This window comes from Vicia villosa, linkage group LG6, assembly GCF_029867415.1.
Source record: "Vicia villosa cultivar HV-30 ecotype Madison, WI linkage group LG6, Vvil1.0, whole genome shotgun sequence".
Taxonomy (NCBI): Eukaryota; Viridiplantae; Streptophyta; class Magnoliopsida; order Fabales; family Fabaceae; genus Vicia; species Vicia villosa.
Window position 1 is genome coordinate 37,281,753 of NC_081185.1, and position 71,741 is coordinate 37,353,493.

The 71,741-nt window shown below is 36.9% G+C and overlaps 1 long non-coding RNA gene and 3 other non-coding genes across 4 annotated transcripts; all 4 read left to right on the top strand.

The window, feature by feature from the left end:
- The first annotated feature begins 21,228 nt into the window (after positions 1 to 21,228).
- LOC131611453 (uncharacterized) lies at positions 21,229 to 26,846 on the top strand. The gene is made up of 3 exons (XR_009286909.1): positions 21,229 to 22,043; positions 26,056 to 26,465; positions 26,618 to 26,846. It is a non-coding gene; the product is annotated as an uncharacterized LOC131611453 (long non-coding RNA).
- LOC131615414 (small nucleolar RNA snoR1) lies at positions 21,385 to 21,475 on the top strand. The gene has a single exon (XR_009287827.1). It is a non-coding gene; the product is annotated as a small nucleolar RNA snoR1 (small nucleolar RNA).
- LOC131615407 (small nucleolar RNA R12) lies at positions 21,546 to 21,628 on the top strand. Its single transcript, XR_009287821.1, has one exon. It is a non-coding gene; the product is annotated as a small nucleolar RNA R12 (small nucleolar RNA).
- Positions 21,714 to 21,796, top strand: LOC131615280 (small nucleolar RNA SNORD24). Its single transcript, XR_009287704.1, has one exon. It is a non-coding gene; the product is annotated as a small nucleolar RNA SNORD24 (small nucleolar RNA).
- Positions 26,847 to 71,741: the final 44,895 nt, after the last annotated feature.

A 71,741-nucleotide genomic window follows, 5' to 3' on the forward strand; every position in this document is an offset into this window, starting at 1 on the left:
CTAATTCGAAGAGGAATATCTTTAAAAGACTTAAACGTTTTTGCGAAATACGTAAAGTACTGAGGCTGAACGTGTCTTCGTGGCATTCTCGATTCTGGTTGCGTTGCCACGTGTCGAAAGAAGATTTAGGCGGGATTATTTGAATTTCGAAGTAGTTTGTGTAACCGCACAAAGACAAATGGCATCCCAGGGTTTTCTTGTGGGCAACGTGGCGTTAGATTAGTATAGGACCGTTAGGGTCGAAATTAGTATAAATAAGGGTCTTAATGTTAGGATTCCGTGTGTTCATTTTGTACAAATCACTCACAAATCACTCAAGTATCAAGTGTTTAGAGAACGAGTTCACTGAGAAATGTACGTATGACACCAACATCAATTTAAATACATTTGTGTTTTCCTTTATTCAAGTATCTTTTCATTATTACTGCTTCCATTTACTTCCTGTTATTTATCTTCTTGCATTTCTTTCGTTGCGTCTAAACTTTCATTTTGAGGCACTTTACATTCCTGCATTTTACATTACTACATGCTATATTTCTGCACTTTACTTTTTATGCAATTTACATGCTTTTATTTATGTTTCTTTGAAAGTTATATTAACTCGTATGACCAGTATTGTTTCAAGTGAACATTCATAAGATCGAATCACAAAACAAGTTTTCTCGAAGTCAGAACAGGCAAACATGAATCGAATCCTTTCAAAAGACATTTGTTTGACTATGTCCTAGGATCAATCTAGTCGATCCTGCGAGTAACCAAAGTATATTTTATAGTTTGGAGGACTAGCGGTTGTTTACCGGAAATCACCGTAAACAAATTGGCACGCCCAGTGGGATAGTGTCAATGCGACCAGTGGAGGGGGAAATCAAGATCCCCCACAAGGGTCAGGAACAGTAGCGACAAATTCTACGCACGTTTCGACTTCTACTCAAGAGGCGCAAGCTATACCAGTTTCGACAGGATCTGAACCCATAGGTAGTTCCCAGGCGATACCCGAAAATACTACAGGGACAACAGGGACTGTACCAGTTTCGAGTTCGACCACCGCGCCTCCATTCATCAGCGCAAGCGAGATACCACCTTTCTCGACAAACGCTGCAAGTCAGTTATTTTCCCCAGGACCATCATCGACTTTCGAAGGTTGGAGACCCAATAATCCATATGGAATGCCATATTCATATATGACAGGATTACGAGGATCAGGGCCTACATACACTACAACTAACCCGACAGCATTTTCGCCGAATGTCAGTTCGATAGGTCGAAGCGCACAGAATACTGGCTTCTCTGCCCAAGTACCCCCTTTTACCACAAGTAGTCAAGCAGCATTTCGACAGGAAATGGATGCATGTAACCATGATATGTTAGGAACTCTTGCTAAAGAATTGGGCTCCATCTTGAATCCGTTAGCAACAAACATTGCCAGGACTAACCAGGATAATGTGGAAACTTTCCAAAAAATATCATCTCAAATAAATCGAATGGCAGATTTTTTAGGAGTTCCACAAAATAGACGAAGGAACAACCAATCAACTTATCAGGAAGGGGAACCCATTCTAGAACAAGTTCGAGCCACAGCACCGCCACCTAGACCAACACCAGTCGAACAAAACCAAGTGATAGACTTAGAAACTCGAAGTCAAATGACTAACGTTGGCCAACAAGCAGTTGCCCAGCAACAGCCTAATCTAGTTGTAGTAAGAAGAAACGAACATCCTGACGAAGTGGTCCATAGGGTTAGGAGAGACAATTTGGCAACAGAGAACAATCTCACTGCCATGATAGAGAGAATAATGGCTAACAATGGCCTTAATATCGGGCTTCGACGCCCAAATTATACATCCCCAATAGCAGAATATATCATGCAAACAGAATTGCCAAGGGGTACCAAAGTACCAAAATTTACTAAATTTTCAGGGGACACCAATGAGTCTACCGTGGAGCACATAGCCAGATATCTGACGGAAGCAGGGGATCTAGCAGGAAACGAAGACTTAAGGATTAAATACTTCCCTAGTTCGCTAACAAAAAATGCTTTTGTTTGGTTCACTACGTTGCCCCCAAATTCCATAGATGCATGGGCACACTTGGAGAGATTATTCCATGAACAATTTTACATGGGTCAAACCAAGATAAGTCTGAAAGAATTGGCTAGCATCAAGAGGAAGTTCACGGAATCTATAGATGATTACTTAAACAGGTTCTGTTTGTTGAAATCAAGATGCTTCAAGACTGTCCCAGAGCATGAATTAGTTGAAATGGCTGCAGGTGGCCTAGATTATTCAATTCGAAAGAAACTGGATACTCAATACATAAGGGATATGGCCCAATTGGCAGACAGGGTTCGACAGGTCGAACGACTAAAAGCAGAAAAGGCCAGAGCAAGTAAAAGTTACAAGAAGGAGAGAGTAGCATACGTCGAAGAAGACGACGTTGATGGCGAACCTTTTAAAGATTCATATAGAATGGAAGAGGTCGAAATAGATCTTGCTGAATTAAAAGAGGCACCACCTTATTCTTGCAAATTGCTCACCCCTTCTAATGGAAAAAATCCAGTAGAGAATGATAAAAGCGATAGATTTCCTAAGAAAACCTATACATTTGACGTCACTAAATGTGACGAAATATTTGATTTATTAGTAAAAGATGGCCAGATGATAGTATCTCCCAATTCGAAAATTCCTCCGTTAGAACAACGGAAGAAGCGAGGTTTTTGCAAATATCACGGTTTTTTAGGCCATAAAACTTCACAATGTTTTCTTTTCAGGGATCTAATTCAAAATGCTATCAAGGATGGACGTCTGAAATTCGCTGACAAAACCAAGAACCATATGAAGGTTTACACAGATCCTTTGAGTGTGGCTGACACTAACTTGTGTGAACCACTTGACGTCAACATGGTGGAAGTATCTGAAATTGATGCTGCTGAATCGGAGATAAATTTAGGTGGAAAGCAGGCTACTGAAAGCCTAAATGCCAATTCGATCTTCAATACTGATGTTGAAGAATCCTTTGATGCTGAGATGACTGAAGATCTGAAAGGAAAAACAAGTGAGGCCACTGAAAACCTCACAGTGAAGCTTCAGCAGATACGAATTTCCGAGGCACCTCCGGCAGTTGTTAACATGGTCAATGTTAGACGACCTTTATCTGAAATAGAAGAACTAGAAAAATGGCCGATAAGGGAGAAAGGAAATATTGAAATTCCACAAAGAGGGAACAGTCTGAAGGATTATCTCTGGGATTGTCATGTGAAAAATGGTGGAAAAATGCTGATGTGCCCAAGATGTCCAGTTATGCTAAATCGAAGGGTTCAAGCCAATTTCGAGAGGGCCCTGCGAGAAAGAATGGAGCAGCCTTGGAGAGGAGGAAACTTATTGCTGAAGGTGTACCCAAGAACTGAAGAAAGCTTGGTGGGTTTCTTGTTCAGATGTCACAACGATAACTCTGAGATTGCATTGTGCCCTAGGCGTGGAGCAGTTTATGATGAATTACTAGCAAGATCATTCGAAAGGGTGTATCTCTACATGGGTCGGGAAACTCAGGGACTTCGTCCCAACTTGTATGGGTTCGATATCAGGACCCCATCAAGGAGGCCTGACAGCCCATACCCTAGAGCTCGAAGGGTCACATTCAAAGTTCCTGCCGACATACCCAGGGATAGATGGATGCAGGCTGGTGCCAGAGCCAACAAATGGCGAAGTTAGGACCAAGGAGGAAGAACTGCAATGGCATATAGGAAGCAATTCCAGACTTCCAATCGAGAGATGTACAGGTTGGAGAACTACAAAGGCAAAAATCCTATGTCTAGATCCCAATGGAGAAGGCACCAGAGGATGAAGAAAGCCCAAAGGGAATACAAACCAAGGGAGACTGGGGAATCAAGTAGCAATCATATCCCAATGCAGGGGCAAGGACAAATAAACCTCCAGTGGAGCGTAAGCTGTTCGATTTTGAAAATGAGAAAGAAGAAGAAAAAATGCATTCCAGCCCTTGGAAGGAAGACGATAGGATGACAAATGATTTCGACTCAGACGGAGTATCGTCGATAAACCTAAATTGTAATGTTGTGTCAGTACTCCCTCACGAGTTTAACCAAGAAACAGAAGTTGAAGATTGTGAGGAAGCTGATGAGGAAGAGATGGCAAGACACAGACCTGTGTGTTATTATGTGCTGAACAATGGGGTAGTCGAAGAGCAGAATGCTTTGTTCGAAAGGCCTGATGAAGGTATGAGGAATCATTTGAAACCACTCTACATAAGGGCCAAGATTGAGAATGTTGGCATTAACAAAGTCTTAGTAGATGAGGGACAGCAGTGAACCTAATGCCCCAATACATGTTGAAGAGAATTGGTATGTTCGATACTGATATAAGACCACATAACATGGTTCTGTCCAACTATGAAGGCAAGATAGGGAAAACTTTAGGAGTAATTCAAGTGAATTTAACTGTGGGTTCCGTCACCAGGCCAACGATGTTCATGGTGATACCAGCAAAGGCTAATTACAATCTTTTGCTTGGAAGAGAGTGGATCCATGGAGTGGCGGCTGTGCCTTCGACGATGCATCAAAGACTAACCATTTGGAGAGAAGATGGCATAGTAGAGAACATCGAAGGAGATCAAAGTTACTACATGGCTGAAGTCAATCAGGTCAATAAAACTAGTTTCGACAGGAATTTGGCGAACATAGGACCTTGCCATGCTGCTGAAGATATATGCACCCCAAACAGAAATGCTTTATACTATTTGTCTTTACATCCTAATGGATTCCAATGGAATAGAGAGATAATGGACGGTCCAGAAGATACCCCACCGGTGGAGCATTTACCAACAACACGGTCAACAGGCTGGGATGACGACGTTGGTCATGTCTGAAGCATCTTTTTTCGAAAAGATTTCGGCTTACATAGCCGAGAACAAAAGAAACACGGCTCTCGAAGCCGAGTTATCACACATGACAGTCAGTACGGTTCAAAGAGAAGCAGAAACGAGGGATTTAGGAATGCATCCTACCCCCCAGTTCCTCGAAGATCCAGTTCAAGCCAAAGAAATCTCAGGAGAGGAGATGAGTCAAAGGCTGGATGCAATCTACGACGAAGAACCTTTGGGATTCGAGAAAGACCCAATGGGGGCGAATATCAAAATGTTAGCCCAAGACCCACTTGAAGAAGTAAATCTCGGAGATGGAGATCAGAAGAGGGTAACATACATCTGTGCGAAACTGGCGCCAACGTTGAAGTCAAAAGTCATCACGTTGTTGAAGGAGAACAAAGATTGCTTTGCATGGGATTACGACGAGGTGCCTGGTTTAGGGCGAGATTTGGTCGAATTAAAGCTGCCCATAAAGGAAGGGAAAAGCCCATCACGCAAACTCCTAGGAGGTTCGCACCAGAAATTCATTCGAAGATCAAAGCAGAGGTCGAAAGACTTCTACGATGTAAGTTCATCAGAACCACGAGGTATGTCGAATGGATTGTTAATATTGTGCCGGTTATTAAAAAGAACGGTTCATTAAGAGTATGCATATATTTTCATGATCTTAATGCAGCAACACCTAAGGATGAATATCCCATGCCTGTGGCAGAAATGTTAGTAGATTCAGCCACAGGTTTCGAATATCTAAGTATGTTGGATGGATATTCTGGGTATAACCAAATCTTCATTGCAGAAGAAGATGTGTCTAAAACAGCTTTTCTCCCTTACTTCGACTAAAGCAAGGAAAGTTCGAATGGCGTGCTGAACATCAAGAAGCCTTCGAGAAGATAAAGCAATACTTGATGCATCCACCAATTTTATCTCCCCCAAATGGGAAGAAACACATGCGCCTGCATATTTCAGCGTCAGATAATACAATAGGTAGCATGTTAGCTCAAGAAGACGATAATGGCATCGAAAGAGCGATTTATTACTTAAGTAGAGTACTCAATGATGCAGAGACTAGGTATAGTGCAATAGAAAAACTCTGCCTTTGTCTATATTTCTCTTGTATCAAACTAAAGTATTATATAAAGCCAGTTGATGTTTATGTTTCGTCTCATTGTGATGTGATTAAACACATGCTATCAAAGCCTATATTGCATAGTCGAATTGGCAAATGGGCGTTAGCCCTTACTGAGTACTCTTTGATATTTCAACCCCTTAAAGCAATGAAAGGTCAGATCATATCAGATTTCATTGTTGACCATGCAGTGGTTGAAAACCCTCAACAATACGCAGAATTGAAGCCTTGGAAGCTATACTTCGATGGTTCAACCCATAAAGAAGGAACTGGCGTTGGAATACTAATAATTTCTCCTGATGGAATTCCAACAAAGCTCAAGTACAAAATTGAAGGTCCCTTATGCTCCAACAATGAAGCTGAATACGAAGCACTGATTGCTGGACTTGAAGCTTTGTTAGAATTGGGGGCAACTAGAGTCGAAATTAAAGGAGACTCTGAACTAGTGATTAAGCAGTTGACGAAAGAATACAAGTGTATCAAAGAAAATTTGATCATGTATTTTGTCATAGCAAATAGGATGCTCAAAAAATTCGAGTACGTGGATTTAAATCACGTTTCAAGGTTGAAAAATCAAGAAGCAAATGATTTGGCACAGTTAGCTTCAGGATACAGGGTATCAAAAGAAAAACTAGAAGAGCTGATCGAAGTAAGAGGCAAGGCAATGGCTACCAGGCTCTCCCCAAGTGACTTGGAGAACTCACAATTAGGTTTTGCCAACAAACAAGAGTTTGAAGTTTTGAATATAGACTCTTTAGCAGACACAGATTGGAGAAGTCCAATTGTGAACTATTTAAAAGATCCTTCGACAGACACGGATAGAAAGGTAAAATATCGAGCTTTATCATACTTTTTAATGGGAAATGAATTGTTTAAGAAAACTCCCGAAGGAGTTTTATTAAAGTGTTTGGGCGAAGCAGAAGCATATTTAGCTCTCTCAAATGTACATAGCGGAGCATGTGGTGCACACCAAGCGGGGTACAAAATGAAATGGCTTTTGTTTCGATACAGAATGTATTGGCCTTCTATGTTGAAAGATTGCATAGAATTTGCAAAGGGATGTCAGGAATGTCAAGAACATGCAGGTATTCAACATGCTCCTGCAAACGAGTTAAGTTCAATAATAAAACCATGGCCTTTTAGAGGTTGGGCATTAGATTTAATTGGAGAAATTCACCCCAAGTCTTCTAGAGGTCAAAGATATATTTTGGTAGGAATAGACTACTTCACAAAATGGGTCGAAGCGATACCACTTGCGAATGTGGATCAGGAGACTGTGATTGAGTTTATTCAAAAACACATCATATACAGGTTCGGAATCCCAGAAAGTATAACCACAGACCAAGGATCAGTGTTCACTGGGCGAAAGATGCAAGATTTCGCCAAAGATATGGGGTTCAAGTTGTTTACCTCTACACCTTACTATGCTCAGGCAAATGGACAAGTCAAAGCAGTAAATAAGATAATAATTGGTCTTATAAAGAAACATGTAGGGAAAAAACCCAAGAATTGGCATAAAACTTTGGACCAAGCGCTTTGGGCTTGTCGAACATCGCCAAAAGAAGCTACAAACACAACACCTTTCCAATTGACGTTTGGACACGACGCAGTGCTTCCAGTCGAAATATACCTACAATCAGTCAGGATCCAAAGGCAAGCAGAAATTCCTCCAAACACTTACTGGGAATTGATGATGAATGAATTAGTAGATTTGGACGAAGACAGACTTCGAGCATTGGAGATGATAAAAAGACAAAAAGAAAGAGTGTCCAAAGCATACAATAAAAAGGTGAAAGGTAAAACGTTTATCAGTAATGACTTAGTTTGGAAAGCTATTTTACCTATAGATCGAAAGAATCAGGCGTTAGGTAAATGGTCCCCACATTGGGAAGGCCCTTTTCGAATCTTGAAAGTGTTCTCAAATAACGCTTATGAGATAGAAGAATTGGCCGAAGATCGTAGAATTTTAAGGGTAAATGGAAAGTATCTGAAAAGATACAAACCAAGCATGCACGAAGTTAAAATTGCAAAAACGTAGATATTCAAAGGATGCTACGTAGGCCAAAATGGTTGAACAAGCACCAAAATGGCCTTATGTTCAAAAGTGTTATGTGGTAAGTAAAGTAAACACAGACAAAGCAGTATCAAAATGCATTTCATTAAGATTGGGGGAATACATTACATTTCTAGAAAAGATTATGTTTCCAATAACAAAAGGGACTACAGAAAATAAATATACTAGAGGTGAAAAAAAAAGCATCCAAAATAAAACCAAGGCCTATAACGCCTTCATCTAAGCCTCAAACAAAGCACCCTCTAGTTAATCCTTTGCTCTAAACCTTCCAAGGATAGTAGGGGCAAGCTTTCTGCTTCGAACATGTCTAGAGACCCCGAATTGCGCATTCTTCTCACTATGCCCTTTTTGAGGAACATATAGGACAAGAATCTGAAGGATAGAAAAACACTTAGAAAGGGGGGGTTTGAATAAGTGTAACTTTAAAAACTTGACCGATAAAAATAAATTGCACAGTTATTTTTATCCTGGTTCGTTGTTAACTAAACTACTCCAGTCCACCCCCGCAGAGATGATTTACCTCAACTGAGGATTTAATCCACTAATCGCACGGATTACAATGGTTCTCCACTTAGTCAGCAACTAAGTCTTCCAGAGTCTTCTGATCACACACTGATCACTCCAGGAACAACTGCTTAGATACCCTCTAAGACTTTCTAGAGTATTCTGATCCACACGATCACTCTAGTTACAACCTGCTTAGATAACCTCTAAGACTTCCTAGAGTATTCTGATCCACACGATCACTCTAGTTCCTTACAACTTAATGTAATCAATTCTAAGAGTATTACAATTGCTTCTTAAAAGCTATAATCACAAACTGTGATATTTCTCTTAACGTTTAAGCTTAATCTCACTAATATATTACAACAGCAATGTAGTGAGCTTTGATGAAGATGAAGATTCTGAGCTTCGAATAGAAAAGTGTTTCAGCAAGTTAATATTCACAGAGTCGTTAAGAATTGGTAACCTTGCTTCTCATCAGAACTTCATATATATAGGCACTGGAGAAGATGACCGTTGAGTGCATTTAATGCTTTGCGTGTTCCGTACAACATCGCATTTAATGTTATACGCTTTTGTCAACTACCTCGAGCCTTGTTCACGCTGTGTCTACTGACGTTGCCTTTAATAGCTTCTAACGTTCCTTTTGTCAGTCAGCGTAGCCTGCCACTTGTACTTCCTTCTGATCTGATGTTTGTGAATACAACGTTTGAATATCATCAGAGTCAAACAGCTTGGTGCAAAGCATCTTCTGATCTTCTGACCTTGAAGTGCTTCTGTGCGTGATACCATCAGAACTTCAGTGCTTCTGATCTCATGTTCTTCTGATGCTTCCATAGACCCATGTTCTGATTCTGCTTCGACCATCTTCTGATGTCTTGCCAGACCATGTTCTGATGTTGCATGCTGAACCCTTGAGAGACAAAGCTTCTGAGCGCTGAATTATGCATACTCTTTATATATTTCCTGAAAAGGAAATTGCATTAGATTAGAGTACCATATTATCTTAAGCAAAATTCATATTATTGTTATCATCAAAACTAAGATAATTGATCAGAACAAATCTTGTTCTAACAATCTCCCCCTTTTTGATGATGACAAAAACATATATAAATGATATGAATTTGCGATCAGAAAGAGCAGACGGCAAAAGACAAATTACACAGCTATAGCATAAGCATGTGAATATGTCTCCCCCTGAGATTAACAATCTCCCCCTGAGATAAATAATCTCCCCCTGAAATAAATACTCAAAGAACTTTAATAAAAGACTTCCCTGATTATTTCGGTAGAGACGATCACATAAGCTTCTGTCTTCAAAGAATTCATAGCTTCTGACTTCTGCTTCCATTGGACAGCTTCAGAACTTTGAATTTCTTTAGATCCCTAGAACACTCATAGCTTCTGATTCCTGCTTCCATTTAGGACAGCTTCAGAACTTGAATTTCTTTGATCATCAGAACATTCACAACTTCTGATTCCTGCTTCCATCTAGGACAGCTTCAGAACTTGAATTTCTTTGATCTTCAGAACATTCACAGCTTCTGATTTCTGCTTCCATTTAGGACAGCTTCAGAACTTGAGTTTTCTGGATCTTTAGAACATTCGCAGCTTCTGATTTCTGCTTCCCTCAGATAGCTCAGAGCTTTGAATATCTACCAACATCACTTCATGCTAGATTTGTATCAGAACATTGTTGAATGTACCAGAGCATCATCAGAGCATCTCTACATCCTGAAATGTTACAGAACAAAACTAAATGACAAAAGTCAGCATGAACGAGTCAGAACATAAAATGTATATTAGAACACATGATATGTATCAGAGCCATATAGGCTAAAATAATGTATCAGAGCAAATAGAATTTTGTCAGAACAAATAGACAAATTTTGGATCAAATTCTATTATCAGTGCTTCTGATTATTCTACTTTCTTGCTTCTGATTCTGAAGCTTGACAGCACTCAGCTTGCTTCAGTTTCCATGAGCTTATTCTTTTTACAGAATAACACTTCTTATGGTTTTGCTTCTTGTGTTTGCTTTGAAGATTTTCTTCACTTCTTTATACCTGCAAAACACTTAAACCATATAGAACTTGCAGTTCTTGTTAGTGAATGTGTGGGAGCTTTACCCAGCAACTGATAGATTAATCAAATCATTTATCATTTATCTTCTCCCCCTTTTTGTCATAACATCAAAAAGAATATTTCAAAAGATTCAGATGTATAAAACGACAAATAAAATCACTGGAATGTAAAAACAAAGAAACTTTTCATTGATAATCAAAAGATATTACAAAAGGTTCTTATGTTTAACAAGATGAGAAACATTCCTAGCAAATACATAAAAAGTCATCCCAAGAGGAAATGACTACAAAAATTAAAAACAAAACCCTAGCAAGACACATTCTGTGTCAACCCATCAAGAATCCCTGTGGTCTTCTTGTCTTTCCAGACTAGAACCTCCACTGTAGGAGAGATCCAAGAGACCAAAGAGGAAGAGAGGGACAGTTTACAGACAGAGAACTGCTGTTGCAAACGGGGCTTTCTCTTAACATAGAAGTTAAGAATATCATTCTTAACCTCTTCCCATAACTCAAGAAAGTCTTCTGTCTTTGGGTGAAAGTTGATAACAACATCAAAGAAGAGGTCTGACTTGAGAGGTATTAGGAGAGCCATCCCGAGATATGCATAGATCTGCCGCCTTTGAGTCATAGATCTTCAACAAGCTTAGAGCATGATTAAGAGATCCAGACAAAGGATTCAAGATGAACGCTAGGTTTGAACTAGGATTTTTTAAAGAAAGAAAAACTTTGTTTGAGCAAGAGAAAAAACAGGAGAGAGAGAGAAAACTTGATGAGGAATGCAAAGGAACGGAGGATTTAAATAGACTAAAAAAAATGAAAAAGTACAATAAAGAAAATGGTGAAAAACAATTAATGTTACATGACAAGACGGGAGAGAGATTTTGACAAAAGATAAGATACGCACAGTTACCTATGGTCGGCGTCCCTTCAACTGCACGCGCGCTTATCCATGAACAGTAAAGACAGGTTTACCATCCGAGATAAAACGTTACAGCTGTTTTGCTTTAAAAGAGGTTCTGAATCAACTTAGACAATGAAACGTTAGTAATAACCGGATCATAATTTCTAAAAGATTTCAATCAGAACTTCTGATTAAAAAATAATCCACTTTCATTTCAGAAGATACTCATACATAAGAACTTCTCATCTTCTCATTCTGGGCATAAATCCATACTGATGTTCTTCAGAATGAACTTAAACCTATCTTCAGCCAGGGGTTTTGTAAAGATATCAGCCCATTGATGGTCTGTATCCACAAAGTTTAAAGATATAACACCCTTCTGAACATAGTCCCTTATGAAATGATGTTTAATCTCAATATGTTTAGCTTTTGAATGAAGAATAGGATTCTTAGATAAACATATAGCAGAAGTATTATCACAGAATATAGGAATGTTACTCTCATATATCTGATAATCTTCTAGCTGACTCTTCATCCAGAGCATCTGTGTACTGCAACCAGCAGCAGCGACATATTCTGCTTCTGTTGTTGATAGAGCAATAGTTGCTTGCTTCTTGCTATACCAGGAGATCAAATGACTTCCAAGAAATTGGCAACTTCCTGAAGTACTCTTTCTTTCAATTCTGTCTCCAGCATAGTCAGCATCGCAGAATCCTACTAAGCTGTATTCTTTAGATTTTCTGTAAACTAAGCCAACATTAGTAGTACCTTTCAGATACCTTAGAATTCTCTTAACAGCAGTTAAATGAGATTCTCTAGGATCTGATTGGAATCTAGCACACAAACAAACACTGAACAGAATGTCAGGTCTAGAAGCAGTCAAATATAGAAGAGATCCAATCATACCTCTGTATAACTTCTGATCTACCTTCTTACTTACCTCATCCTTACCTAGGATGCATGTTGGATGCATAGGAGTTTTGGCTTCTTTGCAGTCTAGAAGATTAAACTTCTTCAGAAGTTCCTTCACATACTTGGTTTGGTGAACATACGTTCCTTCTGATGTTTGATTTATTTGTATCCCAAGGAAATACTTGAGTTCTCCCATCATGCTCATTTCAAACTCAGCCTGCATAGACTCAGCAAACTCCTTTCCAAGTGTAGCATTAGATGTTCCAAAAATAATATCATCTACATATATTTGACAAATTAAAATATCCCTTTTAAAGGTTTTACAAAAGAGAGTAGTGTCCACTTTTCCTCTAGTGAAACCATTATCCAGAAGGAAAGAACTTAAGCGTTCATACCAAGCTCTGGGAGCTTGTTTCAATCCGTACAACGATTTCTTTAGTTTAAAAACATGATTAGGAGACATGGAGTCTTCAAAACCAGGAGGTTGATGGACATAAACTTCTTCATCTATATAACCATTTAAGAAGGCACTCTTAACATCCATCTGATAGAGAGTGATGTTATGTTGAGTGGCAAATGAAATTAATAGACGAATAGATTCTAACCTGGCCACTGGTGCAAAGGTTTCTGTATAGTCAATCCCTTCTTGCTGACTATAACCCTGAGCCACCAGTCTGGCTTTGTTCCTTACCACTTCACCTTTCTCACTGAGCTTGTTTCTGAAGACCCATTTTGTACCGATTATATTGAATCCATCTGGTCTAGGAACAAGATCCCAAACATCATTCCTTGTAAACTGATTCAGTTCTTCTTGCATAGCAATTATCCAGTCTGGATCTTCTAGAGCATGATCAACAGAAGTTGGCTCGATCAAAGATACAAGACCTAATTGACAGTCTGCATTGTTCTTAAGGAATGCTCTTGTTCTGATTGGATCATCCTTCTTTCCAAGAATGACATCTTCTGAATGACCAGAGATGAGTCTGGATGATCTTCTGACAGATGGTTCTTCAGAAATGCTTAGATTCTCCAGAGAAGCTGATACTTGATCTTCAGATTCTTTGCTTCTGAGAAGCTCTGCTTCTGATGCGTTGCTTCTTGGCTCAACAACTTCTGATACATCAATATCACAATCTGCAAAATTATCAAACTGCTTTGGTTTTTCAGAACCAAGCTTATCATCAAACCTGATATTGATTGATTCTTCTACAATCAATGTTTCAGTATTGTATACTCTGTAGCCTTTTGAGCGTTCAGAATATCCAAGAAGGAAACATTTTTGTGCTTTGGAATCAAACTTACCAAGATGATCTTTAGTGTTCAGAATAAAGCATACACATCCAAAAGGATGGAAATATGAAATGTTGGGCTTTATATTCTTCCACAATTCATAAGGAGTCTTATTTAGAATAGGTCTGATAGAGATTCTATTCTGAATATAGCATGCAGTGTTTATTGCTTCTGCCCAGAAATGCTTAGCCATATTGGTTTCATTGATCATGGTTCTGGCCATTTCTTGCAGAGTCCTATTCTTTCGTTCTACAACTCCATTTTGCTGTGGAGTTCTAGGACAAGAGAAATCATGGGCAATACCATTTTCTTTGAAGAACTCTTCAAAGAATCTGTTCTCAAATTCACCACCATGATCACTTCTAACCTTTATGATTTTACACTCTTTTTCAGATTGAATCTGAATGCAGAAATCAAAGAACACTGAATGAGACTCATCCTTGTGTTTCAAGAATTTTACCCACGTCCAGCGGCTATAATCATCTACGATGACTAATCCATATTTCTTCCCTCTGACAGATGCTGTTTTGACTGGGCCAAACAGATCAATGTGCAAGAGTTCTAACGGCCTTGAGGTAGAAACAACATTCTTGGACTTGAATGCAGGTTTGGAGAACTTGCCCTTCTGACATGCTTCACAAAGAGCATCTGATTTGAATTTCAGATTAGGGAGTCCTCTGACAAGATCCAGTTTGTTAATCTGAGAAATCTTTCTCAAACTAGCATGACCTAATCTTCTGTGCCAGACCCACTGCTCTTCAGAAACAGACATAAGACAAGTCACCTTCTGACTCATAAGATCTTGCAGATCTGTCTTATAAATGTTGTTCTTCCTCTTGCCGGTAAATAGGATTGAGCCATCCTTCTGATTTACAGCCTTGCAAGACTTTTGATTAAAGATTATATCATAACCATTGTCACTCAATTGACTGATAGATAAGAGGTTATGTGTTAATCCTTCTACAAGAAGTACATTAGAAATGGAAGGAGAGTTACCAGACTTTATAGTTCCAGAGCCAATTATCTTGCCCTTCTGATCTCCTCCAAACTTGACTTCTCCTCCAGACTTAAGCACCAGGTCTTGGAACATAGACCTTCTTCCTGTCATGTGTCGTGAGCATCCAGAGTCCAGGTACCATGACATGTTGTGCTTTGTCCTTTTTGCAGCCAAGGATATCTGCAATAGGAATAATCTTATCCTTAGGTACCCACATTTTCTTGGGTCCTTTCTTGTTAGATTTTCTCAAGTTCTGATTGAACTTGGGTTTAACATTGTAAGCAATAGGAGGAACAGCATGATAATTCTTAATGTGAGTTTCATGATATTTCCTAGGTTGTGTCACATGCTTCTTAGTGTGTGTAATGTGAAAACTTTGAGCATGTGAAGTGTGCCTAATATCATGTAAGTGGCCATACTTGAACTGATCATACAATGGCTTGTATGTGATTTTCATCTTATCAACAGGTTCAAGTTTGTATGGGGTTTCACCCTCAAAACCAATGCCAACTCTACTGTTTCCAGACACAGCATATATCATAGAAGCTAGCTGACTTCTGCCAATACTTCTAGATAAGAACTTCCTGAAACTTAAGTCATATTCTTTCAGAATATGGTTTAGACTAGGAGTGGATTTTTCTGAATTGGAAGGAGATCCACCATTATTGGATAATTTTAAAACTTTTTCTTTTAATTCAGAATTTTCCAACTCAAGCTTCTTCGTTTCAAATTCAAATAGCTTTTTCAGCTTTTTGTATTTGAGACTAGTCTGAGACTTGAATTCCAGAAGTTCTGTTAGACTGGAAACTAACTCATCTCTAGTAAGTTCAGAAAATACCTCTTCAGAATCTGATTCTGATGTAGATTCTGATCCGTCATCTTCTATCGCCATCAGCGCACAGTTAGCCTGCTCATCTTCAGAGTCTGAATCATCTTCTGACTCATCCCAGGTTGCCATAAGACCTTTCTTCTTATGAAACTTCTTCTTGGGATTTTCCTTCTGAAGTTTTGGACATTCATTCTTGAAGTGTCCAGGCTCATTGCATTCATAATACATGACCTTCTTCTTGTCAAATCTTCTGTCATCAGAAGATTCTCCACGTTCAAATTTCTTTGAACTTCTGACGCCTCTGAACTTCCTTTGCTTGTTCTTCCAGAGTTGATTTAGCCTTCTGGAGATCAAGGACAGTTCATCTTCTTCTTCAGATTCTGATTCTTCAGGATCTTCTTCTCTAGCCTGAAAAGCGTTAGTGCATTTCTTGATATTGGATTTTAATGCAATAGACTTACCTTTCTTTTGAGGCTCATTTGCGTCCAGCTCTATTTCATGGCTTCTCAAGGCACTGATAAGCTCTTCCAGAGAAACTTCATTCAGATTCTTTGCAATCTTGAATGCAGTCACCATTGGACCCCATCTTCTGGGTAAGCTTCTGATGATCTTCTTTACGTGATCAGCCTTGGTGTATCCCTTGTCAAGAACTCTCAATCCAGCAGTAAGAGTTTGAAATCTTGAAAACATCTTTTCAATGTCTTCATCATCCTCCATCTTGAAGGCTTCATATTTCTGGATTAGAGCAAGAGCTTTAGTCTCCTTGACTTGAGCATTTCCTTCATGAGTCATTTTCAAGGACTCATATATGTCATAGGCCGTTTCCCTGTTAGATATCTTCTCATACTCAGCATGAGAGATAGCATTCAGCAAAACAGTTCTGCATTTATGATGATTCCTGAAAAGCTTCTTCTGATCATCACTCATTTCTTGCCTTGTCAGCTTTACGCCACTGGCATTTACCGGATGTTTGTAACCATCCATCAGAAGATCCCATAGATCACCATCTAGACCAAGAAAGTAACTTTCCAGTTTATCTTTCCAGTATTCAAAGTTTTCACCATCAAATACCGGCGGTCTAGTATAACCATTGTTACCGTTGTGTTGCTCAGCAGAGCCAGATGTAGATGTAGACTTTGCAGTTTCATCAGCCATCTTTTACTGAAGCGTTTTTCTCTTCCTGAATCTTTTCTAAACACGGTTAAGTGCTTGCACCTTAGAACCAGGCTCTGATACCAATTGAAGGATAGAAAAACACTTAGAAAGGGGGGGTTTGAATAAGTGTAACTTTAAAAACTTGACCGATAAAAATAAATTGCACAGTTATTTTTATCCTGGTTCGTTGTTAACTAAACTACTCCAGTCCACCCCCGCAGAGATGATTTACCTCAACTGAGGATTTAATCCACTAATCGCACGGATTACAATGGTTCTCCACTTAGTCAGCAACTAAGTCTTCCAGAGTCTTCTGATCACACACTGATCACTCCAGGAACAACTGCTTAGATACCCTCTAAGACTTTCTAGAGTATTCTGATCCACACGATCACTCTAGTTACAACCTGCTTAGATAACCTCTAAGACTTCCTAGAGTATTCTGATCCACACGATCACTCTAGCTCCTTACAACTTAATGTAATCAATTCTAAGAGTATTACAATTGCTTCTTAAAAGCTATAATCACAAACTGTGATATTTCTCTTAACGTTTAAGCTTAATCTCACTAATATATTACAACAGCAATGTAGTGAGCTTTGATGAAGATGAAGATTCTGAGCTTCGAATAGAAAAGTGTTTCAGCAAGTTAATATTCACAGAGTCGTTAAGAATTGGTAACCTTGCTTCTCATCAGAACTTCATATATATAGGCACTGGAGAAGATGACCGTTGAGTGCATTTAATGCTTTGCGTGTTCCGTACAGCATCGCATTTAATGTTATACGCTTTTGTCAACTACCTCGAGCCTTGTTCACGCTGTGTCTACTGACGTTGCCTTTAATAGCTTCTAACGTTCCTTTTGTCAGTCAGCGTAGCCTGCCACTTGTACTTCCTTCTGATCTGATGTTTGTGAATACAATGTTTGAATATCATCAGAGTCAAACAGCTTGGTGCAAAGCATCTTCTGATCTTCTGACCTTGAAGTGCTTCTGTGCGTGATACCATCAGAACTTCAGTGCTTCTGATCTCATGTTCTTCTGATGCTTCCATAGACCCATGTTCTGATTCTGCTTCGACCATCTTCTGATGTCTTGCCAGACCATGTTCTGATGTTGCATGCTGAACCCTTGAGAGACAAAGCTTCTGAGCGCTGAATTATGCATACTCTTTATATATTTCCTGAAAAGGAAATTGCATTAGATTAGAGTACCATATTATCTTAAGCAAAATTCATATTATTGTTATCATCAAAACTAAGATAATTGATCAGAACAAATCTTGTTCTAACAGAATCTTCCATAAGGAAGACACGTGACCACACCTTGGCGAGAAGCAGCCATGGAAACAGCTTCGACTAGACCTTTGAAGATTAGCAACGGAAAGTTTATCTTCTTTCCCCGGAGGGCACAGAGTATAAACTCCAGATCCTCCATCATGATGCTGTCTAGGTTATGGCTTTGTGGGCGGAAGTTGCCCACCAAAAGCTGGTGCCAAATCTTGATGACTTTATTACTAAAAGGGTCCTTTTCCATGAGGGTCCTCAACATACGATAGGTGGTCATGTTGATGGTGTTGTCATCAAAAGCTTCTCCAAAATTCTTGCATCTCAGCAAGTCAGAGATGGTGGAAGGAGTGATGGTAATGTGAGCCCTTCGAACCTCAGATACGATAGTGGTCCTCCCTTCCGGATCTATGCGCAGAGACGCAAACATCCAGAAATCTGCTAACATATTGGGATAAACAGATCCCTTCAGGATTTCAGAATAGAACTGAAGATGTTGGTTAGCAAAGAGTGCATTGAAGCTGATATGGTTTTCATCAAACTCCTCCTCAGAAAGTTTGAACTCTTTCTTGATACAAGCTCTTATGGTATTGTAGGTTAAGGGTTGCGCCATTTGAGAAAGAAAAAGATTTTGTTAAACTCTGTGTTTGAGAGTGTAACTCGGTGAACTGACTTTATCGAAATGTCGCGGTAAGCAAGAGTCGCCACCGACTTTTATTTTATCCAATTGGAAAGGCTAAAAGAACAGGAAAGACCTTTGAAAGATTTTGAGTTCGGGGGGTAAGTTATACAAAGGGAAGGTGTAAAGCACCCTTTGCATCCATGGTTATCCATGGACTCTTAATTGCTTAGCTCACTTTGTTTGTTTGAATTGTTTGAAAAGAGGGGTGTGAATAGAAAAGATTTTGTCAAGGACTTTAGCTTGTAAATAAGCGTAGCCTTGTTTTGAAAGTATTTGAAAAGAGTTGGAAAATATTTTGATTTGAACTTTAGAGCAAGCAATTAGTAGCAACTACCCTAAGTTTGAAAAATCGTTCTTTTAGCTTTTTGGGCGAAAGGATCTATCCATACCATGAGAGGGCAGGAAGTCTTTCAATTGGATGTGAAGGGTCATCGAGAATAATCGTTCGCCATAAGACTGTCCCTTGCCATAAAGAGGGCAGGTAGTCTAAGGGAAGGATATAATAGTCATTTAACTTTTAGGCAACAAGCGAGGATACCTTAGCAATTGGGACAATTATTCTTTATAAGGCAACCTCGAGGGAGTTTCAATAACTTTAAAGGCAACATTGCTTTAGGTATCCTCGGAATCAAGGGACTTTGACTATTTAGTATACTTAGAGGCAACAGAATTATTAAGGCAACAGGCAACAAGAGGAATTACCCTAAAGGTGTGTGGGTGCAACAATCACGTGATTAATATTCAGATAATTTTATCTTATAATTAGTGATCTAATCCATTTTCAAGGCTTGCACTCCCTAAGATTACTAACCACAACAATTAATATTATGTAAGTTAAAGGCAGAAAAGATAAATTCCTACGCTATTACAATAAACACCTGTGGGCAGAAAATAAAGGCAGGAAAATAAATCCTAATTACTATTACAAGAAAACTTATTGCGACCTATACATAATTTCTAGGATTGAAATGACAGAAAATTAAATCATTGAAATAAAAGCAAAAATTTAAATAAAAGGGCAGAAATTAAAAGGCGAAATTAAAAGGCAAAATTGAAAGATAAAAATATTAAACAGAAGGCATTCGACAATCACAGAATATGAGATGAGAAGAGAATCGCGATGAAGAAATTCAATGTTTAAAAACAATGTTTAAAAACAATTTGTGGGGTTTGTGGTGATAAACCTTAAATCTTACAGGTTAGCTTAATGGCTAAAAAAAAACCTAAGGGCAATGCCTAAACCTACAGTTGGGTTTTCTATGATTTTTAATTTAAAGGCTAAACCTAAAATTAATTTAATTTATTAAACCTAAATTATATTTTTTAAAAAAAAACCTAAGATTAATTAAACCTAATTAAAATTATTAACTAAATACCCTAATTAAAAATATTAACTAATTATTTATCAACTAATTAATTGCTAAATAAAAAAACTAGTTTTGCTAATTAAAATGAATTTTGTTATGTTTATTTTGAAAATGATTAGTTAAAAGTTTTTTAGTTAAACAAAAAAAGAAAATAAGGAAAACAATAGAAATCAAAATAAAATAAAATAAAAAAACTGAAAAACCTCAGCGTTTGGATTCAATATGGTTGGCTCCCGGAAGCCTATGGTGCACCTGCAGGTTGGTGGACGTTGGATCTGGCATTTGAAGATCTGACGGCTCTTGTACGGAGGCTGTATGGTGGGCACCTGTGCATGAGATACGCTGGATCTCCGGTCAAGTCAAGAGGGGAGATTCTGAATAGTTAGAGGCTTGATTAATGGCTGTAGTCGACTCATGGGAACCTCAGGAACGTGACTGAACACTTGGCTTCGTTTGAAATTCGCTATGGAGGAAGCTCTCAGGTTGCACCTATTTCTTGAATTTTTTCCTTCTTGAAACCCTAATCCTCTTGGCTGGAAAACCGTCCCCTTGTTTCTGATTATTTTCCTCTATATATAAGGGTCTTTTTAGGGCTAACATTTGATCAAATGAACGAGTTGATTGATTGAGAAAATATTGAAAAAAGTTGTGTTTAAAATTGATTCAAATCATTCCACTATCGGGTAGTTTTTTTTATCGTGTCAATTATTCGACAAAAATTAATGCAAGAAAAATTGAAAAATTTACTTTATTATATACCAAAATTTCATATTTTCAGAATTCTTTTGATAAATATCAGAAATTTCACAAATTCCTATAAAAAATTTAAGTCTTTACTGAAAATTTCAGAAATTACAATATTTAAATACCGAAAATTCCAAAATGTTAGTGCTTTCACCTTTGTTTTGGTAAATTAATATATTTTTGTTTTTTTGCAAATTATTGATAAATAATCTAAATTTTTGGTACATCACAATATATTTTAAAATATATCGATATTTAAAGAAGGATATTATGGTATAAAACTTTACATGTGAGGTGTCAGGTTTAACTGAGGTTTTAGGTTAATGTCGGTTAACTAAAAGGTTAGTCTCACGAATCCATACCTAAAAGCCCAATATAACACCAAAAAAAAGCCTATAAAAATCACACGTCTCTCAGAAATTCAACAAACCCTAATTCGCATTCAGTTCCCTTCTCATCTCAATTTCCATATCTTAGCGGCACTCACTATGATTCTCGATAAACTTGTTTTTTGTTTCAAAATTCTTCATTCTTTATGTTAGATTTGTATTTGAACACGGACCGGGATGAATAGTGCTATATTCTGACACCTCTTGTATGAGATGAATCGAAAGATCCATCTTTGAGCACATAAAGCAACTCTCTGAGTCCTTAATTTTCCAATTTTTTTATTCTTTAAATTTTTAGTTAAGATTGTGATTTTTTTTATGTTTAGGTTGGTGTTGAAGGATGAAAATTTGACGGATTACGATTGATGTGATTTATTTCATATATGATTTCATAATCAGCTACTTCTGACTACATTAAAGACTATTTTGATTTCAATTTTTTACTATTTCAGATTTATTCAATTATATACAATTTGTTGTTTAATTTGTTGTTTTTTTGCGCCTATGATGTAAGTAAATATTTGCTACTCTTGATGGGATCATCCCAATTGATGAATATTAACCTCCAAGATCTCTGAGGCTTTCCTATATTTATCGTCTTTATTTGTTTTGCTAATTTATGGTCTCAGTTTTTGTTTGATTTTTAGATTATAATCAAAATGGCAATGACAAGTGAAGTTTCCTCAATAGAATTTACGGCTGCAATTTGTCTTAGTTTCGATCTCATTATGGTGGTGTGAATGTCAACAGACCTCCTCTTGATGATTTAGTTTCTAGGCGTATTCATAGACAAAATGGACAAATTGTTTAAATAGCTCATCTCTTAAGGGTCTGTTTTGGATAGCTTACAACTAACGGAGCGGAACAGAGCGGAATGGAACGGAACATAAACTTTAATATATCATTCCACTGTTTTTGGAAATAGGACGCAGCGGAAAGTATTTAAATATTTTTATTCCAATTTTACCCTTTGAGACAATATAGATAGATCCAAGTAAAACAATATATAATCATAGAAAAATATCAACTTAGCAGAAAATAAAATAAACTATAATAAATTTAAATATTCATAAATAGAACATGATTATTATAAATTGAAATTGAAATTTCAAAGACCAAGTAGATAAGTTTTGATAAACACCATACTTAATAATCATAATAATTCAAAAAGTTCAAATTTTGCTAAAATTAAAAGATAAATATAGGTCTATGGTAGATAATAATAGCAAGTCTTCTAAAAATAAAATAGACAAATATTAGTCCATGATAGATAATGACTCTCTTCTTGAAGTATTCCTCAAACCTGAAAAAAAAAACATAAAATGAATTACGCAAATATTTCATTTTTTAAAGATAAAAAAATACATGAAAGTGATAATAATTAAGTTACCATTAGCAAAAAGGATAGTCCGGAACAATGAGATGTAACATTTCCTTGCGCTTATCGATTGGAATTCCATTAAAAGCCTTCAATGCATCAGCATTCTTAACAAGGTACATGTATACAAGAGGCAAAGAACTTGATTCAACTCCAATCTCGACCAATTCAGCCCAAATATCTCCACCATTAGCATTCTTACTTTGCTTGACCAACTCCATTGAATTCATTTCAAACACATCAACCATGTTTTTGAAAGTTTTGGAAATTTCAATCATGCTTGTATCATCTTCAATAACCTTCTTTACTCGCTTCTTAGTCTGAGACGATGACACATCTTGAGAATTAGTAATCGAAGGTCTTTTAGGAGAATTGTTGGAATGATGTTCATCATCATCAAATCCCTCTAAAATAACTTCATTTGTTTCAACTAGGTGGTCTATTTCTTCAATGGTTGTGCCATGACTTTTTTCAACATTTGCAGCCTTTTTTGCTCTCATTTCAACAGCCGTATCTTCATGCTCTCCAGTTGCTCGATCTTTTCCAAAAAGTTTGGCCAATTTATCATAAAATAATATTGGCTTATTTTTCCATTCAGCAGCTTCAGGTTTTGCCTGCACCAAAATAAACGAAACAATGCATCAATTAAAAAGTTTTTAATGAGTGAACTCAAATAAAAATAACCTACTTAAAAAGGGTATGAAATAATTATAATAAATAATACCTCAATTAGCTTATCCCAAACTTCATCTTCAGCAATCCACATATTTGTCGTTGAATCCCATCCAAACCCACTAAGCCGTTTTGAAAAAGGTCATAACAAGAATTGAACTTTGTTTTGATGTGTTTCATGTGATCTTTTATCTTTTCTTTGGAAATTGGTTTGTCCGGAAAGTGAATCTTCAATTCCTTAAGAATGCTATCCATAGCGCTTGTTGTCATACTATTACCATTTTTATTTCCCAATGTTTGTTGATGCAAATATGCATCAAGCAAAACTTCATCCATAGCAATTGTCCAATTGCATGTTTCTTGACTTTTGAGTTTCCTAGGCCTCTTTAAGCTTGCTTCCATGTCTATTATTAAAAAACACAATGAAGAATATAACAACTTATGCATAAATTCAAATGTAAATATTCATAACACTAAAATCCATTCTCCAAATTACAACTACAAAAATGAATCCACAAATTAGAAATAAAAAGTTCAATCCAAATAAAATTCTTAAAAACATCATTCATAAGAGTAACAATTCGTTAAGAATAATCTTAATAATCTAGCCACATAGAACCCGCAACATTATCTCTAATTGGCTCTCCGCTAATCATATCATCATTTTCTTCTCTATGATATTGATGACCCTCTTGAAAATCTCTTTCGTTTGCAAGCTCTTCTTGCACCTCATCTATTAGAGTTTGATTGTGGTCTTCACCCATTAAATAGTTGTGTAAAATGCAACAAGCAATGATGATTTTATTTTGAGTTTTAATACCAAATGTAGGCTCCGTTGCAGTTTGTAAAATTGGAAATCTTTTCTTCAACACTCCAAATGCACATTCAATTGACATCCGTAATGACGAATGTCGATTGTTGAATAACTCACGGGGGTTTCGAGGTGGATTTCTAGAGTATTCTTGTAAGTGATATCGTTCTCCCCTATACGGTGTGATGAGACATGCTTTTAAAGGAAATCCTGCATCACCCAGATAATACTTTCCTAAAAAAATAATGAGTCTATTAGTTTAGATAATCTAAATACTTATACAAATATTTTTTTATTATTTTTATTACCTTGTGGCACTTTAAGAGGGTGTGCACGTGTCAACGCACTCTTAACTATTCTTGAGTCAGATGCGGTTCCTTTCCATCCAACCAAAACATAGGTAAATTTCAAGTCAAATGAACATGCAGCGAACACATTTTGTGTGGGATACTCTTTTCTACCACGGTATCTAGGTGCGAGTTCAATTGGAACTTTAACACGCACATGTGTGCAGTCAATTGCTCCAATACAGTCCTGACATTCAATTTATATATTAAAAGTGTATAATAAAACTAATTAATATTTGTAGTAGACACAAATTTTGTTTACCTTAAAATACGGGTAGAATCTGTGGTTGTTAAGTATCCGCGAAGGCACTTGTGTTCCATCAGGTTGTTTTAAAAATTTTCCCTCTACCTCTATCAAAGCATCAAGAACTCTATGAAAATGACGACTAACAGTTTCACCGAAGCGTCTAAAAAAGAAAGACATCACACGGTTTCTGACATTATGTCCTACTATATGAAGAAATTTTGCTACTTGTTCCTCGATAGTCGCTCTTCGTGTATGTGTAAGTCCACCTTGATCTTGTAATAAGGTGCACAAGTTTAAGAAAGCTTTGGGACCCATACGAATGATATCATAACATCGCTCACTTCCTATAATATGTTTCATCAACTCATTTCTAACTTTCTCTCTTTGCTCTGTAAGTCTATAAGGTCTTTGGGATCTTCTACGCTTGTTTTTTAGCGAACATATTAGAACAATAATGATAGATACTTGAAGAATCATCATTTGAACCAATTTCATATACTTGATTCTTATGTCTTCGTTACTCATCTATAACAAATTAAATAGTAAAATTTACTATAATTATAAATCCATATATAAATAAATCAAATTAAATTTTTTATAACAAATGAAACAAATCATATCAAATTAAAAAAAATCAATTAAAAATTTCTATAACAAATCAAATACACAATTTTAAACCAAAATTAATTGAGAATCTTTATAGCAAATCAAAAAAATTATATTTCTACTAATCCTTATTTCTCTCTGTACGGCAAATTGAAAAAAGCAATTATATGGCAAATTGAAAAAGCAACGATACAGTAGAAAAATACAAACTTTGTTCTTAATAATAATGGAATTTATCACATAGAACTCTATTCTTAAAAAGAAGCAAGTAAATCCTAATTTCTTCAATTTTCTAAATTTTAACATTCAAACACTATACCTAATTTTTCAAAACTGAAAGAGATATGAACATGAAAATAAATCAATGTATTTCATATAATAGAACACACATATAATTACAGGAAAAAAATGATAAGAAAAATGATGTACCTTGTTAGGGTTGAAGCAAGAAGAAGGTTGGGGAAGGAGAAGAGTTTTCAGTAAATGAGAACAAAATTCTAACGTGAATTGAGATGAGTAATAGGAATAGATAATAAAAGTGAATTTTTAGAGGACAAAATTGTAATTAACTTTTAAATTTGATTCCATTCCATTCAATACACCCCAATTTGGGGGGGAATGAAAAATAGGCAAAAGTAGTGGTATTGGATGGAATGAGTTCCATCAGATTCCATTCCATTCCATTCAAATTTTATAAATCCAAACAAGGGAGCATAACTCCATTCCACTCCATTCCATCCTATTCCATCCCTTTCCATCAATCCAAACAAACCCTTAGAGAGACAGACAAGGGTTTTGGATAAAATATTATCAGTGTTTAGTGCTGAAATTTAACGCTATGAAATTTAATTTAAGAATTTTAATTAATTGTTTTTTCAGAAAATTTAATAAAAAATTATTAATTTATTCATTAAAAAATTTAAATAGTTTTTTTTTTTTGGAAATCTTGGTATCCGGCGTTGCGACCGACTAATCCAAGAGGGACCATAGATATTACAAATAAGGTTTTATCTCTACTCATGTGTAAAATTGGAGGGGGATTAAAAATTAAAAATTAAAAACTTAGTTTCTTTTTATTAGTGAAACTAGAAGAGGATCCGTTTGGATAAAATAAAACTTAAATTTTTTATTGATGGAAATGATTTAAATTATTTATTGATGGAAATGATCATAGTTAAGTATTATATATGGTCTGTTTGGTTTGGCTTTTCAGCCACCAAACGTGCGTCTCAGAGCCTTTTCAACGTGGTTTTTAAAAGCTACAAAAGATAGCTTCATGTCAAATGCGAAAATGCACCGTGATTTTAGAAAAAGCCACCGCTAAACCAAACACACTAATAAGCTCTCTAGAGCACCACCAGCGCGGAAGTTCTCGCTACTTTTCTCAACAAAATATCATTGGAATTGGATGGGGTGGACTACCGTTTGCATCGCAATACAACGTTGCTTTGCTTGCATCACAATACAACGTTGCTTTGATTATAATTAGATTTATGGTCCGTTGCTTTGATTATAACTAGATCTATGGTGAATTCTTATCTACCCAATTTAAAATGTTGGGTAAAGTTACCTTCAATGTAAAATATCTTAGAAACAATAAAAAAATATACTATTTAATAAATAATTAAATAATTAATTAAATAAGATAAAGCTAAATGATGCAATGTGATTGGTGGAATGTACACTATCCAACGTTGATGGGTAGATAAGTTGTCCTCTTAAATTATTTATAGATAATACTTGTGATTAATTATTAAATTTATAATACATATAAGAGTAAAGCAATCTAAATTTTAATTAATTTTTTAATATTTAATCTATAATTCATAAAACTTAAGAAATTTTTTATTCAATGTGAAGTCCAAATTTTTTTTAAATTATAGATTTTCTAGATATTTTTTTTAAATGTTAAGCAACTTCATTCATATTTTAATGATTTTTTTGTTTGTTTATTGTAGTGGAAGAGATATAGTGTGACCTTGTTAATGGATCATTTATTTCAATATAAAAAACTATTATTTATTATGGGTTAATCATCTCAATAAATTAATTATTTTTACTTTAAATAATTAAATTAAATAAAAATGATTTTGAAAACTAAAATGAAACTTTAAAAAGTTTTTTTTCTTCAATTTTATAGGCATTAATATTTTAAAATTTATTATTTTTTTAGCGAAGAAGCTATATTAATTTTTTTATTAAATAGTGATATTTTGATTCTTAATATATTTTTATGATAATTTTTTGTAAATTAGTCCTCATATTTCTCATCCATTAAATTATTCATAATACATATTATTTATATATTATAATAAATCAAATACTCTATCATTACATGACTTTTAAAATAGTATTCATAGTTTAGTAACTTACAACAAAAGCGATTATAACTTACAACTAAATTTTATTTTTCAATATTATTTTCCGTAAATATATATAATTTAAAATAATATATACTGATACTTAATAATAATAATAATAATAATAATAATATTGATCTTACCTGATCAGATGGATCTTCGTGGCCTGCAATGGATTGAATCTTCAGTGAACTGAAGGGTGTACCTGCAAGGTACTCCGATGCCAAAGTAAGAAAAGAGAGCAACCAGAGCGCAAGTACAGGTAGTAGGGATGGCAAGTAGACCCAAACCCGCGGGGCCCACCCGCACCCGAACTCGCCCGAGTCAACGGGTGAAAATCCGAGTTGACAGAGTTTGGGTTTGGATTCGGGCGCCACCCGATATTTCGGGTGCGAGTTTGGGTAGTGTGAAACCCGCACCCGAAACCCGAAATCACACTCGCTTATATATATATATATATAATATTGTGGAAGGTTGTAGGAAAAATTTATTTTATGTATTTTGCTGCGGGTTCGGGTTTTGGTGAAAAAACCCGAATCCAACAGGCGTGGGCGTGGGTGTTATTTTGGCACCCGAATAGCATTTGAGTTTGGGTTTGGATTCGGGTGCTGATTTCGGATGCGGGTTTGGGTAGTGTGAAACCCGCACCCGACCTGACCCATTGCCATCCCTAAGTACAAGGTAAGGAGATAATGAATTATGTCACCTAATTCTTTAGTGAAAGAGGGTATTTATAGCCCCCAGCGCTCGGCCAAGATCTCGCTATTGGACTGGATACCCATGCTCAATTTGGAGACTGCCAGGATCCTACGAGTGTAGTGGAGACCAGCACGTGGTCTCCATCCAGGGTCAACCACTCCGAACTTTAAGGGGGAGATGCGGTTTTTTAGGGAGCGCGTGAACTACGCTTAATCCGGAGGATCGGTGGTGAAGGAACCCTACGAGGAGGGTCCTTGACTAAAGGAATGGACAGAGGTGCTCGCAGGGAGCGCCTGCCCGGGGTCAGGCAGGTGGCCCTGCTCGGGGTGGGTCCCACCTGGTGCCAAAGCTAGTGGAGTCGATTAGCTGAAAGACACGTGCTTACGCCCGTCTGACGGGCAGCTATCGATGAGAAGTGATGTCCCATGGACTGAGAAAGGTTTGGGCCTTAGTCCAGTTGGGCCAGGTGCTGGCCCAATCCAGAACAGGAGCCCCCCAAGTCATATTTTTCGGGCGGGAAGCTGTGACTTTATATCTACCTGGCGGTGTTTTCCTTGGTACCTGTTGAAAAGTCCAGACGGCACCGCTGATTTTCGCGAGGGAAGGGAAATGGTTGCGCGTGGCAGGCACTTGCTGACGTGGCAGCCTATTAAAAAGTAATGATGGCCTAGGGACCAGGGTATGATGGTGGCGGCGCTTAGAGGGGAGGCATGTCAGCCGACGCGACGCTTCGCCTTCCGTGCATAAGTCTATAAAAAGGGGGCAAGACCCTCATTTGGGGTTTTACGCTCCTTCGGACTCTTTGCGATTCTCTCTGTTCTCTCTCTGCTGCTGCATCAAAGACTAACGGCATTCAATCGCCCATTTCTCTTCATAATGCAGCCATCAGGTACGTTGTTAAGATCTTCCCCTGTTCAGTTAGAATTTTGTATCTAGGGTGTTTTCGATGTTCCGGGGAAGTTTATCCCCGGTAGATTTATCCCCTTAGTCGAGACCTAGGGTAAAATTTCCACGAGATTATTGGGTTCGCACAGGATTCTGTGCGAGGAGGGAGCTCCCCGAATGGTGTATGTAGAAAAGTACTTAGGAATTTTAGTTGTCCTCGGAAGATTTAAGGGTCCCATTGGGACATTCATGTTATTTCTCGGGTAGCCTCTGCTATCTTTCGGAAAATTTATTTTGCTCCCGGGAGATGCATCTTAGCTCCAGAGATATTAATGCTTTTGCCCGAGGCCTACGTCCCTTACTCATCATTTAGGACCGACCGCTTTTGGTGTTCACGAATTTAGACAAGTCAGACCTATGGATAAGGTATTCATGTTCGACTGACGCTTCGAGGGGCTAGATAAGGGTTTGGTCGAGGGCCCGCGTTGCCTTCCGCTCTACCCTTTCACTTGTCTTGCAGTGGAAGGGTGGATTTGATATGACGTCGAATTCAGTTATTTCCTTTTGCATGCAGGTAATCCGGCCGTTCAGGAGGAGGCAATGCTTTCGTCTGAATCTGAGGAGGATATCCCTTTGTTTGACTCAGTGACGGATCCTGGTTTAGACTGGGTCGCTGAAGAGCCGAGGGGAGTAGCCTCACATTATGTCGACTCTTTAACTGGTGCTTTCCGGGTGATCGAAGAGAGGGGACCAAGTAGCCCTCAGAATTGGGCCGTCAGCTGCCCGCTCTCCACCGACCAGATATGTTCTGCGTTTCCCGGGGATCGTTTTGCCATGAACGAGTATATCATCAAGGAAGTTGGATTCCGGCTCCCTTCTCCAGCTTCCAAATTGCGCTATTGGCGAACCTTAACCTGGCGCCTTCTCAACTACATCCGAACACTTTTGCTTTTATGCGGGCGTTCGAGATCATGTGCGATTATCAGCGCGTCGGGGCTACGGTGCCATTGTTTTTTCGTTGTTTTCGGATTCAACGGCAGTCAGCCCAAGGAAGACACATCTGGGTCTCTTTCCAAAATTCTAACCGTGGGCTCTTTAAGATGTTTGTGGATTTTGTCAAGGATTTTAAAGACAGGTATTTCATCGTCCGTCCCGAGAGTGAAAGAGCGTACAATTCAGTCTTGAGGATGGTTTCTGTCAACGACGAGGATGGTCGGAGGGTCTTTGACGAGCATGGTCAGGTTAAAACCAAGCCGACGTCATTGTTCCCTTTTAGGTGGTGGAGAGCGCATTTCCTCAACAACCCTAAGAACTATGCCTTTGATGACAAAGACTTGGATGATCAGGACGCAGCGACTTATGCTGTCCTATGCAGATATGTAGAAGGTTTCACTTTGGCCTAATGGGTGACGAGAGCAGGAGACCCGGTGGTTGACGAGAAGAGCGAGACCGTTTGGGAAGCCTGGGCCATAAATACCAAGGCCCTCCTTGCTTGCATGAAGGTCGAGGAGGCTAGGGCTCTGTTAGGTCGTTCGGATTTTTCTTTGTTTTGTAGTTATTATTTATTTTGTCTCGTGCTGACTGGTTTATTTTATTCTACAGATAGCATGCCGACGGCCAACAAAAAACTTCTAAAATTGGCGCAACATAACAGGAAACCAAGGAATAAAAAGCTAACCAGGATCGAGCAACAGGCGAGTAACAGCAGTGGTTCACCTCACATCGTCGTCAACCTCGACCAGGAGACTACCGAGACTGAAACCAGGCGGGGAAAGAGGCATCGTGATGGGGATGCTGATGTCGTCCTAGAGGAGAATCAAGAGGGGGTTTTTTGATACCCCCTGTTTCTTTGAGCCGGGCTACTTCGGCCGATTTTCCTTGAGCGTGCCTCCGGAGGACAACCAGAAGATCGAGCAAATTGACCCCAGTGCTCGCGTGAAGCAACTTGCTGATGATGGCACTTCTATGATGCGGGTGTTGGAGATGGCGCATGTCTTGGAGCGGGGAGGAACAGTCTCGGATGCCGACCTGAAGAAGGCCCAAGATGCTCAGAAGGATGTCGAGGATAAGCTCTAGAAGGTGGAGGTTGCCCTTTGCTTGTCCAAGGATAATCTGAAGAAGAAGACTGACGAGCTGGAGAAGAAGGCCGAGGAGTGGGAAGAGGAGAAGAAGAAACTGGTCGAGGATCTGAAGGCCGGGTGGAAGGCTGCTGAAGATGAGCATGATGCCGGAAAGGTCTGGAGACTCGGGCTGTGCCGGTCGAGAAGATCGAGGCCCTACATCTCGATTGCTTCTGACATGGGTAAGGCAGGCTTCGAAATCGCGGTGGATCAGCTGAAGGTCCTGAATCCCGGGCTCAACACTGAGGGCGTCAGTCTAAGGTCGAAGATCGTCGACGGGCGGCTGAATCCTGGCTCATCAGATGAGGATGAAGAAGAAGAATAGTTCGTTCCGGGCCTGCGTGTCCGTTTTTGTTCGGCCTGCGTGCCACTTTTGATTACTGTTAGACAAGGGCTTTGCCCAATTATATTTCTTTTTCTTTTTGGGGCCTGCGCGCCCGTACTTTTTGTAATGCTCGTATATTGCCGACCATTTTGGCCGATTTTCTTTTGGTTGAATTCGTATTAATTTTTCGCATACCTAAGTGTTTACTTTTTCTAAAGTATTTGTGCATGCATGTTGAATTTTTATTTTTGCAAGTGTGGTATACTTCACCCAAGTTTTGGTTAGCCTTGCTCGACCACAAATGCCCGACTTTGTGGGGCACAGGCCGGGGTAACAGAGCGGGTCTGTCAGACAACGAGCACGAGGCCGTGATCGAGGTCAAGTTCTTGTGGCGTGAACTTTCCTATCGCGAGCTAGGGTTCTGCCGAAAAGGTACAACGGCGGCAAATCTAGGTGTAGTTTTCCCCACCAGAACAAACATGTGCTCGTGTGAGCATGAGTAAGCCCGTCATTGTAATGGAGACGTGCGCGTCTGTACCACAACGCGAATCCTTATCTGAGGAGAATACGTAGTCGGTGAGTGTCCGTCGGATGAAGATTGACCGATTTAGTTGTAATATCGTCTGAGTTTCTCAGTGTTCCATAGTTGAGCAAGTTTTTCCCCGAGCAGGTTTTCGAGGTAGTAGGCACCATTTTTCGTTTTGTCATAGACTCGGTATGGGCCTTCCCAATTGGGAGCGAGTTTTCTTCGCGCTAGTCCTTAGCGTTTCTGCGTAAGACCAGTGAGCCGATTTCGAACTCCCGTCTTATGACTTTTGAGTCGTGTTGTAGGGTTATTTGTTATTTTAATTTTGTTTCGCGTAGGGGTGATCCTGATCTAATTTCTTCGACCAGGTCGAACTCCTCTCTCATAGCCTCGTTGTTCCATTCCTCCTCGAATGGGGATTCGGTACGACGAGATGGTTCTATGATCTCCACGGGGATGACTGCCTCGGTCCCGTATGTTAATCGGAATGGGGTTTCCCCGGTGGTTGAATATGGTGTCGTCCTGTAGGCCCATAGCACATTATGCAGTTCCTCGATCAAACCTCTTTTGGCTTCGCCCAACCGACGTCTGAGTCCTCAGAGGATTACCCTGTTTGCGGCCTCGGCTTGTCCGTTGGTCTGAGGGTGCTCGACGGAGGTGAAATGTTGTTTGGTCCCGAGCTTGGCTACGAATTCTTAGAATTTCCTGTCGGTGAACTGCATGCCGTTGTCGGTCACTATCGCCTGTGGTACCCCGAAGCGGGCGAGCACATTCCTTTTATATAAGCATAGTATGTTTTGCATTGTGATTTTTGCAAGTGCTTCGGCTTCGACCCACTTAGTGAAGTAGTTTACGGCGACAATCAGGTATTTGTTTTGGTATGAGCCGATGGGGAAAGGTCCGAGGATATCCATCCCCCACCAGGCGAAGGACCATGGGGAGGAAAGTGATTTTAGCTCGTGAGGTGGAGCCAGATGCATGTCGGCATGGCGTTGACATTTGTCGCATTTCTGGACGTGATTTTTGGCGTCACATTGCATGGTCGGCCAGTAGTAGCCTGCTCGTAGGGCTTTTCAATCTAGGGACCATCCGTCGAGATGCTGGCTGTTTATCCCTTCGTGGAGCTCTTGTAAGATTCCGCGGGCTTACGATGCGTCGAAGCACTTGAGTAGGGGGATAGAGAATCCGCACCTATATAGCTTGTCATCGACAATGACATATGAGCAAGCCCTTCTTTTGGTCGAGGAGGCTTCTTTCGCGTCGGTAGGAAGTTCTCCTTTGGTGAGAAAGTTGTATACTGGGGTCATCCAGCATTGGCTGTCTCCTATTGCATTTACCTCAAGTAGAGAGGCCTGTGCGCCTACGCTCAGTCTTGAGAGGGTTTCCTGGATCACAAATTTGTTACCCCCTTTCTTCTTAGTGCTCGCGAGCTTGGATAGAACGTCTGCACGGGTGTTGTGTTCGCGAGGAACATGTTTGACGTTTGCTCGAGCGAAATTCTTCATTTTTTCTTTGACAAGGGCCAGGTTCTCAATGAGGGTGTCGTTTTTTGCCTAGTAATCGCCCTTGACTTGAGAGGCAACGAGCTAGGAATCGGTGTAGATTTCTACCTCTCGGGCTCCGATGTCCTCGGCCAGGCGTAGCCCGGCGAGGAAGGCCTCGTATTCGGCCTAGTTGTTCGAGGTGGGAAATGACAGGATTAGGGAAACTTCGATGACAAGACCTTCCTTATTCTCGAGGATAATTCCGGCCCCGCTTCCCGAAGAGCTAGAAGCTCCGTCAACGAAGATTGTCCATATGTCGGCTGCCGAGGGATAGTATTTGTTCGCTGTCATTTCAGCGACAAAGTCGTCCAAGACTTGTGCTTTGAGTAATTTTCTTCTCTTGTATTGGACGTTGAACTCAGACAATTCGAGAGACCATTTAGGCATTCTTCTGGCCATGTCTTGTCGAACCAGGAGTTGCTTGATAAGTTGGTCGGTTCTGACGATGATGGTGTGGGCTAGTAAATAATATCTAAGCCTCCGGGCGGCGGTGATCAGATCTAAGGCGACCTTCTCGATTTTCTGGTACCTGACTTTGGGTCCCTGGAGTGCTTTACTGGTAAAGTATACAGGTTTTTGACCGTCTTCAGTTTCTTGTATGAGGGCTACGGTGACAGCATCACTCGAGACGGCTAGATAGAGGTACAATGTTTCCCCGTCGTCTGGTCAAGTGAGGACCAGGGGTTGGGATAGGGCTTGTTTGAGATGGAGGAGGGCTTGTTCGCACTCCTCGGTCCATTGGAAAGATGCTTTTTTCGCAAGAGTTTTGAAAATGGGAGGGCGTGCTGGGCGGATTTCGCGACGAATCTCGACAAAGCGGTGAGCATTCCATTCAGCACTTGAATGGATTTCTTCATGTTTTGGGTGGGGAGCTTGGAAAATGCTAGGCATTTGTTGGGTTTGGCCTCGATATAACCCGAATATGCATCCATGAAAGATAGTAATTTATAACCGGCCGAGTTGTCGACCAGCCTGTCAATATTAGCTAAAGGATAAGCATCTTTGGGAAAAGCCCTATTAAGATCAGTGTAATCAAGGCACATTCTCCATTTTCCATTAGATTTTTTAACAAGTACAACGTTTGAGAGCCAAGTTGAATACTTGGCTTCGGAAATAAAATTTGCCTCTAAGTGGTCTTTTACAGCTTTCTTGGCAGACTCTGCTTTCTCGAGAGATTGCCTACTCCTATGTTGTACTACTGCTCTAGCGGCTGGATCAATGGTCAGTTGATGACAAGCGACCTCATGGTCGAGTCCGGGCATCTCGGCTGCATTCCATGCGAAGAGGTCTGCATTGTTGCGCAGGCAGGCTACGAGCTGCTTCGATGGGAGGTCGGGTTGGCCTTTCCTAATCTTCACTCCTTTGTTGGGATCATCTCCAAGGGGGATGAGTTCAAAGTCTCCGTAGGGGATTGGTCGGGCAGGGTGAACAGTCTCTGGCCGGGGCTCCTCTCTGTTCTTCAGCTCATCTTTGGTGGAGCGGGTGTCGAGGTCTACCGAGCTGACGTTGGGCTGTGTCTTTGGCTCTTTGCGGGTAGGCTTGTCTTCTACTCGAGGCTTCTTGTTGGGGAGGATTGATTCGTAACCCTTGACAGATGCGTCAAAGACCCTCCTAGCAGCTTCAATGTCGGCGTTAACGGTGGCCACTCGCTCCCTTTTGGTGTAGAATTTCATCTTGAGGTGGACGATGGAAGGAACTGCGGTCAGCTCGGCTAGAGTCGGTCGACCGATAATGCAATTGTAGAGTGATTTGCAGTCGATGACCAAGAAATGGGCCTTCACTTGTCTTTAGGTTTCGCCTTCCCCGAGTGTAACGATCAGTTCGACGAAACCCCAGGGTCTGGTCGTGGTGCCGTTGAAGCCTTGGAGGTCGGACCCCACGTAGGGAGTCAGGTGGGACTCATCGAGTAGGAGTCTTTTGAATAGTTGGGAATACATTATGTCTACCGAGATGCCCTCGGTCGACGAGAATGTGGCGAACATCGAAGTTGGCCATCCTTGCTCGAATTAGTAAAGGTATGTTGGCGTTAGGCGAACCTCCGGTTAGCTCCTCGAGGTAGAAAGTCATAGGCTCAGATATTTCCCTTGACTTTGTTGAGAGTGGGACCCAGGTCAGAGTTGGCAGCGATGAATTCACCGAACTTTCTTTTTACAGAGCCGATGGTGAGTTGGCCGAGATCGCCGCCGTTGGAGATCACCATCGTTGTGGGGAAATTCTCCCAACGACTGAATGCAGCGGTGAGTTCTTCCGATGGGAGGAAATCCTCTTGACGGGAAATGCAGAAAGCGACCTAGAGGGGTCCTTGGTCGGGGGATATTCCTTCATCGGGGTCATCATTTCGGGGCTCCTTTCATGGAGGGTCGCCCTTTGAAAGGCGCCCCTCCTTGATCAGAGTCTTGATTTCGTCTTTAAGGTGAACTCAATCCTTGCTGAGATGCCCGTGACTTTTGTGGTATTTGCACCATTTAGATTTTTCTATACCTGGTCGTGCTGGATTTGGCTTTGGGGCACGCACACTGGAGTTTTTGAAGTCGGTGCTCTTGCACTCGGCCAGTATACACTCGCGGGAAGCGTTCAGTGGTATATACTCGGTGAAGCGACCGGATGGTCCCCTTTGGTCCTTCGTTTCTCGAGACCTGTCATTTTTCTTTTTTCTCCTACTCTGCGAGGAGGGAAGTCGTCATACCCTGAGTTTTTGGTCTTGTCTTGGCTCCAGGGTCCTCTCTTGGTGGCTGTAGTTTTTTCCTCGTATGCAATGTAAGCTTGTGCTTTGAGGAGGAGGGCGTCCTTGGAGTGTACTTTTTGATCCCAATAGGCTTCTTGAAATCGCTCCCGGGGTTAATACCTCGGTCGAGGAGGTACCTCTTCATTTTGTCGGTCGTCTAGATCTGAACGGCCTCCTTGCTGAACCTATCCAGATAAGCTCGGAGAGGTTCGTCGGGTCCTTGGACTATGGCCTCTCGGGAGGCTTGAGTTTTTGGATGTGGTCGGGAGGCCGTGAAATGGTTGAATAATAGACTCTTCAATTCCGCCCATGAGTGAATGGAGTCCGGCGGTACGTTTTTCTACCATGTCATGGCGCATTTCCTGAGGGTCGTTGGAAAAATGCGACATCTGATGGACCCTCGCACTACATGGTAATCCATGACGACCTCAATGCTTTGAATGTGCTCATCGAGGTCCGTGGTCCCGTCGTAGAGGTCCAGCGATGGAGGTTTTTCCATTCCCCTAGGGAGGCAGGCTCTTCTGATTTCTTCGAACAAGGGACTGCGGAAGTCATCCTCGTCACTTCGTCCGAGTGATGGGGAGCGCTCCCTCGATTACGGTTGCGGCGTCGAGGAGAGCTTCGGGGGCGCTTTTTCCCGTGTGCTATTTTTGGGGAATGGCGTCTATCCTCAGGGGGAGAACGTTCGCAATTCCTTTCAGATATTTTCCTTTCTAATGTTGGGCCGCGTATTCAAGGTTTAGGGGAGAGGCTTCCCGAGTCTTGCCCTTCCGGTCCTCGCTTCGGGGACGGGGTGTTCCTTCTTCGAGGATAGGGCGTGTAGGATCTTCGACAGTGAGATCTCTTCAGAGGGGAGTGGGAGGAAGAAAGAGAGCGGGATTGACGATGCCTCCGCGGGGGAGATCGTGATCGCTGCCTCTTCTCCTGTTTGTTGATCTTCTGATTATGCTATTGCAGGAGACGATTGGTCTGGTTGAGGGCAGTGAGCAGAAGAGAAGTGGTGGGGTTGGCGTTCTCAGGGATGGGAACATCTAGGTTCCCATAATCGTGCCCATGCTGGTTCTCGTTCCGATGAGAGACGTGGATGGAGGAAGAAGCGCGACGTTCGTCTCTTGAGTCGACTTCATCGGTCCTGGGCTGAGTTCGTCCATTGTGAGTGGTTTTCCTGTCATGCGTGGGTTGAGCTTGTCCATCACGTCGGGGACGGGACTGCCCGTTAGCCGGGGTGTCGTGGAGTAAAGCACCGATGTTGTAAGGGTCACTGCCTTGTTGATTGTTGTTGTTGTTGTCAGCCATGATGATCGCATGATGATTTTTTGCTTTGATCTTTGTTTAGGAAAGATGGGGAAGCAGGTTTCCAACAGATGCCGCCCCTGATCTTACTTGATCAGATGGATCTTCGTGGCCTGCAATGATTGAATCTTCAGTGAATTGAGGGGTGTACCTGCAAGGTATTCGATGCCAAAGTAAGAAAAGAGAGCAACCAAAGTGCAAGTACAAGGTAAGGAGAGAATGAATTATGTCACCTGACCCTTTAGTGAAAGAGAGTATTTATAGCCCCCTGCGTTGGGCCAAGGTCTCGCTATTGGTCTGGATACCCTGGCCCAATTTGGAGACCGCCAGGATTCTACGAGTGTAGTGGAGTCCAGCACGTGGTCTCCATCCTGGGTCAACCACTCCGAAGTTTAAGGGGGAGACACAGTCTTTTAGGGAGCGCGTGGACTCCGCTTAATCCGGAGGATCGGGGGTGAAGGAACCCTACGAGGAGGTTCCTCGGCTGAAGGAATGGACGGAGGTTCTCACACGGAGCGCCTGCCCGGGGTATAAAATAAAATAATGATGTGTAATAAAAACCATATTAAAAATCATATCTATTGATGTATAAAATAAAATAATATATTAAAAATCATATCTATTGTTCATATAAAAAGACAATATTATTAAAATGATGTGTAATAAAAACCAACTTTTTTTTGGTTATAATGCTTTAAAAAAAGAGAGAAAAAAAACTATAAACATAAACATAGAAATAATGGAAGAACATTGTTCTAATATGCAAATGCATACCTATTAGATAATATATTATGACAATCACTAAAATTACATTAATATTTTTCTATAATTCAATTAGAACAACTTGTATTTTGACTATATTAAAATATATTTATAAATAATTTTTTAAATATAAATAAATTTTATATTTTTACTTTTTTGTTTTGAAAAAATTAAAAGAAATATATTAAAAAAATTCAGTACCATAAACTAACTACGAAAAAAAATTACAATATAAAAAATATAAAACTTTAAGCATGGGTCGTACGTATCAACATTTGATTTAAAGTCAGATATAAAATATTTTTCTTTAATTTTTTAGTCAAAATCAAGAATTAAACCTGATATAACTGAATATATCAATAAGTTGTTATCATCCATTCTATCATATAGTATATTTTTATATCATCTATAATTATAGTTTTGGTCCCCCTATTTTACCTAATTCACGAAATTGGTCATCTTATTTTAAATTTAAACAGTTTCGGTCCCCCTGTTTTGAATTTAAAACAGTTTTAGTCCTCCTTTCATACTTTTGCATTTAAAATTAATGATGTTTTCATTTTTTTAAATAACAAGTTACTTGTGAAACAAGACAAATCATCGTATATAAACATATTGTTGTACTTTATACATAAAAATATAGGTTAAAAAATAAAAAATTTCATCAATTTTTTATAAAAAAACGTGAGAGGGGGACTAAAACTATTAGAATTTAAAATAGGGGAACCAAAATTGTTTGAATTTAAATTAGAGGAAATAATTTCGTGAATCACGCAAAATTGGGGGGCCAAAACTATAATTTAGCCATAATTTTATTTATATTCATTATCATTTATAATTATTGAGTTATATTTTTTTCTTTAGTCTATTGGGTGCCTAGATCTTTTTGATCGGCTTGTACTAAACGATATTTTTTGGAATAAAATTATTCTTATTTGCTCCAAAAAAAATTATTATTCTTACCTCTTAAGCATTATTATAGCATAGTCTATTGGGTGCTGTAGCAACCTGCCCTAAAAATAAAAGTTTTAGAGTCGCCACCTATTCTGAAGGGCGAATAGGAAACCCTACGCAGTTTAGAGATCGCGGTAAGTTATTATAATCAGGTCGAGGGAAGGTGTTAGGCACCCTCAACCCTTTCCTATGGCTTTGAATCTAAGGTAACAGTTTATGGCTAAAAGTTAAGGTTAATAGCTAAAGAAGTAAAAAGGGCAAAATTGAGATTTTAAGTGAATTGAGATTTTAGGGAAGGGGACTCGCCTTGGTTATCCAAGTGCCTACGTATCTCCTTAGGGAGAATCAGAGTCAACGTAGTTCGGGAAAGGGTTGTACGCCTTAGGACTTGAAATTTGATTTGATATGGTTGTTTGGAGGCTTTTGAAGGGCCTATCATAGTTTTAGATAAGGATGAAAATCCGTAGTTTGATTTGAAATGTTTTGAATGTTTTAAATTTGAGAAGTGTTTTGAGGTTTGGGCGTACAACCCTGACTTAATCTTGCACTATTAACCGCAACGATCAATAGATTCGATCGCCATAGTTAACAGATTTAAAATTGTATCGTTACCAATTTTAATCAATTGATCTGATTATTACTAATAACGAATTAGGATATTTTTAATAATTTTTAGTAATTAGTTTGCACCGTTACCCCTCGTAATCGATTGATTCGATTAAAAAGAATAACGAATTTGAAGTTAGAAAAAGAAAAGGTTAATCATCACAACTAATAAAATAGTTGCAACCATTTAACCAAATATGATTTAATTGCATTTTAATTAAATAGCATTTTAATTAAAATTATTGTTGACCATAGCGATTAATCGATTTAATCGGCACGAACAACAGATTAAAAATTTTTAATATGAATATTATATACTTATTTTATTTTAAAAAAATATTATATAATTAATATATATTAAAAAAATATATTTTAATTAAAACAAAATAAATAATTGAAATTATTTAAGTTTTATTAAAGGTTAAAATCCTGTGTGGTTGTTATGAAGGTGTATAGTATGAGTACCAATTCTGGGTGTGTTAGATCTAGGGGACTGGTGATTGAATGACCAGATCTGAGGGGTACATGGTAGGGTCTATGGTTGCGCATGCATTGAATCAAGAAAGACTCCTCAATAAAAAAAATAACGTTGGAGGAGGGATTCGAACCCACGCCCCCCCCTCACAAGCGTATAATCTAACCACCAGACTAAACGCGCTAGTTTGTTTAACATACGCTTTCATAGAATAATATATAAAACAAGAAAACCAAATGGGAATTAAGCGCGCGAAATTTGAACGGACCAGTGGCTTGTTGCCACGCCACCTTCTTCCCCACCAAGACCTGTAAATCCCTGCAACTATAGCTACGAATTCGCTACCAATTCATTCGTAGCAAACCAAAACACGAAAATAGCGAGGGCCTGGATGCCTATAAATGTCTCGCGACCTATCCAATCCTCTCGTCTACCTCATACGAACCCCATCATACCCTCCTTTTAACCTAATTTCACCCTTGTAAAGAATCCCCAATTTAAAACCCTAAAACCTCCCTTGGCCTCCAATGGCCGATCACGTCACAATGCACGAAAGTTCAATAACCAGTCCAGAAACGTTCAGAGCACACATATAAACCATAATGCACAATCAAAAATCATTGAGAATGCATGAATCATTGCAATCGAGTTCAGTTTAGTTGCGACTTACCTGGGCTTATATGGAGGTATTCTGGGGTTGTTGATGACGCGTAGCAATCCAATCACCTTCAGAAACCTTCGAGGAAGCTTGTGCAACCTTCAAATCTCGTTGAATCACTTTAATTCTTTGAAACCGAATTCAAGCTTCTTGGAGGATTTTTTGTTCTTGAGTGCTCTGCTCTGATCCGATTTTTCAACCCCTATTCGTGTGCCCACTCTCCCTTACTTATAGTGAATGAGTTAGGTTAGAAAAACTCCACAAATACTCCTTTGAATCCAATCTTGCATTCTTTGAAAATTTGATTTTATTTTTGAATACAAACTTTCTATTTTGGCCAAAATTGATTTATTCTTTCCCAATCCAATTGTCACGAAAATTGTAATATATTTTGCCATTAATATTGATTGGAATCAATCAAAATATCTCCTTCACCAAAATATTTGATTTTTATTTTAATTAAATCATTAAAAATGAAATAAAAAATCATATTAAATCAAATAAACTGTTAAATTTCGTGTCATATGGTTTTGGGAATGCTAATGACTTGTGGACCAAGATTGCATCATAATACCATAGGCCCATTTGCAAAATTTTCCAATTTGAACCTTCTTGTTTCACATTTTGCCTCAAAAAATTACCCAACTTTGATCAAGCATATCTCACTCAATTTTTAAGCTATGAGGGAGTTCTAGGACTTTTTGGAAACCTCAGGGTGTCCTCTATAAGCCACTTTGGAATATATTTTCCATTTGGAGCTTTTATCTTGATCATATCCTCTTTGCCAAAAAACTGCTTTTGAAGGATGCTTGAAAATGACCTGTAATCTTTTGCATCATACCTCTCAAATGAAGCATTTCTAGCCCTGGCTTGTGAGAGACAAAGTTGTAGGGAATCCAATTTCCTTCAAAATAGGCTTTGAGTGGGGAATTTTTGATGTTCCATGTGAAAGTTATGCCTAGTCAAAGTTGGGTTGACTTTCTCCTAAGAAACCCTAATTTGAACCTTTTTGTATTTGTTCATCTCTGAGTTTCTATTAATGGAATCATGATCAATCTTTGATCAAATGATGGTTATACTCTTATTCACTTTATGTTGACCCAAAATTGAGAGTTTTTGACTGTGCTTTGATTATGGTTGACTTTTAGGTCAAACCAGTTGACTGTGGGTTACCTGGACCATTGAGGGAGCAAAGCTTTGGATTTGAATCTTGAACTTTGAATCATTGTGAATGGAATATGGAAGGCAAATTTTGGGGTATGATAGCTGCCCCTGTTCAATCTTCTTGAATCTGAAGAGGTAGAAGATGATTGGACACTGAAATGCCCTGAAATTTGCTTGCGTAGGGAAGGAGTTCTGTGGGAGATGGGCTTATAGATGCCACCTATTTGCCTGGCAGGGTACTTGTCTAAAGCATATGCTTTTCAGGCCTGGATCATTTGATTGTATCTGAGGAGAGAGGAAGTAATGTCTTACATAAGACCACCTGAAGAGGTTCCTGAATAGGGTATATCAAAGGATGATGCGAAGAAGCTTAGGCTTTGAGCAAAGCTTAGGAAGAATGTCTTGGAGAAGACTAACCACGGAGTTCTTTAAAAGAACAAGGTATGTCTAAGGAAAGATTGGATAAATATTTAAAGAAGGCTACCTAGAAAGGCATGATATATCTTAAACAAGATTCACCTAGAAAGGCTCCTAAAAGGATGTGAGACGTCTTAAACAAGATTCACCTGGAGAGGTTGAGGAGGGATTGGATACATGCTTTAAGAAGATTACCTAGAAAGGTATGATATGTCTAAAACAAGGCTAACCTAAAAAAGTTTTTGGAAAGGATGTGATACGTCTTACACAAGACTCACCTAGAAAGGCTCTTAGACAGGATACGGGCTACCGTAAACAAGACTTACCTAGAAAGGCTCCTAGAAAGGATACGGGCTACCGTAAACAAGACTTACCTAGAAAGGCTCCTAGAAAGGACATGGTATGTTTTAAACAAGACTACCTAGAAAGGTTTCTATAAATGATATGAAAGCCTCTTAAACAAAACTACCTAGAAAGATTCCTATAAAGGCTATGAAACGTTTTAAACAAAACTACCTAGAACGGTTCCTATAAAGGATATGAAACGTTTTAAACAAAACTACCTAGAAAGGTTCCTATAAAGGCTACGAAACGTTTTAAACAAAACTACCTAGAAAGGTTCCTATAAAGGATATGAAATGTTTTAAACAAAACTACCTAGAACGGTTCCTATAAAGGATATGAAACGTTTTAAACAAAACTACCTAGAAAGGTTCCTATAAAGGATATGAAACGTTTTAAACAAAACTACCTAGAACGGTTCCTATAAAGGATATGAAACGTTTTAAACAAAACTACCTAGAAAAGGTCAGGATACGTCTTACACAAGACTGCTTGGAAAGGTTAGGATAATTGTCTTGGACAAGACTACCTGGAGAGGTGAGAAATTCTTAGATTGCTTCTGGATTGCCTTTGAAGAAAGACTTGGAATGAGGTATTAGAATTGTATCTGTGCGCGTTAAGATTGAATCGTTGATACGATCGTATTTGTGCTGTAATTGGATGATAACATCCTTTTGAATTATGAAGTGACCTGAAAAGGCAGCGTTAGTTTTATGTAATATCATGATGCATGTGTCATGTAATGAGATTCTCCAAATAAATGAGAATTATGTATGTAGGACGATTCCATATTGTAGGTTGTAAGTAATACAGGCGTAAGAAGGCCAATTACGCAACCATGCTCCTTGTATGATACTAGAGCGATCTCTCCGAAATCGAAAGTCTTGAGACGTGTCCCTTAACCTGAATGAAGTATCTTTAGAGAGAACTCGAATTTTACCAAGTCACACCATGAACCTGGTATGCATTGCCCCAGTATTTGAATTCTTGAAAGATGTGCCCCTAGTCAATAGGATTCTTGATTGTAAGTATTGATTTGAATGTGAAGCAGATGCTTTTCAGAGTGAGTCATGCGTTTCGGTCGCGCCTGACGGACGGTGATTTGCTGTGTACTCAGAATGAGATGATGTCTTCTATAAGACTACCTGAAGAGGTCCTTGGAAAGAATGGGAAATTGTCTTAAACAAGACTGCGCTTTAAACAAAGCTCAAAGGGATATGTTTGTGCAGAGGGTCAAAAATATTCCTATAGAGGATAAAGACTGTTTTGAGGAATGTGGGGTTTTAAATAAAACTTAGGAAAAACATCTTGAAGGAGATCACCCTAGAAAGGATGGTGAACTGTCTTAGAGAAGACTATCTGAGAGAGTTTGAAAAATAGAAAGGGTAAGAAGATGGGTCTTAAAAATACTACCTGAAAAAGGCTCCTAGAAAGGGTAGAAGTATTTGAACATGTCTTAAAGAAGACTATATGGACAGATTGAGAAATATACTCTAAAGGTTCCTGGAAAGGATGTGAGAGTGGCATTGACACCATCTGATACTGAGTGACCTTTGCAACATGCCCCCAGGTAACGGACTTGCCCCATGGGCTATTCAGTTAGATTGCCCCCATGTAAATGGGATGATGACGGGTTATCCCTTGTGTACACCGTAGCTATCTCAGTCATGTGTAAGAGATGTTTCTTCTTTTGATAAGCCTCCTTTTTAAAAAAAAAAGAAGCTATTTCGCCTGTCGGTAAGATTTTTTTTAGTCATTAGCCATGCCCCATGCAACTTCTCCCTGATGTTTAAACATTTGAATCCACATAGACAAGTGTACTTTATAATGAAATTCATAAGATGCGAATGCATATGTCTGTCTTGAAAGTTTAAAAACATTTTTTGAGTAAAACGAAGTTTTTTTTTTTGTGAGAAAGTGATATCAACTCAAGAGTTGCAGTAGACCTTAAGGAGTCGGGATACCTTTTGGTAACAGTATGCTTTCGAACTAACCATGTTTCAGTTAGGGCTTTTAAGGGTTGTAACGTGGCCTGGTTCACGGTTTTTAGAAACAAAGGATAGTGGCTCAAAGTTTATTTGTACCCATCCCTATCTTCGTGATGTTCTCCAGTCCTATGCTCAGTTAACTATGTGTTTAAGCTCCAAAAGACTTTGGGAACACTGATATTCATGATGGTTTAAAAATCAAAGATTTATTTGCAAAGGCAGTCATCTTCCTTTCTTGTAATATTTTCCTTTTGTCGAGGGTATATAGTGACCTCTTTTCAACTTTGTTATCCCTAACATTTGCCTGAACTGTTCATTTTAAAACTACAGTCAGCGGGATGCCCCAATTTTGCCTAAGTATCCTTAATAGGTTTTGACTTAGCAGGCCTTTGCATTGCTTTCTTTTTTCTTTGCGGATATTGACTGCCGGACTTAATGATGACGGAGAACCATCGGTGATTATGTTCAAAGGAACAGTTTGGAATAATTAAGTTAACTGAGCAGCTACCCTACCCCAGGTTATGTATGAAGGGTTTTATTTTATATGAAGGAAAACTCCTACTTCTTTTAGGCTCAAAGGGGTTGACGAGGGATTAACATCCTTATATCTCCGTTATTTAGGAATTGAAACAATGCCTGTACATCGTCAACACGGTCTGTTCGAAAGCGTAGTGTATGAAATTGTGGTATCGTTTTCGTCATTCTCCCTCTAAAGGTGTACGGTTTTAACGAGAGTTGAATATCACAAAGAAGAAAACCAAGTAAAAACACAGTTTTAAATATAGTGAGAACACTAGGAATAAATCAAGATAAACGTAAGCAATGCATTAATGATTATTGTAAAGTACACAACATATGTCTTAAGACTAATGTTTAAACAAACGGAAAGAAATTGCGAATGAAAACAACACTAATGATCTAAGAAATCCTCCTTCTAGCCACCTATGGCATTAGACTTGCAAGGATCTTCGAACTCAATGAGCCCTTCTTCAATCAAATCTTGGATCTTGTGCTTCAACGGCCCACAATCCTCTGTATCATGACCAGGACTATCTGAATGGTAAGCGCACCTAGCATGATGCTTGTACCCAGGAGCGGGGTTAGCTGGAGCTGAGTATGGGGGTAGCAGAGTTACCAAGTTCTGACTGAGCAGACGTTGCAAAGCTTGAGACAGTGGCATGTACAACGGGGTGAATGATCGTTTTGGCTTGGACCTCCAGGTGCGTTGGCCACCCTGTTGCTTTTGCTGATCCTTCTGTTGTAGTGCGGATGTCTGATTAACTAGGATTTCCCCCACATTGTTGGATTCCTTTTTTCCGTCATATGACTTCTTTGTGTGATAGGAACCTGAGGGTGCCCCTTGTATCTTCCCATTTTTGATTCCATCTTCAATTCTCTCACCAATGACTACCAAGTCCGAGAACCCTGATGATATGCTTCCGACCATTTTGTCGTAGTACGGTCCCTGCAAAGTGCTCATAAATATGTCCACTAGTTCTTTTTCCATCAGGGGAGGTTGGACTCGAGAAGCCATTTCTCTCCACCTTTGAGCATACTCCTTGAATGATTCATCCTTCTTCTGTGACATATTTTGTAATTGCATCCGATTGGGTGCCATGTCCAGGTTGTACTTGTATTGCTTCAAGAATGTGTTAGCAAGATCATTCCAGCTTCGGATATAGGATTTCTCCAATTGCATGTACCAGTCAATAGATGCTCCGCTTAAACTCTCTTGGAAGAAGTGTATCATCAGCTTTTGATCGTGAGCATAAGCAGCCATTTTTCGCACATACATGCGCAAGTGACTCTTCGGGCATGTGAGCCCTTTGTATTTCTCGAAGTCGGGAATCTTGAATTTGTGTGGGATAGTCAAGTCTGAGACTAAGCTCATTTCGAAGGTATCTACGTCGAAGACATCGTATCCTTCTACCACTTTTAGTCTCTCTTCTACCGCCTTGATTTGTTCACTGTCCATGGAGTCTTCTCCAGAGTTAGGAATAGACTGTTGTGTCTGAGGTGCTTGGTCTGTGTTGTTCACCTCTTGTACTCCATATTGTAAATCCAGGTAATCTTCATCCTTATGGACATTGTTAGCAGGAATGCGAACTGTGCGGGTTGTCCCTTTAGTCTGTGGAGGAGGGACAAATCCTTCTTGAGAGGTCTCTCCTTTCTCTTGGAATTGGATAGCTCTCCTAACAGATCGGACCTGAGGTCTGTCCTTAGCCGGGCCAAAGCCTGAAACAAATCCTAGCGGCGGGTTTTCGTCATTGGGGATCTCATCCTGAACTAGGGTATCCCTAGACTAACCTCTTTTGCTTTTTCTTGTTTATCCAGGAAGGCCTTCATGAATCCTAGTATCTGAGTCATACCTCCTTTAACTTCTTCCATACTAACCTTTAGTTGATCCACCTCCTCACGAAGGGCGACTTGATTCTGCTCTAGCTGATCCATTGATTTCTTTTGCTGAAATCTTATCTGATAAGACAGTCAGGATGTTAGGTTATCCTTCCCAATGGTCTCTTATTCTGAGATGAAAGAGAAATCTTCCTTCAATGCCATGGAAATGACGTGCATTCCATGAATGATATGCTTTATTCGTATTTATGTCTTATCCACATTTATGGATTAAATATAATAAATCTTTTTTCTCTCTTATTTTTTTTTGAATAAGACATGATGCAAGAATGCACCTGATGCATGATGAATGGAAAGAATAAAATAAAAGAAAAATAACAATCAAATAATAAACAACATATATATGTAGTACATGCCCTAGGTTCATAGGTTCGACGTAGCGGCTCTAGGGAGCCTACCTTTTTATGGGGGGTTCTAGAAGGTCTCATGGGGTCGTTCGTAGCCTCCGAGACTTTTTGTCTCTTCGGATTTTAGAACAACTCATTTTATCCAATGAGGTTCGAATTTTTGGGGTAGGTTCTCGGAGAGATCAGCTGACTACCAAGTCCTGCCCTCAACAAGGTCAAGCCTCGTATTGGACATTTCCGGATATTCAACCTGTAACACCCCAATTCTACCCAAAGCATTTAGGCAAGAAAATATCAGAGTATTAAAATTTCATACAACACAATTAGGATGTTACACTAAGTAACCAAACAAACACCTAGAAAACAAACGGACATCAACGATGCCAAAAGCATACACACCTGCCAATAAAATGATACATAACACACGGAAGATATGAACATATATATATATATATATATATATATATATATATATATATATATATATATATATATATATATATATATATATACGTATAGCTCTCACTCTCAAAGAGGAGTTTTCCAAAATAAAGTGTTTACAATATACAATGGCACGTTATCACATATACATGTTCAAAAGAGTCATATACAAATAAATAACGACAGACTCCCGACTACCCAGTGTTACATATCAGAGCGACCGACAAGACCAACTGGAGAACTACCTCTTCCAAAAGACTCCCAAAGCGGCTAATCTGCAGGATGCCACTCAAGCATCAAATCGGCAGAAGGGTGAGAATATAATTCATAATGAAAGCATGACAATTATAGTAATGCCAACAAGTATCATCAAGAATCATACAACAAAGTAATCCACTCATTCAACCACAATCAATATATAAGTAATGTGACACATGAATGATAACATAAAATTATACAGACAAACAATGATGAATGAGACTCGACTATGCATATGCATGTGGTACCAAATCCGGAGTAAAACTCCTCCTTGTCATTATGACAAATACACCTTTGCCGAGCATTATGCTGGGACTTCTTTCCCTCAGGAAAATACACCTTTTTCGAGCATTAAGCTATGACTAAATGTCATCGAGCATTTAGCCCCCACTGATGACCTCTTGCCACTCGGGCAAATACACCTTTTTACCGAGCATTAAGCCCCCACTGGTAATAATTGCCAATTCAGGCCACCTGTTAATAGCATTCCGCCATTAACGTATTGAAATGTTATGCTGTGCAAATACATGACTCTATTACATGACAACAACATCATCAACAATATAACACGGTCACATACCCACGTTACACCGTTTATATTCTATCCAAAAGGATACATCACCAATTAATAACATCGTTATCAATTATATCACACCATAATTACCACACAGGCATTAATAAGCACACAACACACATTCACCGTCAAAACATACTAGCCACATCGGCATAAATGATCGCATAATTGCATCACATCAAATTAATATTGGCCATTGGCCCACAACTCCATCAATACATCATCAACAAGTTGTAATAACAACAATTCAACAATGATAATACATCATTCTCATAACAACAATGACTTGCCATAAGGCCACACATCATGTTAACAACAAACAACCAAACATCGTCACATATCAAGTATGAACATTCATTAATACATAACACATACGAATCATGATTTCATGTTAATCCACACATCAACAACAATTGCAACCAAGCACTATGATTATTTACCAATCATATTGCGCATATAAATAATTATGTGTTTTCATCAACAACAATTAAAACCAAGTAATCACAAGATAAACAAGCCTATACTATCATATAGAACATCCAACTAGCTTCCTAACGCTTCGAACAACGTATAAAACGGAGTTACAGATCAAAAGTTACAAGGTTTCAAAGTTTGGATAATTGAACATACTACACAATTCATCACTTGATCCTAATAAAAATAATAGGAGACCACATACTATGAATCATTTAATTAGATCATAGTATAGTTCATTGCGTTAGCTTTCCAACGCTTCGAACGGCGACAAAATCGGAGTTACGGTTCAGGAGTTACGGAGTTTTGGAAAAACAGAAAATGCTGTTGGCCGCTCAGCGGGCCGCTTAGGCCGCTCAGCGGAAATTCCAGAAACGGACCAACGAAAACTCCGCTCAGCGAACCTGAGGCCGCTTAGCGGACCTGAGAAAAACCAGAAAAATCCCAGCACGAACAGAACTATCTCAAGCCCCTTATACCCACCAAAACCACTCCAAAACATCATTATAACACCAATACAACACATACAAACCATAGAAACAACCTAACATCAAACTTTCATGGTTGATTCATCAATCTTTCTCAAAACCTAATATTTTCTTCAAACTCAATCAAGCCATGGAAATGGAAAACAAACACGATCAATCACCATAACACAACAAGGATATCATTTAATCATCATACAATCATTCTCAAACAAACTTAGATCAAACAAAGACCACACAAGAAAATTGTGGAAATTGGAACAAGAAGAACAAGAACAAGAACAAGAACAAAACAAAACTATAAGAATCATACATTCAAGATAAATTAGATTCACCCCCTTACCTTGGATTTGTTCTTGGATCAAGGTTTGTTTTGATCTCCACAAAATCTCTTTTCCTCTTCTTCTTCTCTTTCTCTCTTCCTTTTCCTTTTCTTCCTTTTTCTGTTTTTCTTTCTTTTCCTTCTCTCTTATCTCTTTTCTTATAAAGAAAAATATCTATTTTACGGTCTAAACTCAATTGCTCAGAAAAACCCCAAAACGCCGAATATTACCTTAATGATATTTCTAGTACCAAAAATATGAAAACCTTCAATTAAATATTAGTCCGCCATCCCGAACTAATACCGACTGAAACAACTCCAAAAACGGTAAAATTCCAATAAACGTCACAAACGTCCAAATCAAGCATATACTTATTTTTCCGTGCGTTACACAACCCACTCCGAGTGGAGTTATCAATGAGACTCGTAGGCGATTCAAGTCCCCCCTGATCTCAAGGATAACTCCCACACTTAGGTTTTAACACAACATAATATACCAGCAGTGCATATAAAAATATAAAACCAGACAATTAAATATAAATATATTAACATAAACAATCAAATATAAATATATTAACATAAACAATTAAATATTTTTAGATAAAAATAAACAAATAAACAAATTTAAAAAAAATAGAAAATAATTACAAACCCTAAAAATGGCAAATTAGCCAAACCCTAAAAAATTTGCCAAAAACCTAAATGTTTTGCCGAAAGCCTAAACCCTGCCAAAACCTAAAACCTATAGGAGCATAGTATTCACCATTTAAGCTGTCCCCAGCTGTAGCAACCTGCCCTAAAAATAAAAGTTTTAGAGTCGCCACCTATTCTGAAGGGCGAATAGGAAACCCTACGCAGTTTAGAGATCGGGGTAAGTTATTATAATCAGGTCGAGGGAAGGTGTTAGGCACCCTCAACCCTTTCCTATGGCTTTGAATCTAAGGTAACAGTTTATGGCTAAAAGTTAAGGTTAATAGCTAAAGAAGTAAAAAGGGCAAAATTGAGATTTTAAGTGAATTGAGATTTTAGGGAAGGGGACTCGCCTTGGTTATCCAAGTGCCTACGTATCTCCTTAGGGAGAATCAGAGTCAACGTAGTTCGGGAAAGGGTTGTACGCCTTAGGACTTGAAATTTGATTTGATATGGTTGTTTGGAGGCTTTTGAAGGGCCTATCATAGTTTTAGATAAGGATGAAAATCCGTAGTTTGATTTGAAATGTTTTGAATGTTTTAGATTTGAGAAGTGTTTTGAGGTTTGGGCGTACAACCCTGACTTAATCTTGCACTATTAACCGCAACGATCAATAGATTCGATCGCCATAGTTAACAGATTTAAAATTGTATCGTTACCAATTTTAATCAATTGATCTGATTATTACTAATAACGAATTAGGATATTTTTAATTTTTTAGTAATTAGTTTGCACCGTTACCCCTCGTAATAGATTGATTCGATTAAAAAGAATAACGAATTTGAAGTTAGAAAAAGAAAAGGTTAATCATCACAACTAATAAAATAGTTGCAACCATTTAACCAAATATGATTTAATTGCATTTTAATTAAATAGCATTTTAATTAAAATTATTGTTGACCATAGCGATTAATCGATTTAATCGGCAAGAACAACAGATTAAAAATTTTTAATATGAATATTATATACTTATTTTATTAAAAAAAATAATTATTATATAATTAATATACATTAAAAAAAGATATTTTAATTAAAACAAAATAAATAATTGAAATTATTTAAGTTTTATTAAAGGTTAAAATCCTGTGTGGTTGTTATGAAGGTGTATAGTATGAGTACCAATTCTGGGTGTGTTAGATCTAGGGGACTGGTGATTGAATGGCCAGATCTGAGGGGTACATGGTAGGGTCTATGGTTGCGCATGCATTGAATCAAGAAAGACTCCTCAATAAAAAAAATAACGTTGGAGGAGGGATTCGAACCCACGCCCCCCCTCACAAGCGTATAATCTAACCACCAGACCAAACGCGCTAGTTTGTTTAACATACGCTTTCATAGAATAATATATAAAACAAGAAAACCAAATGGGAATTAAGCGCGCGAAATTTGAACGGACCAGTGGCTTGTTGCCACGCCACCTTCTTCCCCACCAAGACCTGTAAATCCCTGCAACTATAGCTACGAATTCGCTACCAATTCATTCGTAGCAAACCAAAACACGAAAATAGCGAATAGGGCCTGGATGCCTATAAATGTCTCGCGACCTATCCAATCCTCTCGTCTACCTCATACGAATCCCATCATACCCTCCTTTTAACCTAATTTCACCCTTGTAAAGAATCCCCAATTTAAAACCCTAAAACCTCCTCGGCCTCCAATGGCCGATCAAGTCACAATGCACGAAAGTTCAAATAACCAGTCCAGACACGTTCAGAGCACACATATAAACCATAATGCACAATCAAAAATCATTGAGAATGCATGAATCATTGCAATCGAGTTCAGTTTAGTCGCGACTTACCTGGGCTTATATGGAGGTATTCTGGGGTTGTTGATGACGCGTAGCAATCCAATCACCTTCAGAAACCTTCGAGGAAGCTTGTGCAACCTTCAAATCTCGTTGAATCACTTTAATTCTTTGAAACCGAATTCAAGCTTCTTGGAGGATTTTTTGTTCTTGAGTGCTCTGCTCTGATCCGATTTTTCAACCCCTATTCGTGTGCCCACTCTCCCTTACTTATAGTGAATGAGTTAGGTTAGAAAAACTCCACAAATACTCCTTTGAATCCAATCTTGCATTCTCTGAAAATTTGATTTTATTTTTGAATACAAACTTTCTATTTTGGCCAAAATTGATTTATTCTTTCCCAATCCAATTGTCACGAAAATTGTAATATATTTTGCCATTAATATTGATTGGAATCAATCAAAATATCTCCTTCACCAAAATATTTGATTTTTATTTTAATTAAATCATTAAAAATGAAATAAAAAATCATATTAAATCAAATAAAATGTTAAATTTCGTGGCATATGGTTTTGGGCATGCTAATGACTTGTGGACCAAGATTGCATCATAATACCATAGGCCCATTTGCAAAATTTTCCAATTTGAACCTTCTTGTTTCACATTTTGCCTCAAAAAATTACCCAACTTTGATCAAGCATATCTCACTCAATTTTTAAGCTATGAGAGAGTTCTAGGACTTTTTGGAAACCTCAGGGTGTCCTCTATAAGCCAATTTGGAATATATTTTCCATTTGGAGCTTTTATCTTGATCATATCCTCTTTGCCAAAAAACTGCTTTTGAAGGATGCTTGAAAATGACCTGTAATCTTTTGCATCATACCTCTCAAATGAAGCATTTCTAGCCCTGGCTTGTGAGAGACAAAGTTGTAGGGAATCCAATTTCCTTCAAAATAGGCTTTGAGTGGGGAAATTTTGATGTTCCATGTGAAAGTTATGCCCAGTCAAAGTTGGGTTGACTTTCTCCTAAGAAACCCTAATTTGAACCTTTTTGTATTTGTTCATCTCTGAGTTTCTATTAATGGAATCATGATCAATCTTTGATCAAATGATGGTTATACTCTTATTCACTTTATGTTGACCCAAAATTGAGAGTTTTTGACTGTGCTTTGATTATGGTTGACTTTTAGGTCAAACCAGTTGACTGTGGGTTACCTGGACCATTGAGGGAGCAAAGCTTTGGATTTGAATCTTGAACTTTGAATCATTGTGAATGGAATATGGAAGGCAAATTTTGGGGTATGACAAGTGCCTAGATCTTTTTGATCGGCTTGTACTAAATGATATTTTTTGGAATAAAATTATTCTTATTTGCTCCAAAAAAATTATTATTCTTACCTCTTAAGCATTATAGCATAGTATACTTTATAAATTTAATTATTATTATCATTATCATCATTTATCTTTTGTTTCTTACATAATTGTTAGTTTTTTATAACTTCAATTATCATTATTAAATTGTAACAAATATATTTCATGTCAATCTTATTTAAATAAAATATTATAATTGCAAATAAGAAAAAATGCATACCTATTAAATAATCAAGGGTTAATGAACTTTTTGGTCCCTCTAAATATTGAAGATTTCGTTTTTAGTCCCTCTTAAATTTTTCTTTAAGAAATCGTCCCTTCAAAATTTTTCGTCTAAACTATTGGTCCCTAACGTCAAATTTGCTAGAGATTAGCTACGACTTTAGCCACCGATTAGCTACGAAATTTGACGTTAGGGACCAATAGTTCAGAAGAAAAATTTTGAAGGGACGGTTTGTCGAAGGAAAATTTTGGAGGGACTAAAAACGAAATTTGAAATATATAAAGGGACGAAAAAGTTCATTAACCCAATAATCAATTATGACAATCACTAAAATTACATTAATATTTTTCTATAATACAAATAAAAACAACATGTATCATGACTATATCAAAATATGTCATTATTATCATTCTCGTTTTTGCACAATAAAATATACTACAAATGAGACACATTTTTTGTATGCATACATTCTTTTTGAAGTCCTTTGAAGATCTTCAATAATTAAGTAAATAAATTAAATCAAATACATATATCTCTAAAATATTTTTGTTAAAGACATATACTTACATGAGTTTCCATTTCACATAATTCTCAAATAGTAAAAATACAAAAGTAACAACAATATAAATTTTCTTTCTTTTTTTCATTCACCTAAAAATGGTTACATTCAAATTAAGTTATGAAAAAAAGAGAACAGTGTAGAAGTAGATAGCATAATACTATATTTATTCACAAAAAAATAATTACAAAATAATACAACTAAATTATTTAAATAACTTATATAATAGAGTAAAGTTTATTCTTAAGTCTGACACACAAATAAAAGAATAATTGTCATATATATTCAGAAATAACAAAAAGAAATAAAAATATTGATACAAAATAAAAAAGTTGGTACCTTGTGAACATGGTTTAAATAGAAGGATGAAGATCTACGATAAAAAATACAACATAAATTATAGTTAAAATATAGATAATTGTTATGATTAAATAAGTTGAGTCATCGGCATATAAAATAAGAATTAATTAAAGATTATTTACTTTATAGTAAAAATTGATTACCTAAATTATATTTAAAATTTATTTTGATATTTTTTAATCTTATATATATTATAAAACTTGAAATATAGGCTAGATTTCTAGATTTTATAGGTTTGACAGATTTTTAATAATGATTTTTATTTGGAGATTTTTAACAATGGTAATTGAATATTATACTATTATTATTATTGTTATTTTCATAATAGTGGTAGTTGGATATTTAATTATTATTATTATTATTATTATTATTATTTATTTTTAATGTAAGGGCAAATTAGTAAAAATGTAATTAGGATTTCTCCTTAGTTGCTACCAAGATGACATGTGGCTAGGGTTTCCATCATGACAACTTTGAATTTATATTAAGTAGATATTAATAAACACAAAAAAAAAATTAGTTTTATAGGTTTTATTTAATTTAATTTTTATTCTTTTTATGTTATTTTAATATTTTTTTTTGTTTTAAATTATGATATTTAGATTTTTTATATTCTAATATTTAAATTTAATTTTTTTAAAGTTTTTTGAAAATATATATAAATAAAATATTAATATATCTAGTAAAGTTGTGGGACCCAATATAAGTTCTTTAGAGTTGCACTACTGAAGTAAAAATTAGATGAATTGCTTCAAGATGATGTCGCTTAATGGGTCCCATAAAAAACCCAAAAATAAGAATACAAATAAGCTTGTGCAACCTACCAGAAGTAAATAAATGGATCAATAGAATGAAATGACATATTGTAACACGTAAGAAAAAATGTCCAATTCCATATAAATCAAGAAATGACGCACAACATCATTTTAACAAAAAAAAAAGGCACTATACCATTTTACTGAAAAAAACAAGGCACAATAATAATTGCCATGCATAATGGCTATACCAATAAAAAAGAAACTCACCATCAAAAATACAATATTATCCTAAACCAATGTATGAGTTTTTTATTATTAGCTCTCATTAGTGTCATAGTATTATCCCAAGCAGTAATACAAACATTTACTTCATAATGATTTGGAACCAAACATACAAAACATGAAATACCTGATAGGCCTATCAGGACCGGCCCTACCCGTTTAGAGGCCTAAGATACATTTTAAAATGAGACCTTTAAAATGTATTTTTAAATAATAATTTTATAGTTGCTAAGAGTTGAACTCAAGACCAAAAGAAAAAAATGCCTAAATTTTACCAATTCAACTACAATTATATATGTGGCTAATGAATTTATATATTTTCATAACTAATTAAAAACATTTGAGGCCTTTTTTAAGCTCAAACCTTTGAGGCCTAAAGCTCTAGCCTTAGTGGCTTGGCCCTTGGGTCGGCCCTCAGGCCTGTACGTAGTATGTTTATCTTCCATTGCTTCTAAAAACAGTTATATAATCAGTGACAAGATTGTTCAATAAACCATACAAAATGGCAATCAAAATTAAAACTTCTAATTGATCAAAATATCAGCAATTCAAATAGACCGAGTGAGACTATGGAACAAAAAAAAGCATATTAATTGAGTGAGACTTACTTGAATGTCGATATCTGCAGTAGAATATCATGAAATAGCAGAAATCTAAATTTCAAAGATATGCACCATAGGAAAAATGGAGTTGTTCTGTATTTTTGTTATTTCTTTTCCTGCTATTGGTGTTGACTTTTGTTTTGTGTGGGAAAAATTGATCAAGTAAAAATAATAGAATTTAAAATTAAATAATGGAAACACATTTGTAACAACAATCATTTAAAAATTTATTACCATGTGTATTAAAAATTTGTAACATAAATCATTTAAAGAATAGTTACCACATGGATAATTGTTCTGATTCTATTTCAATGACCCAAGTGTAAATGATATAATAAAAAATTGAAATGTAACTATGATGGGAATATGTGTAACAAAAGCAATAGACCTGTTGGAGGAGCAGTGAGTAGGAGGATAATCTTTTGGATAAGTCAAAACAGATTTGCTCAAATGGTTTATTAAAAGCTGTGACAGTCGAAAAGTGTGTGTATGGTTAGTTTGTTTGGATAAGCAAGTACAAAATTCTGCAGATTAACAATAATGGAACATTAGAGAATCTTGATAAATCAAAAAATTGTTGTGTTAAGGTATTTAATTAACAGGTAAAAGTAATCTTACCACAGCTGTAACTACGAAAAGTTGAGTAGGCAGCATTAGGTTCGCAGAGTGCCTCAAAACAGATATACTTGCAGAGTGCCCCATAACAGCAGTAGTTAAGTCCTTTTGGATAAAGGTTTGTAGTGCATCCATAACAAAACTGTCAATGTTATTAAGTTTAAAATAAATGGTCAAAGGTTTGAAAAAAATTACTTCCTCTGTCTCAAAATAAGTGTCTTTCTAACTCTAAAAAGTTGTCTCAAAATAATAGTCTTTTTGCTTTTTCAATGCAACATTGATTAATTTTTACCAACATTACCCCTTATCTACACTCTTTTCAAGATATGACAATGTATATCAACCAATAGTAATTAAGAGTAATTTTGTAAAAATGTTATCTTTATTGACTCAATCATTATTTTTCTTAATCTGTGTGTAACAACCTTAAACAAATTTTATTTTGAGACAGAGGGAGTAGTTTAATAGGAGAGCATTTGCGTGAGTCTGCCTACTCAACTTTCTTGATGCCTCATAACAGCCCAACTTGTTTAATCAGAATTTATAGTATAAAATGTTGTACTTTATTGATCCTTGTGTCTGAATGTGCTATTGCAAAGTGCTTGCCATCACTAAAATGCTAAGATTGGACATATATATATATATATATATATATATATATATATATATATATATATATATATATATATATATATATATATATATATATATATATATATATATATATATATATATATATATATATATATATATATATATATATATATAGTGGCATGCCTTTGCGTGAGAAGGTGAGCTTGTAAAGTGTTTGTGTGCATATGAAAAATGAAGGGAAAACTGTGAAGGTAGGGCATACTGTGAGTAATGTTATCTATTTTTACAGCTGAGCAACAATATCACTAAATTGTTTATCAAAAAATGCCTAAATATAATGTTTGGGGTTTTAGGTTGGTGTTATTAAATTGCATCATATCAAATTTTGAAATAGAGGTGAATATCAAGAATGTAACCTAGGAAATATCATATATCAATGACATTAACAGTGATGATTTTCATGAAGAGAAGATACATAAAGTAATTGGTAGCAGGGACTTTTTTCATGAAGAGAAGATACATAAAGTAATTGGCAGCAGTGATGATTTTCATGAAGAGAAGATACATTAATTAATTGGTTTTGCAGACACAGGGTAAAAGATCCTACATTGAGTGACATAAACTTAATTTATCAAGGTTCAAAAACCTCATTAGATGTTTTCCATGGAAAAGGTAATATCATTACAAAAAAGTAGCTTGCTAGTAGCTCAATAATCTAAGTTTTTACCAAGACAAATAGAAAAATCTACCAAATGAAGCTTGATTAGAGAAGGAAGTATTGGGTACAAAATGCAGAATATGATTAGAGTAGGAGAATGAAATGAATATGACATACTTGGTTTTAGGTGGAGAATTTGACTCCGAAAATTCACAAAACCAGAGTTCACCAGGTGACTTGTTAGTTTTATTACAAGTGCGACATACTTCATAATACCATCCAAAACGATTAGGCTTGAATCGTTTAGTCATTCCAATGATGTTAAAGTACGATTCATATAAACAAAAATCAGAACCATGAGTATGTTGTATTTCCTTAATTAATCAAAATCAAATGTGCAAGTATTGATGCATACATCGGTAAGACACGTCAACTCTTCAATTGACTTGATGTCTTTATGAAATGAGAAAGATTTGTCATCAAAAGGAATTTGTGAACCAGATTGTATCGTTAGTGTTTGTGAAGCAATCGAGGATGGGTTACCCACGTCAAACCTGTAAACATATGTCAAAAATCTCATGTTAATATAATTGTGACAAACATAGAAAAATGGAATGCATCATAAAAGACAATCTCTAAGTAACACACTTGTTCTTGAACTCAACAACTTGGGGATGTTCATAATTGATCAGTAGCTTTGATCCATTCCAAGCATTGGAAAGATTTAGTTTGCCGGTGGCTGCACAGAGGTATATGAAAGTCAACAAAATATTGGTAGCACTTGTCATGATCATGTTCAAGAGTGTTTAAAGTACTCGAGCTTTGACGAAACCAAGTATGTGTGAGAATTATGTCCGACATTCCATTGTCGTTAGTGAACGCCATAAGTTGGTTGGCATACACCTCCCATAGTGTGATATCAATCTCAGTTCCACTAATGACAAAACAACAATGAAACATTACTAACTGAAACAGATTTACAGAAAAAAATGGTATATCATGCAAAAGTGAAGGTAATATGACATACAATTCGTCTGACATATGTTTGAGGGAAAACCAACACTGAGTAAGTGTGCATAAAGATTAACGCGTAATCGAAACAAACAATACGAATGAATACCGTATAAACAATCAAAATTTAAATCGCCACTAAAGAATTCGCCAAATGGCTTGAAATTGAATGTGTGTAGAGGAACTTCAGGCATGTCAATGCGACTGATTATGGTTGTAGCATTGAAAAATAGTTTGTACTTGTTGTCACAAACTTTTAGAGGTAGGTCATTGAGTAGTGGCTCTCCATTGTAAACCATATAGGTATGTTGCTCCAGTAAGGCATCTTTCTAGGCATCTAGCTCGCAGTTGCGGGTGATGAAATGTATTCGGTTTCCCTTGTGAGAAATTAATGAAACATTCCATCAGTAAATGAAACTTGTATACACAAATGCACTATTAGGAATGGCTAAGTACAAACCTTTATATCTTGTAATATAGCTTCAAGGTGTTGGTTCCCGTTACGCTCCTTGACTACCCACAAGTCGATAACATGGACAACTATTTTCCATACATTAAGACCAGGTGTCAAGTTTGCAATAAGCTGGACTGGTATTGACATTATCACTGAAAAATCAGAAAAAGTGTAACTCTCATCATGAAGAATACAACCAAAAAATTGTCCAAAATGATTTGCACAAAATCAGCAAAAGTGCACAACTCAAAACAAACAAGCAACTTGTTCCAAAAGAACTTAAGAGACTTAAGAGTACACGTTGAAAAAATGTATTTTGAAAACAGTTCCAAATACGGAACTTGAATTTTGAAAGATAATAGACATGGATGCTTGTAGATAATAGACTTTTAAGTTTAAACAATTTTCCACATAAGGCACTTGAGTTTCATAGTAACTAAGGTATTGTTTGTGGCCTATATAAAATTCCATCATCTCATACTTTCTACTCACAAGATACTCTCCTCTCTTCTCATCCTTATTATTAGTTTTTGTTTAATTCACTCCAAAAAATATGTCTCTGATAAAAATGTCACTATTGTCTGTGTTTACTCTCTGCTTGATATCTGCACATGCAACAAGGTTTGAAAGCACCTCCAAATCAACATCAAAATAACATAATAGTTTGAACCATAATAGGAAAAAAAACACCAACACCTTGAAACTAAAATTAACTTAACAACTGATTCTCTTCACAATTTGAAAAGGTTCATCAAAACAACTTAAAAGCAAAAGTGAAAAGAACTTACAAATTGGAACTCAAAACAGAAAAAAATAGTATCGAAATAAACATCAATACAGCATAATAGTTGAACCATAAACCCCAAAAAAATTGCTAAAGGAAAAACTGATTATTACTTAAAAAGTGATTCTCTTCACAGATTCAAAAGACTCATAATAAATGCGATCATTCTTGTATTTAACCAAAACTTAATTTGAAGAGCAGAAAAAAAAGAAAGCAGAACAATCAAAACAAATATACTTGTATAAAAAACTCAACACACACCTCAGTCAAAGATTCACGAGGAATTTGGAGACGAGTTGCATTGGAAACGATGAAGGAGACGACAGAGAGAAAGGAGACGTAATGAGAGAGTGGTATTTAGAGAAGAGAGAGGATGTAACGAATAAGAGAGAGGAGACAAGCTGCCTTGTGAAAAATGTGAAGTTGAAGTAATGAAGTTTAGCTGTTTCCTTTACCCGGGTAAAACAAGTACCCAACAGATTTGACATAGTTTTGAATTTTCCTTTGAAATTGAGTGCCACTTGGATGAATCCTTTATTTTGATTGGTCAAGTGTTTCTCATTTAGTCAATTACATTTAAGGTCAATATTTAGACAAGGTTAGTGCAGTTTTTTTTGTTAAAAAAGGTAAATTAGGGATTTTAGTAGTAGTCTTCATGCTTAGGTAGATAGTCAATTACATTTAAGGTCAATTTAGACAAGGTTAGTGCAATATTTTTGTTAAAATGTGTTGATGATCAATTTTTTGATGGTGTTTAAGGACCAAAAGGATAGTTTTTAAAAGAGGAGGACTAAAAATTAAAAACCATTAAATTATAAGTCTAAGTTAAAATTGTGTACTCCCTCCGACCATTATTATAAGCAAATATTCTATTTTTAGGTTCATTGAATAATAAATGTATCTGGTCTACATAAAAGACCAAATACATTCATTATAAGCTAAAAATATGCAGTGCTTGCGAATATAACGACCTTTACCCAACCGCCATTTACCCAACTTTTTTCGTAATTTGTTAAGTATTTTGGTATGCACCATGCCTTGCTCTATATTTTTGTGGACTTTTGCATAATAGGTCTAAACAAGGTTGACATGCCTGTTTGACACCCTTAATCTCATAAGTAAAATAAGAAGTTACTTAGTTATTTTCATGATTTATCATAAAGTAAGTGTTCGCTTCCTCATGTGATTCATCTGAGGATTCCATATCATTGACATTTTAAATCACATATGCCTTCTTTGTTTAATTTTGTGGCTTTTGAATTTTCCAACTTTCTTCTAAGAGTAGGTTGAAAGGAATGAAAATCTTCCTATTTCTTGTCATGTCTCATAAATATTTTTATATTTTGAACAACAATGTTATATCTTCATTAAAGTTAGAAATTGTTTCTTCTTTGACTTTAAGAGTTACACTTTTTCTTCTTTTTTGTTGTCTTTTTCATCCTAAGCTAGCTTTTTTTACCTCCATTTCATTTTCCTACAATTTTTCAAACAAGGTAGTCAAATCCATAGAAGACAAGTTCTTAATTTCTTAAACATAAAAAAGCATCAATAACTAATTCCTTATTTTGAAAATTTTTATCCAGATTTTGCATATGATTCATAATGTGAATGAATTTTTATTGTTTTCTTCAAGTTTATTTCGAAAAACTCGTACTCATGATAAATGTGAAATCCTATCCCTTTTTATCTCAGTTGTCTCTTCATGGATAACTTGAATGGTGTACCACATTTCTTTTTTATTATCACAGTGATAAACATGTAAAAATTCGCAATGATTTTACAAGGTAGTCAAATTTATAGAAGGCAAGTCCTTAATTTCAAAAATCGCAATGATTTTAGCTTGCCAACTATCGTTTGAACATAAAAAACTTCAATAACTAAACTAATATTTTGATTTTTTTAAAGTTTGCATATGATTCACAATGTGAATAAATTGTTTTCTTTAAGTTTATTTTGAAAAACCCGTGCTCATGTGTAAATGTGTTTATCCTATTTCTTTCTAGGTTATTATTATTTTACCCCTTGCCAAATAGGTCATTTTTGGTTTACCCCCTGTAATTTTTTTTTTTTGAAAAACAACCTTGCCATTTCAAAATACTAACAATTTAGCCCTAAAGTTAAAATCCGAAAGAAAATCCTCAAGAAACCTGTGGGTTTTCCTCTGGATTTTGACTTTAGGGGCTAAATTGTTAGTATTTTGAAATGGCAAAGTTGTGTTTCAAAATTTTTTTTACAGGGGGTAAACAAGAAATGACCTTTATGACAAGGGTGTAAAATGGTAATAACCCTTCTTTTTATCTCGTTGTCTCTTCATGGATAACTTGAATGGTGTCCCACATTTCTTTTCTGGTATCGTAGTGATAAACATGTAGAAATTCATCAATACTTAGAGCGATAATGATAATGATTTTTTCTTTTAAACTACGATGCATTTTGAAATTCTGGTATCAGATATGAGATGTTGAATGAGATGTCACGACATAGATATCTAAGAACTAACAGCTATGGAACAAGTTGATAGCAGTAGTAAAACAGTACAGAAAAGTAAAAGACACACGAAAGTGTTTACCCAGTTCAGAACAACCTTCCTTCTCTGGGGGCTACCAAGCCAGGGATGAAATCACAATACGATAGTATCAATTTGAAGTTAAACTTCCCTATTTACAACTTCTCACTTAATCACTACCCTTCCTATGACTTCTACCTAAGAATCACCTAGGTATGAGGCCCTCCTCAAATCCCCTCAATCACAACCCGTGACAAACAACAAACTCAATCAAATGCCGAAGACACTCTTCAAGGACACATGATCATCTCTTGCTTAAAAGCTCATGGATGATCTACAAATTCCAACTCAATAAACACACTCCACCTCTAGCATCAAACCAATGCAAGAGTGAATTACAAACAACACATTAAAGGACTCGAAAACCTAACACTAGGTAAACCCAAACCACATATTCCTTTACCAAACAAAAGCCACACCACAATAAGGATTAGCAAGTCTTTATATATCAGAAGCATCAGCGAGCAAGAGTGGGCTTGGGCCATCAAATAGGGTTCAATCTTCTCATAAAAACCTCCATGAAATCAGGACATAATTACTCCAATATTGTTGGAGTAGCTTGAGTAAATTTATCCTGAGATTATGCAAACATAACACACAAACAAACACCCGAAAAACAAAACCCTAAAATAGAGACCAACACTCAGTTCAGTTTCAGCAAATGTTGTCAAGACATCTGCTTTGACATCTCGCAAAACATCCTAACATTATGTTTTACCAAAATTTCTGCCAACACAGAACCAACAACCCCCCCCCCCCTTTGGCAAATTTTGGCTAAAACATTATTAGCAGACTAACACACATCAGAGCAACAACACACACATCATATTTTATTAGCACAACACCAATACTCCCCCTCAACCTCACAACACTTGTTATAGCTGACATTAATACTCCCCTCAACCACGCCATAATAAATTTACTGTAAGCTTTCTACTCTCTCCCCCTTTTTAGCCATAATATGCCAAATATATAACAATAATATAAAAGTAGTAATATATAAAGATCAACCAATAGCTAGAGTGATAACAAGTATTAGTACAGACCAAGCACAATGAGGTGCCAAAATGAAAGTTCTGAAGCAACAATAAAACAGAGCCAAACACCTCAATCTTCCTCATCAGAACCAGAACCAGAAACATCATCTTTATCCTCATTAGTAGTTTCACCTGAGGTGTCATCCTCAACATGGTCATCAGAGTCCTGTGCAGCAGTGCCTTCAACAGAACAATGTTCCTCAGCAGGTTCTTCTTCAGTGTTGTCACCAATCCTATTGCCATCAGGATGTTCAAGACTCTTGATCAATTGTTCAATGTCAAGCTTCCTTTTGGTACTGGTAGCAATGATCTCATCCAAGTCCTTGCAGGTCTCTTTCAGAGCTGAAATCACATCAGCTTTGGTAGACGGTTTCTTCTCAGCAGATGCCAGGACAATATCTACAACATGTTTACCTGCAAATAATTTTTCATGGAGAGACAGGACAGACTCTCTCTTACAAACCACATTAGTGCTTAACAAGATTTCAGGGTGCTGGTTAAGGACAACACCACAGGTCAAGGAAGGAAATGCAATAGGCATTTTGGTGGAATTTTGTTGCACAATGTCTCATAGTCTGATAAAAAATATAAGTACCATAGTCGAAGCTAGTTTTGGTACCCACAGTATAGAGAAAATTTCCCAACCCAACTGCCATTGTTGAAGTATGATTGGTGGGAACCCATTGGCAGCTCCAATTCTGTGCAGTATGGCATATTTGTTGGAGTAGCTCGAGTAAATTCCTCCTGAGATTATGCAAAGATAACGCACAAACAAACACCCGAAAAACAAAACCCTAAAATAAGACTGACACTCAGTTCAGTTTCAGCAAATGATGTCAAGACATCTGTTTTGACATCTCGCAAAACATCCTAACATTACGTTTTACCAAAATTGCTGCCAACACATAACCAACACATTTTTTCTTCTTCCATTAGGTCAAAATATCACTATGTTTTTCACAATATCATCAACTTGATGTGTGAGGACAACGGGACTATTTCTAACAACACACCATATATCAAAATCCATCTCTTCTATAAATATTCCCATCTTATCTATTCACATAACATACTCTTCTCCATTTACGGATGATGATCTTAGTGAATCGTTTGAAGTCATTCCTTCATTTAGAGATGATTAATCTTGTAACATAGGTTAGACTCTGATACCATATTGATCAAGTGGCCCTAAATATAAGAGGGTAGGTGAATTGTGATATTTAAATTCTAAAAGAATCAATTCCTACAAAATGGTTTTAAAAACATTTATGTTAGAAGGGATAAAACAATAAGAGATATAAATGAGCGGAATAATTAAGAAGAGAATACACATGAAAATAAGCAACATAAATAAAATAAATAACACAAACTAAGAGAGATTAGGGATATAAAAACCACACTAGTGGATTATTCCACTTTGGCCTAAACCACTTCGCATATCCAATCCCAAGAGCTTTTCCTTTATATTTTCATTAAAAGCAATCTTAAGCTTTTTATAGGATCAACCCGTACTTTTCTCAATAACTTGAGAAATTGCACTGGATCGACTCACAAACCTTACAACAACAATCAACGCTTTTACACAAACTCAACTCAATAACCTTCACCCAAGATTTTTTTCAAGTTTAGCTTGCTCTCTTCAAATCGTATTACGAAGAGATCATAAGAGAACTAAGTTATTGAATAAACATTTTTAACATAACACTAATACAACACAATTATTAAATGGAACTTTTCACTCTCTTGACACTAGGACGATTTTAGTGAAAAAAAACTTTATGTAAGAATGAGAGAAAGAATTATAAAAGACAGTTTCTATTCAGAAAAGTTGTGAATTTTAAAATTAGGAAAAACATACTTTATATTAGAATAAGCTTCTGACTAAAAAAGGAAACAACTCATTAACCTTTTTAATAATTTAATAGATTAAAACATATGATAACCTTTGACCAAGCTAAAATAGGAAAGTTTGATTTTTCTTATCACTTAATTGATTATCATACCACTCAATCAATTAGGAGGTGTTATACTTTGATTTAATATATTAGAGGGACATTTTAATTAATTACCCAATGTATTTTACCTTCCTAATTGATTAAATAAACTTCTAATTAATTAAACACTTGTACGAGTTGGTTTTAAGAAGTTTTTATCAAAAGAGAAGAGGTTCGAAAATATTTTATGTGTGTGCGCGCGCATTGCCTTAGTACCTCAATACTTATTTTATTCTTTTAGAATTAATTGATAAAAATTAAGGCGCTAAACACAGGACCAAAGGAACTTTCAGACTTCACATCCTTGATTTCACAACTTCAACTTCAAGATCACAACTTCAAGTTCCTTTACTCGATTTAACTTTGTCTAGTACTTCAATTAGAACTTTATACATTTGTTTGACGAAGCTTGTGATATATTTCTTGTTCATATGCTATCATCAGGTATCTTTGGAAGAGTTGTCGTGATTAAAACATTTGAAAGTTATCATCAACACAACGTTTTGATGGTTGTCAGCATCAAAACCATTTGACAATATTACCTGCACAACATATAGAGCCACACATAAGTCATTAAAGGATTGGATAAATGCAAACTATATTTCCTTTCTTTGAAGGACAAACATAGTTTTAGTTTAAATGACTTGGACATGAACCCATCAACTCTTGAGGAATGTTACACAAATGCTTTACGTCCCACTTCACCTCATCCAAGAGGGATCTGAAACCGGTAGAAAGCCTGGGTGTAATCCAAGAAGTTGTATCCTCCAAGAGTGTTGGTGCTGAGAGTTTCGATAAAAAGATGCAGACTTTCCAAAGAAGGTTTGAGGTATGTCGTATGTTGTCCCCATCTTTGAAACCTAAAGTGAAGTCAGTGGCCCCAAATTCTATTTTATCGTTGTCATTCATGTGGTCCCATGTCTAAAATAAACAAAAGATATGCTTAAAATGTGTAGTTTACAATTTCATTTGGTATTTCTCTTAATCTGCTTAGTTTTTGTTCCCATATGCATGTTTTTTAGTTCAATTGTAATGTTTAATCCCAATTGTTTATTCTAAATTTGGAATTTTAATATATTATCCAAGTCATCTAAGAGTAAAACCATTAGGTTAAGAATACATTATAGGAATCAATTAGTAAACGACCATGTTAAATGGTATACTAATGGTGGAAGTCTATAAAAATGAATTGGAAGTTTGATTTTGATAATGTTAGAATTGATCAAACATTATCTTAATAAGAGGATGACTAGTCTCAAGAAACTCATGAATATGTATAATGGTAAATTTTTCCCTAGAATCCAGTTGATACTTGAAAAGAACAAGAAATTTGTAGAAAGTTGAACTCCTACATGATATGATAGTAATGATGATTTAGCCATATATGGTGTAACAAATGGAAATGAAATAATTTGTGTCAATATCTAACAAGAAACATGTGCATGTATGAAATAGAATTTAGCTGGAATCCCATGTAGTCAGGTAATAACATGTATACGAAATATAAGAAACAACTAGAAGAATATGTATATGATTACTACAAGTTTGTTTCATTATTATAATAACCACGTGATAAATGTCTAAACTATTTCTTATTTTATGCTCAAAATATGCATTGTTTCTATATGTAGGAAATCTACCTTTAAGAGCTCTTATTAAAATATCATATATCCTACCCATGCACCATAATTGTGGCCTTTAAATGACCATTTAACAATCAGTCCACCAATGATAACAAGAATTACAACTGGTCGTCCAAAAAAGATGCAAAACAAGGCCAATGATGAACTTACAAATCCACATATACTGTTAAAATAACATATAATACTGTCAAAATGGCCTATAATACTATGAAAATGACATGTATGTATGACATGTAATACTGTTGAAATGGCTTGTATGTATGGTTTGTAATACTGTCAAAATAGCTTCTATGTTTAACCTCTAATACTGTCAAATCATGTCATTAAGTATACACCAATATTATGCCTAAAATCATGCAGTATAATATTATCATATTTTAGACTTTGGTATACTGCAATATGATCATTATACATCAGTTTTATGTTACATTATGATATTATACACAAATTTTATGTAGGTTTGAGAATTATAAAAATTTGGACCAATTCATAGTAAATAGTTCATTTTCAATAATTGATACATAAGTTGCACCAATTTGCATCAACCTTAACTACTAAATGTAACACCCCAATTTAGAAATTATGTTGCTTATGTATTTATTTATGAATATTTTGTGATTTATTGTGTTTATTAGATTATTGGTGGGTGTGTAAGACTTTGAGTTAGAAAATATATTATGTTAATGAAATAATAGTTTCATGTTGTTAGTAACTAAAATAATAATAAATATATAATAAAATAGAATGTGTATAGATTTTAAAGGGATAGAGGTAATTACATGAGGATAAGTTGGGGGTAAATGAGGGAAAACATAATTAAGGAGAATATTGTTATTATAACAAGCGAAGATTGGAAAAAGGGAAGTCAGTTACATCATACGTTAAAAATTGAAAGAAAGGAGAAAGAGGCTAGGGCATATGAGATTAAGAGCTTGAGGCTGAGGAAGAACTCTAGGATTCAAACTCTCGTTGGTGAAGAAAATATAAGGTAAGGGTTGATAATGGTTTTCAATAGTGATTGGCATGAGGGATGGGTAGAGTAGGGTTTTAGTATTCTTTTGATTGATGATGAATCTTATGAAATATTTGATGATGAATGTTGAAAAATAATTGATGATGAATATTGTAATGTGTACCATGATCTGAATTCTAAGTGATATGTTAATATGTTGAAGTTGTGTTCTTAAGTCATGATGATTTTGATGTGAATTGGGGGGTTTTATGTATGATATTGAGTGAATGATTCATGACAATTTTAGTAGATTTATGTTCAATATATTGTAATTGGTGTATTAGTGTTATTAGGAGTTGATTTAGTGTAAATAAAGTGGTTGAACTTGGGACTGATTCATGATTAAGAGGGATTGGAGAGAATAGAGTTACATATTAGGAAACTATAATTTTTGGAAAAAACTGCCTAGTGAAATCGATTGCAGTCCTGGTGCAATCGATTACATCAGTTAAAATTTTGAAAATAGAGGTGACGTATGTTGGATGCCAATCGATTGGAGTTCCAGTGCAATCGATTGCATCTGTTGAATTTTTGAAAAAACTATGTTTTGAACTTTGACATGCTTTGACGTTTTACCTTATAACCTTTAACCGTGTATCCAAATGACGAGTCATTTGAAGCATTACAAAGATAACACACATAGATATAACATGATAGAGATAGGTGAATTGCTTGAATATTATTCCTATGTCTACTATGTTTGTGAAGTTTATCATTTATATGTTCGGTTAATGAACTATTGCATTATTATGATGATGTTTATGTTATGCGGACGTTGTTATGATGATGAAGTTTGATGTTGTTGTTATGGTGCTGATGTTGATATGGTTGTTTCTGCATGTTGTAATCATGCATCCATGTTGTCGAAACTTCAATTCTAATTATGATGTGGTCTCGATCCTATGGTGGTGGTTCGAGTGCGGGTATCTAATTTGCTATGATGGAGAATTAGTGAAGCGTTATTTATGGTGGCGGTAACGATTTTTGTGATGTGCTCCAGTTCAAGAGTGAACCAGATCCCATGGTGGTGGATCATGTATCCTATGGTGGTGGAACAGGAAGCGAAATGAATCCGTGTGTTCATAACTTGGTACCACATGCTTTGAGTCAATGATGTTGCATTAGCATTCTATATGGAATTGCATAATTTTTTTGGTGCTATATGATAAGGTGATACTTGTAAATGTTATGTGATTATATGTGAGCCTTGTGATGGAAGTTGTATATGAGTTACTTATGATGTCTGGGTGTGAGTTTATGATATGTTGATGTTGTTGACTTGTTGATTATAATTGTTGCAATCTATTCTTTCTTATGTATCTTATAATTGATTAAGATTACTCACCCTTTCTGTTTGAATGTTACCTCTACGTGGTTAACGCGCAAATACCTTGGAGTAGGCCCATTGACGTAAGTGGAAGCTAACCATTTGAGTTTACTCATATTTTATCGTTTTATGTACTGGACTCTACTCTAATTCATGTAATAGTAAGTTGGGGTTGATCGTTTGTTTACGAATTATTATTTCATTCGTTTTGTAGTCCAGTACTACTTATGTCGTTGAGATGTTTTATGATATTATAAATTGATGAATTTCCTTTTTATTAATTGATGAGGTTTCCGCTGCGGTATATTCACTCAAGCTCTGACGTTGTGTAAAATTTGCAATTTTAAATATTATTTGATTATAATTTATGTGTGGTAACCCGTGTTATGGGAGCAGGATGTGTATGTTTTCACGAAGTGTGACACCCTTGTGATGTGTTTTAATTAATTTATTCGTTAATTATACATGTGATTTAGAAGAGTGTTACACTAAACAACAACACTAGAGGACTTAAACTATGATCAATGATATTGAACACATGTTAGACATGTGGGCGACCCCGCCACGTCTTGAGAGATTCTCGGAGATGAGTCACCCACCATACTTCCTGATGGACTAGGTGATGCAAGTAATGACCGAGAAAGTAGCCTCAAGATTGTGTATGGTCCACTAGTTCACAAAGACTATATATGCCCATCTCAAGGGTTAGTTTAAAGGATGACATTATTTACGAATCACATGCATATGATATTCGCTTGGCTTATCTCATGGATGGTCTACACTATTATACTCATCGCAAGTACAGTTGACACCCACCATAAGGCCGGTAAAATATTCATAGGCCACAAACCTTCAAGAGTTTTGTTTACCTAGTTGTTGTTCCATAATAGTTGCCACATGTGTAACATCCAGTTTTGGCGATCAATAAGCGCTAATAGAGATGAAAATCTTTATGGATGAACTACTTTGCATTAAACAAAATCTACAATCCACTATTTAGATCATCCAACAATGACAACA